The sequence below is a fragment of the Nomascus leucogenys genome, chromosome 15, assembly GCF_006542625.1.
Source record: "Nomascus leucogenys isolate Asia chromosome 15, Asia_NLE_v1, whole genome shotgun sequence".
NCBI classification, from domain to species: Eukaryota; Metazoa; Chordata; class Mammalia; order Primates; family Hylobatidae; genus Nomascus; species Nomascus leucogenys.
The window spans coordinates 104,422,699-104,493,199 of record NC_044395.1 but is presented as its reverse complement, the minus strand read 5'-3'; the positions used below and the strand labels follow the sequence as shown (position 1 = coordinate 104,493,199).

General features: G+C 53.8%; 1 protein-coding gene across 1 annotated transcript; it reads right to left on the bottom strand.

Moving 5' to 3' along the window:
• Window positions 1-15,844: 15,844 nt before the first annotated feature.
• Window positions 15,845-70,142, bottom strand: CD82 (CD82 molecule). Its single transcript, XM_012505931.2, has 10 exons — window positions 70,009-70,142; window positions 48,999-49,080; window positions 41,864-41,946; window positions 36,028-36,100; window positions 31,050-31,174; window positions 30,803-30,877; window positions 20,815-20,916; window positions 17,839-18,042; window positions 17,481-17,564; window positions 15,845-17,155 (listed from the first exon to the last, which is right to left on the bottom strand). Exons 3-10 carry the CDS (start codon window positions 41,924-41,926, stop codon window positions 17,078-17,080), a joined length of 804 nt encoding a protein of 267 aa, XP_012361385.1. The 5' UTR covers window positions 41,927-41,946; window positions 48,999-49,080; window positions 70,009-70,142; the 3' UTR covers window positions 15,845-17,077.
• Between the last annotated feature and the right edge of the window lie 359 nt (window positions 70,143-70,501).

Below are 70,501 nucleotides of genomic sequence, written 5' to 3'. Positions count from 1 at the left end.
ACTAGGAATTGAGTTCTGTAAGATCCCAACTTCATGAGGAATTCTCTTATAGACCCTCCACCTTGAGCAAGCTACATAACTCTTACTACTATTATGTGATTTTTGATGGTGGTGATGTGTGTAGGTGTGGGTTTTGTGAAGCACCTGGCAAGACTAATGTTCTGAGGGACACCCTTGAAGTGTTGGTTCATTGGCACCTGCTGGGGCAGCCAGGTGATCTTCCACCGGTCAGACAGAGATCTTGGGTGGGGCAGATCACAGCAGACCCTGCTGCCTTCTGATGTCCCTGGAGGAGTGGGAGGAAGGCTTTCCTCCTCCCAATGCCAAGCCAACCAACCTTCAGCGTTCTGAATTCTGGTGCTCCAGACCCCAGGTGCTGGGGGATAGAGATTGATGGCCGGTTGTATTTCAAGGTTGTTCCTGAATAAAACCTCCATTCAGGTATTTATTTGGGAAGAAGAGAGAAGAGCCAGTGCTGGGAGTTGGGATTGGGCCTTTGGCCACACTGAGGAGGGAAAATCCCTGCAACCAAAGTGAGGAGGAGTGCTTAGAATTTCCATGGGCAGCAAGGTCTGAGGCCCACTCCCACGTGGCCCCCCACACCGCGGGATGGCTGCAGTGATCCCAGGAAATGGGTGTTGACCTCGCAGCTTGACAGCATTGGTGAAAAGTCCTTGTCTTTCAGCTAACCCTGACAGCAAAGGACCAGCCATTTAGCTTTGAAATGGACCTTGAGGAATTAGGGGTGAACACCCCACAGGCAACTGAGATGGACTGAAGGTCCCCTTGTAAGTGGGGCAGGGGCTTGTGGTGCCTGGTCTCATTGAAGCCTCACACTTGCTCACTTGTCCCTGGATGCAGGTCCTATTATCATCCGAGATGAAGCTGAAGGAGATAAAGTCCCTAGTCCAGGGCCACCCTGCTGGTGAGGGGAAGAGCCTCAGTGTGCATTGGGGTACGTCTGGCTGGGTCTCCAGGACTATAACTGCTGGAGCTGAGCAGCCTCCAGCTGGGGAAGCGTCAGACCAGATCCCACCCACCGAGGAGCCTGGATGGGGGAGGATCTTCACGTTGGTCCCAGGGCACAGCCCCTCCCCCACCCAGGATGTGTCATCCTCACAGGGGCAGCCAGGGGTGAAGGGTAAGCTGGCCGGGGGCGGGGTGGGACCAGGGAGGGTGACGTCACCGCTGGGCTTAGTAATGCTTTGGCAGAGCCTGAAGCTCCCACCTTGGGAGGGAGGGGAAGGAGGAGGGGCAGCAATGGAGCCAGCATCCAGGAGGCTGCCAAGTCGGCGATCAGGGATGGGCATCCTGCCAGGAGCACCCCAGACCAGGCCTCCTGGGCAGGGGGGCCTCTGGGAGAGGAGAGACACTCTTGGCATGCTGGGAGGGGACCCTGCAAAGTGGTGTCTGTATCGGATTGAGTGCACAGTGATCCTCGGACAGTCTGTCCATCTGACTGGCAAGGCTGGTGGCCAACTGTCCCCTGATCAATGCCCGACTGTCTGACCGCCTGACCATTGAGTCCTGTCACTGGCATTGCCCGTCACTGGATTGCCTAACTGATTTATGTGACTGACGCTTGAAGGAGCCACGAGGGATGGGCCAAATCCCTGTCCACATCCATGAGACCCTGGGCTACCCTCTGAACCTGACGCCACTTCTTATGAACACCCAGGGTCAGGCGAAAGAGGAAAGAAAATTAACATCTACTGAGGTTTATCAAATACCCAGCCTTGGTCCAGATGCTGGAGGGACACAGCCAAATTTGACAGGGACCCACCCTCAGGAGCCCACATTCTAGTAGGGGAGACAGAGTCACAGCCATAACAACAGAAACCAGTGCATTAGATAAGCAAACTCAGGTGAAAGGGAAAACAACTTTATTCTTGTCACCCAACTTTTTTTCTTTTTTTTTACTTTTTACGATTCCTTCTCAGGTGGAAGTTCGTCCCCCCATTCCTGGATGAAAACTCGGGCTGCCCCACAAGTTTTCTGCCCCCGGTTAGGTGATAAAAATTCTTAGGTCACTTTAAATTGCAAATACAGAGTCAGGTTGGCATTAAAAGTGTCTGGTCCGAGGTAGTAACTGCATCTTTGAACTTGGTTCAAAGCTAACCCTCCTTTCTGCCCTTGCTGCCCTCTGCAGGCAGCAAGCTGGAGAAGGGGCTTGGACCTACTTTGCCCCTGCACATGCCCTTGCTCCGTGCCCCTCTTCCCGCACGTTGCTACAGACTGAGCATCCCTAATTCAAAAATTCAAAATCTGAAATACTCCAAAATTCAAACCTTTTTGAGTACCCACGGCATGACACTACGAGTGTAGAATATTCCACCTAACCTCTGCTTTCTGATGGTTCAATATGCACAAACTTGGTTTCACGCACAAAGTTATTTCAAATAGTCTAGAAATTACCTCCAGACTAAGTGTAGAAGATGCATATTAAACATAAATAAATTTTGTGTTTAAGCCTTGGGTCCCATCCCCAAGATATCCCATCATGTATCTGTAAATATTCCCAAATCCAAAAATATCCCAAATCTTGGCCGGGCACGGTGGCTAATGCCTGCAATCCCAGCACTTCGGGAAGCTGAGGCGGGTGGATCACTTGAGGCTAGGAGTTCAAGACCAGCCTGGCCAACATGGTGAAACCCCATCTTTACTAAAAAATACAAAAATTAGCCGAGCGTGGTGGTGTATGCCTGTAATCCCAGATACTTGGGAGGCTGAGGCTGGAGAATCGCTTGAATCTGGGAGGCGGAGGTTGCAGTGAGTCGAGAACGTGCCACTGCACTCCAGCCTGGGCAACAATAGTGCAACTGTCTTAAAAATATATATATATACACACATCCCAAATCTAAAACATTTCTGGTCCAGACATTTTGGATAAGGGACACTCACCATGTATTTGCAGTTCCAGGGGCTGCCAGGGAATAGCCCAGAGGGAGAGGAGTCGGGAAGGAAAGGTTTTGTCTCACTGGTCCTGTCGTGGGATGGCTTCTGCTCACAGGGCCTGACAGGGGGCAGGGCTGACTCTGTGGGTTCTTCTGGATGCCTCCTTCCTGTCCCAGGAGAGTTTGGCTGCACTTCCCACACCGCGGGCCAGGGGCATCCTGCAGGTGGCTGCTGCCAGCTCTAACCCTGGCTTTCCATGTCCACCCCACACTCATGATCTGCTGTAGCGCTTCCCAGATTTACTTGTCCACATAATTCTGAAGAGGAGGAGGAGGAGGAAGAGCTGTGTTTTGTGAAACTTCTTGGCAGACCAGGCCCATGTTTGGACCCCAGAAAACACACTTGTTTTCTGCACTCTGATGAACTCTGGGGAATCCCAGCCAATCCCACCTCAGATCCATCTTCTGCTTATTCCTAGCAGATAGCAGCCCCTTGCTGGCCTTTTTGGATTTTCCTGGTGGGAGCCAACTTTGTCTAGGCTTCTGCATTCCCAACTCACTGGAGACACGTTACCACCTTCTTGCAATCCACTGGGAAGCTCTAACCAAGCCATGAGAGGGGCAGGCACTTCCAAAACAGCCCCTCATAGGGGCTGGAAATCTAAGCATCCCCAGATCTCCCTCCAAAGAAATCCTTTTGACCAAACGTCTCCTTCTGTCTAGTCACTTGAGCTTTTGACACCCTCAACAGTCGGGCCATTAGCCTGTTCTCAGCCCAAGCTTCCACCGTGGCTCTTATTCCATGATAGGACCCCTCATCTGCCCCTAGCTGCACTCCTTCCCCAGGGTCCCCAAGCCCAGGAAATACAGGCTTCAGCATACTCAGCTGCTCAAGCTGTATGTGGGCGTCTTTGCTGACTCTTGCAGTCTAACCGCAGTGCACCCTTTTACTCTGGACTTGCCCATCTCACACCTCTCAGCCTTGGCACCTGCTGTGTCCCCTGCCTTCTCTCTCCTCCAGGGCCTGGCGAATGCGGCTCACTTTTGGCTGTCCAGGGTGGCTCTCAGTCTCCTGCCTGCAAATCCTTCCTGTCTCTCAAAACAGCCTGAACTCTAAGGTTGTGCAAGTGCTGCCCTCTCCGGAGCTCTGGGGAGGCTCCCTGGGTCCTACAGATCTGAGTTTCATCTGACAACACATATATGGGCACACTGGAACTCACCCATTCATTTGCTGAGCACCTATTACATGCCAGGCACTGCGCTAGGCACTCAGGATACAGTGGTAAAGAATCAATAACATCCCTGTATACACTCAGGAGCCACCACAGCATATATGTGGACACACACACACACACGCACACATGCACACGCACACAGACATAAACAAAGACCCCAGTTTACAACAGCTCTCCTGGGGGCTGGACTTCATGAGGCCTAAGTTCATAGTCAATATCTAACAATAAAATATCCCTCTTGGCCAGGTGCGGTGGCTCACGCCTGTAATGCTAGCACTTTGGGAGGCCAAGTCAGGCAGATCACCTGAGGTCGGGAGTTCAAGACCAGCTTGATCAACATGGAGAAACCTCGTCTCTACTAAAAATACAAAATTAGCTTGGCATGGTGGCGCACACCTGTAATCCCAGCTACTCGGGAGGCTGAGGCAGGAGAATCGCTTGAACCTGGGAGGCAGAGGTTGTGGTGAGCTGAGATCGTGCCATTGCACTCCAGCCTGAGCAACAATAGCAAAACTCCGTCTCAAAAAAAAAAAAAAAAAAAAAAAAAAAATGTTCCTTTCGCTGCCTTCTCTCCTTCCCACCTGTGCTGGGCCGAAAACAGGCTAATGGCCCACCTGTGCTCAGGAGGTGGGAGGCAGTGAGATGGGCATTTTATGTTCCAAATGTCCTCACTGCGTTCTAGTCCTAATGCCTGCCGTGTGACTCCAGACTGCCCACCTCTCCTCCGGATCATGATAGAAATGGGAGATGCTGCTGACCATCACCGACCCCTCTTTCTTCTCCTTCCCCCAGCCCTTCTAGGCTGGGGCAGCTCTCCTTCCAGAGCCTAGGGTGCCACCTCCAGGCAAGGCCCACTGGGCTCATCCCAGGCCTGAGGTTTTTGTCCTGACTGGGCCTCCTCTAGAAAGTGCTGCCCCCCATTTCCTCCTAAGCAGAGTGGACAGAGGACATCATGGTCAGGGTGACCTTTCCCCCAGGGGCATCCTGATTCACAGGACCCTTGTCACACACTGGGGCTGCAGCCACCTTCCTCCGACTTCTAGAGGTGGTCATTGTGAGGTTGGAGGGTGAAGCCCCATCGTTTCGGGCCACTGGTGGCAGCACCCCTCCACCTCTCCTCTTCCTTCCCTGGAAGACTGGCACCCATCCTCGACACTGCCTCCATGCCTCCTCCTTCAGGAAGCCTGCCAGGTCTCTCTCCTGCTTTCTATCTCAGACAGGAGGAACCCCCAGTCCAACCCTGTGAGACATGTAAGCAGTATACTCACTTTTCTCCTCTCCAAGCTTTGCTCGAAGCCAGCATTTCTCAAACTGCCCGTGTATCTGAATCAACCCAGGTACTTTTAAAAGCCCAGATTTCCGGCCAGGCCTGGTGGGTTACACCTGTAATCCCAGCACTTTAGGAGGCTGAGGTAGGCAGATCACCTGAGGTCGGGAGTTAGAGACCAGCCTGACCAACATGGAGAAACCCCATCTCTACTAAAAAATACAAAATTAGCCTCACGTGGTGGTGCATGCTTGTGATCCCAGCTACTCAACAGGCTGAGGCAGGAGAATTGCTTGAACCTGGAGGTTGTGGTGAGCCGAGATGACGCCATTGCACTCCAGCCTGGGTAAGAAGAGCGAAACTCTGTCTCAAAAAAAAAAGGCCCTGATTTCCAGAGCCCCCTCCTACCCAAAGAACCAGAATCTCCAGGGCTGGGGCCCCAGAATCTGGATTTCCAGCAGAAGGTGCAGATGATTATTAGGTCAGACAAGTACGGGACTCCTCTCTAAAAGAACTCACTGTTGCCTGAGTTCTTTTCTGCATCACATTATTTCATTCTGCTACTGACAATGGGGCCCGTTATATTCATTCATTCATTTATCCAACAAATATGCATTAAATGCTCATTATATGCCAGGCGCATGCTCCAAGCTGGGGACAGGGCAGGAATGAACCAGAAGCCCTCCTTGCCCTCGAGGAACTTAGGGTTCAGCGGACAAGACACAGACTTCACAGCAATGATAACTGACTATCAGGAGAGCGCCTTTGGGGGGAAAATGCCCATCGGGCATGGAGAGCTTGCTCCACATCCACAGAGTTTATTTCTTTTTTGTAACTACTCAGAAAGCCTTCATTTTGTTTCTCTTTAGCTTTCTGAACTAAACATACTGGGCTTGTGCCTTTAACACGTTCCCAACAATTTCCTGCTCCACCATAAGGAAAGCGCATCGACTCCTTTCTCAGACACGTTCAGCACGTGCGGGACCACCATGGGCCTTGCTGATGTGTGTTTTCATTTTAGACAACCTCGTAAGAACTGTGGGTTCTGGCCGGGCGCGGTGGCTCACGCCTGTAATCCCAGCACTTTGGAAGGCCGAGGTGGGTGGATCACGAGGTCAGGAGATCGAGACCATCCTGGCTAACACGGTGAAACCCCGTCTCTACTAAAAATACAAAAAAAAAAAATTCTCCGGGCGTGGTGGCGGGCGCCTGTAGTCCCAGCTACTCCAGAGGCTGAGGCAGGAGCATGGCGTGAACCCGGGAGGCGGAGCCTGCAGTAAGCGGAGATCGCAACACTGCACTCCAGCCTGGGTGACAGAGCGAGACTCCGTTTCAAAAAAAAAAAACTGTGGGTTCTGCCTGGGCACACGCCACTTGCAGATTTCAATGCCTTCCGGACCATCTTGGCATAAAAGTAAACAATTCTATTGCCAGGGACTCAGGACGCCGAGTTTTGTTAGAGGCTGTATCATAGGAAAGCCTACAATGGTGTGTCACATGCTGGGCCATGCCGAGTGCCTAAACCCTAGACATCTTTTAAAAACCCGGCAGCTTTTCTAAGCCTGAACCTGTGCTAAATCAGTTAGTCCTGGAAACAACCCTGTGTGGTGGGGACCATTATTACGCTCATTTCCCAGAGGAGGGACTAAAAAAGAGGGCAGAGTCTGGATTTGAACCCATGGACCAGGCATTTGCACAGGGGAGGCCCTCCCCATAGAGAGGGCGGCGGGAGGGCAAGGCCACCTCTGTCGGTGGGGCCGTGGTCTAGGGAGCTCCCTGACGGCGGATCTGAGGGAGGAGCAGGAGTTAGGTGGAAGAAAAAAGGGAGATTGTTCCAGGAAACAGAGGAGCACAGCTCATTGATGCTGGAGATATGGCAGAGGAGTTTAGGGCACTAGGAGACCCCGGGGGCCAACAACTTCATCCAGGGCATCAAGCAAGCCAGTGTGGAGCATGACCTGACCTGCAGCCCATGAATCGGGCAGGGCGTCCGTGCATTTGCAAGTACGACCCACCCTGAGAAGGGAGGCTGGTAGCCACGAGACTGAGCCCCTGGACTGGGAGTCAGGGTGGCTGAGTCCAAACCTTTTGTGGTCACTCACTCACCCTGACCCTGGGCAAGTTACTTAACCTCGCTAAGAATTCAGGTCTTAGGGTTGTTGTGGGAATAGCTAAAATCATGTGCGCAAAGTGCTGCAACACTTAATAAATTCATATTGGTGTCTGTGTGGTTCTGTGGCTCTGAGAATATTTCTGTTCAGTTTCAAGATGAGGAGACGGAGGTCCAGAGAGGCAGGTGATTGGTCTAAGGTTTCTCAGCCAGTAACGGCCTCCAGGGCAGGGATATTTCCAGCACCCAAGTTGCCCCGGGGAAGACAACCATGTGTGATTGCGGGACAGCGGCTTCCCTCATTGCCTAAAAGACCCCCAGGCCTCTCAGCCTCTCACCCTGTATCCTCCTGCTCCCACACACCGGTGAAGGCTCCATGCAGCTAGACTCTGGTCAGGACATCTGGGTGGGGGCCTGCTTCCAGTCTGAAGGAGGAACCCTGGGTCAGGGGTGGGCTCTGGGACCCTTGAGAGACCTGTGGCTAAGCCCCAACTCCAGAGACGTGATGGCCCTGGGAGGAGAAGACAGCCTGGGCGGACTCTCCCTGAATTTCCCATTTGTAAACAGTGCAGCCTGGGAGGGGTAGGGCCCAGTGCCCAGTGCCTGGTGGTGGAAGATGGCAGCGGTCCAGCAGCTAAGCAGAGGGGCGGGTGGGGATGAGCGATGGCTGTGTCTGTCAGCTGTGGACACAAGGGAAGCAGGCTGGAGCCTGTGGCTATTTCTCCTCCCTCCAGGACATGCGACCTCCTTGGCCGGCTCACAGCATTACCCAGAGCTCGAGCTTGAGCACCGTGCCCAGCCCAGGAGCCAGCCAGCTCTGAGAGTCAGAGGACGTTTTCCAACAGCCCCACTAGCCTTTCTCCTGTCCACCTTCCAGCCCCCTACCTGCCATACACAGAGCCCAGGGGAAGTTTCAAAATCTCTTTTTTAAAAAAGCCACAGCTGTGGTGATAAGAGTAAGCGACCCTGCCTGAATCCAGCCAAACCTGGAGTTGAATCTTGTTTTGGTCACTTACTAGTTAAGTGACCTCAAGGTGGCCATTTCACCTCTCTGGAACCTCAGAGTTTTTTCAGCTGTAAAGTGGGGATAATCCCAACGACCCTGGTGTTGGGGCTACACGGGCTGAGTGAGAACACGCCATAGGGACCCAGAAAATGTGTCATGAAAGAAAGAACACTCTGAAATTAGCACATAGCAGGCCCTCTGTAAATACTTACTGATTAAATAGCAGGTGGAATCAAAAAGAAATAAATTATCCCGTCATCTGTGTCTTTTGTCTTTCTCTCCAGAAGCCCAAGGGAATTAGAGGCAGTGACTGGGGGTGAGAGAAGAACAGGGTGAGACAGGGCATAATTCCTGGGGACGGAAGGCTGAGAACATTCTTAATGATGTCAGCTCCCGTGTGCAGAATACATTACAGTCTCTCAAGTGATGCTGATTCTCTCTGACATTAAGGCTCCTCTGGAAGGGAGATTCAGACACTGAGCCCATGAAGACAGACTTTAGGTTCTCATATGATCTCTGTCTCTCACTGGTCAGCAACCTTAGGCCAGACTCATGTCTCCTCTGAGCCTCTGTTTTCTTATCTATGAAGTGTGCATCCAAATACCAACTCTCAGGGCTATTGTGTGGATTAAATGAGTCAGGGGACTCATGCAATGTATGTCAAGTGCTTAGTGCAGGGCCTGGTGTCCAATAGGCCTTCAGCAAATGGTAGCTGTCATTATGATTACCTATCCTATCAGTTAGCTATTGCTGTGTCATAAACTAACCCCAAATTTAGGGCCTGAAACAACCACCATTGTTTAGCTCATGATTCTGTGCCAGCCATTTAGGTTGGGCTCAGCTAGGTGGTTCACCTGGTCTTCTCTTGCGTCTGAAGTTGGCTGCAGGTAGGGTGGTGGTTCTGCTTCTGGGGGTAAGTTGGTTGTCATCTGGGATGATGGGGTACTGACCCACTTGGCTCTCATGCTCCAGCAGGCTAACTTGGGCTTCTTCATGAGGCAGTGGCAGGTTTTGAGAGAGTGAGGCAGAGAGAGAGAAGACGTGGGGAGAAGTGTGCAAAACTCCTTGAGACTTAGGCTTAGAATTGACACACTGTTTTTTCCCCCACATTCCACTAGCCAGAGGAAGTCACACAACCAGCCATCAGAGAGGTGCTAGCTGCATAGTCATGTTGCAGAGAGCATAGATACAGGAAAGGGAATACATGTGACTATTTTTGCAAACAATGACCACATGCAACTAATTAGGGGACATCTGAGACAGAACCAAGTCCCTCAATTCCCAGTGCCATGACTCCCACCCTAGCTGCTCACTCTGCCCTGTGACACTGGCAGGAAAGCTGGTTGCTCTCCCTCGTGGCTTCCCCACTCCATTCTCCATTCACCAGTTCGAGCCAGGCTGCCACCTTCACATTCCTTTTCTGAAGGAGATGGAAACCAGACTCCATATGGGACCAGGCACAGGCATCCCACACATGGAGTCATGGGGGTCTGATGACCTGCATCCCCCATAGACTGATGCCAGATTGAGTCCTTGCCCTGCTCAGTCCTCAGAGGAAGGAAATACACACAGTCCACCTGGACAACCCCTCCGTCCCAGCTGTCTGTTAAATAAACTCATTAAGCAATCCCTGATGAGGCATTTTAGATCATCACAAGCTACAGATAGTTTCCATTGGCCTCTTGGAAAAGGTTTTCCTGACCACATAGACAGGAGGCCTAGATCAGTTCCCCTTTTGGGTAGGGGGTGCCTGGTTCTCATTTGCATTCACACTGTGATTGGTTCCCGTGCATCCTCTTGAACTCGGGGCCAGTCAACCCATGGGACTGGATTCATTCCTCCATGTCCTGGTGCAGTGGCAGCCTCCACAGTGCCCCGGGCAATGAGGACATCAGCGACAACAGCCTGCCCCAGGACCGGCTTGTCTTACCTTGTGCACTTCCCGGCAGGTAGAGACAGAGTCTTGATCACCTTTGCTGCCCTCTCTGTCCCTGACATGGGGTGCTTTTTCTGCTGTTCGTGTTTTTTCCCTGTGCCTCCCCGACAACTGGACTGTCAGCTCCACAAGCTTGTTTACCTTGGTGACCCCTGATTCCTTCCACAATGCCTGGCATAGAGTGGGCGCCTGATAAATCCTTATTGCATAAATTGATGGAGGAAAAGTTGGGTTTAATGGACTTGCGCCTCCTTAGAAAAGGCCCACTCCTCTCCTCTTTTTGTGAACCAGGGGTCTTCATTCCCATTGGCCTTGAGAACTATTGGAAAGGACACAGAGTCACAGGCCCCAGGGGCCAACCCCAGTTTCTTCAGTCACTGTGACTCTGGACCTGAAAGTGGATTTGTGAATCCAATGTGAATGACTCCTGGATTGTGTAGTGGGTCAGGGCTATGGCAAACAGCTTAGCTTTTCCAAGTTTTGGTTTCCACACTGTAAAGGGGTGGGGGGAGCAAGTGTGTCTACACTGTTGGGGTGTCAGGGTTAAAGCTTAATACTAAATCCATGGTGGCTGCTGTGACGATGATGATTGGGAAGGAGACAGGGTCCCATGGCTGCTGGGGTCCACCATGCCCTCTGCAGTGGCTGCCTGCATTCTCCTCTTGCTGCCCTGCTGCCTCTTTGCCTGCTGCGAGTCCTAGCTCACCCCAAAGGGTCAGCCCTGCTCATCTTCCTAGCTCCCCCAGCTGGAGTCCTGCTCATAGCATTGTTCTCACCCCCACTCTGTTCCTCCTCTTTGTGGGCTCCCTTGGGTTTAGAGCCTGCCCCTCTGGGGAAGGGCCTTGATATGGTTGGGCTCTGTGTCCCCACCCAAATCTCATCTTGAATTGTACTCCCATAATTCCCATGTGCTGTGGGAGGGACTCAGTGGGAGATAAGTGAATCATGGGGCGGTTTCTCCCATACTGTTCTCATGGTAGTGAATAAGTCACAGGAGATCTGATGGTTTTATGAGGGGTAACCCCTTTTGCTTGGCTCTCATTCTGTCTTCTCTTGTCTACCACCATGTGAGACGTGCCTTTTGCCTTCTTCCATCATTATGAGGCCTCCCCAGCTACGTGGAACTGTGAGTCCATTAAAACTCTTTCTTTTGTAAATTGCCCAGTCTTAGGTATGTCTTTATCAGCAGGGTGAAAATGGACTAATACAGGCCTCTCTCCTTCCATTTTACCAGACCCCCACTTACCCACCAAGTGAGTTCCTCAACAGCTTCCCCATGGAAAGAACTCAGACACCACCCCAAGCGCCTGAGTCCTCCATGAACCAGGACCAAGAGGATGGGGGTCCTGGGATCACAGGGCCCCCGTCACCCTGGAAGCCCCAAGCTGGGCTCACCCAGGTGTGTGATGAAAGGGCAGAGGATGGACCCCTCCACTCCTATCAGCTGCCACCAACATCCCCTCCCGCCCACACAGTCCTCCAAGAGGCTGCTGGAGACTCTCCAGCTCTCTGCTTCCACTCCCCACCTCCACACAGCCCCTCTGCACTCCCAGCTGTTCCAGCTGGCCGCCCCTCTGCCCCCAGCATCCTGCAGGAAGCCCACTCCTATCCCAGGGGCTACTGCTTAAGGCATCTGAGGTCACTTGGGGAGAGGCACTTGGCTCTGGGCCTGACATTCCCCTTGCTCAGAAGGCAGGTGCTGGGGAAATGATGTCAGACGGGGCAGCTGGGGGCCGGGGTGCTCACAGCTCAAATGTCCTCTAATGGCCCTACCTGCTCACCTTCCCACTAGGCAAGAGGCTGAGTACAGGTCTTACCTGCCCCAGCCCCAGGCCCTTGGGCCAATCAGCCATCCCTGCCCCGGAGGCACCAAGGCCCAAAGTCCTCCCGTGGGCCTCATTCCTGCTCAGGGAAGGTATCCCCAGGGGATGGGAAACCTCCCCTTGAAGCTGGGGCCAGTCCTGGAATGGGCTGCTTGGGGAATGAGCTCACTGTGTACGTGACCGCATTTGGCTCCCACAACAGCACTGGGAGTGAGGAAGGAGAGTCCCCATTTTCCAGATGAGACTAAGAGAGGTGAAGTTGCACAGCCCGTCACGTCCAGTGGCAGCTGCTCTGATTCTATTTGATTTCGGTTGGGAAGGGGATTGCCAGGGCAATGGCTGATTCCTGCACTGTAGCTGGAGGGGACGGGGCTGAGCGATGAGCGCTTCCCCCACTTTCCTGTTTGTTCGACACGCTGTTCATTCTACTTCCTTCCACAGGATGGGGCCTTGGATGGGCCCCACGGGTCCCACAGCAACACTCGGCTCAGACTGTGCTGTCAGCAGTCGGCAGTGTGTGCTGGTACGTACCTGTGTACGTGTGGCAGGGTGTGCTGTGTGCATGCGTGTGCTGTGTGTGCACGTGTGTCCTGGTGCATCAGTTGTGTGCAAGAGTCTACACTCATCAGAATGCAGGTGCCATGTGGGCAGGGGGTTTGCATGTGTTCACTGCTGTGTGCCTAAGATCCTAGAACTGTGCTTCACAAATAGTCTGTGCCGTTAAGTATTCATGGGATGAATGAATAAATGAATAAACCTTAGCCTACAGCCTCTAAAGACCCCAGAGAACAGCCAGACATTTGCCCCGAGGCAGCGTGGCAACTTGGGTCTCTGTCCTTCTGCAGGGGAGAAAGGCGATGAGAGCGCTGGCCCAGGAGATGCCTGGTGGCTACATGCTCCAGCGTCACCAGTGTGCCCCTACACCCGGCTGCTCTCAGCCTGGGGGACCTGCTTGCCTGGAAGACCTGGGGCAGAGGGTGGAGGCAGCTCTGCTAGGAGACAGGATGGTGATCAGCGGCACAGGGGGCTCTGCAGTGTAGGCCTGGGAAGGCCAGGCAGGAAGACACTTGGCTTTCCCCGTTCACTACGGGCCGCCCGTGGCTTAGCCTCAGGGGAGAAGAGCTAGGGTTCCTCCCAGCTGGGAATGGACTGAGCCCTCAGGGGCCTTCAGGGCCTCAAGTGTGTGTGTGTGAGAGAGTGCATGCATGTATGTGCACAGGTATCAGGCTGCCATTCAGCAGTGCTCACCCAGCCAGCCATACCAGTTATTATGAATAAAATGGTGAAATATTTCCACACCAGTTGAAAATTCCCCCCCACCCCAACCTCTCAGAGCTCCCGCACCTCCCACCGATCCACATGTAAGGATCCTATTCCAGCTCAGGCCTGACTTCCATACCCATTGGTCAGTGGCCATGCCAATCAGTGCCCCCCAAAGTCCCGCTCCCTGAACTCATCCTAGGCACTGTCTCTAACCTCCCATGGGAGCCCAAAGAGCAACCCTTTGCTCCAGCCATTCTTCCTGTCTGCCCCAGGGAGCTGTGGGTGGGCACTGCCAAGGAGCACCCTTGTACCCTCCTCCACATGGTACCCATGTGCCAGTCCTTTGGACCTGGCAGGGCCCTTGGCAGGAGAGATGGCAGCCCACAGAGGGCCCAGGGAGGGCAGCTGGAAGGCGTGGAAGCCCCAGATGGGCATGGGACAGATGAGTGGCTACAGGGATGATTCTGAGTGTTAGACATGGGTCTATGTTCCCTCCCTCCCAAAACCTCACAGGCTGGGAGTAAGTGGGGTGCTGAAACTGGGTGCTCCCCAGGAGCTTGAAATGAGGAACCCAGCAGGCTCAGAGCTACAGCGGCCAGATTTCACAAAAGCGAGGGTCACAGCCTCACACCACCACATGTCCTGGGCTGTTCTGGGAAATCTGGAAGGGCAGGAGCCAGTGGAGCCAGGAGGATGGTCTTTAAAGTCAGATACGTGGGGTTCAAATCCTGGCTCTGGCCCCTTCCAGCTGTGAGCTCTGGGCAGGATGGACGTGTCAGAGGAAGCAGCCCACCCCTTCGCTAACTTCTGACATTTTCTCAGTCCCCTATTTTGCAAACAGCTTTGAGCCCACCCTCAGCCTGCCAGGCCCCGTGTCGCACAGGAAGATGGAGGTGGAGCTGGACTCAAACTCAGGTCCCCTTGCTCCCAGTGAGAAAGCATTTATGAAAAGACACCCAACAGCTCTCTGCTATCCTTCCAGAGGGTGGAAGCTGTGGGGGGCCAGGTGGAACCATCCACATTTTCCTCTCCTCCGCCCATCCCAGAGGGAGGCGACCAAGGCCACAGAGGGACCCACAGCCGACCCCACTGCTGACACCTCAGCTGCCACATTCGCTGGGAGGTCAGCACGTGGCTTGGGACAGACATTACCCCAGGTCTGAGAATCTTCCGGAATCAACGCAAAGGGGTGCAAATAGGCAGATTCCTTGTCCCCATCCTAGATCTGCAGCGCCAGAATCCTTGAGCTTTGGAATCTGCATTTTCACAAGCACTTCCCCTGGAGTGGGACGCCGGCAGGCCCGGGGTTGGCGAGACCGGGAGTAACCACGGAACCTTTGGGCTCTGCCGGGCTCCTAGGCTGAGGCTGCAGCGCCGCCTGGTGGTCCCTGCTGAAACACCACTCTAGCCGCCGCCCCGCTCGGGCTCCACTGCAGGGAGGCAAGAGCTTCCCCTGCCCACTGGCTCCAGAAATGAGAGGAGAAGGTGGGGCGAGTGCCCTCTGGACTTCATGACGCTGGGCAAGGGGCATGCTGGGGCTCAGTCGTCAGAGCCGTGCACAAGTAAGAGCGAGCTTCTTTTTCTGTCGTTTCTTTCTCTTCCTTTTTTGACAGATTCTCGCTCTGTTGCCCACGCTGAAGTGCAGTGGCACAATCTTGGCTCACCGCAACCACCATCCCCCGGGTTCAAGCAATTCTCCTTCCTCAGCCTCCTGAGTAGCTGGCATTACAGGCGTGCACTACCAGACTTGGCTAATTTCTGTATTTTTTGGAGAGATGGGGTTTCACCATGTTGGCCAGGTTGGACTGGAACTCCTGACCTCAAGTGATCCACCTGCCTCAGCCTCCCAAAGTCTCACATTTCATCCTAAAAAGTCCCCTGAATTCTGCACATCTTACTCCATCACATTTCTTTAGTATGAAAATGTTTCCTTCCACAATTCTTTGCAGAAACGGATGCTCTAGAAAGCGATGCCAAGTTTATCCTGTGGCTTCCCTGTCCCCCATCACCAGCCCACTTTTGTGCAGCTTCTGGGGGCACCCATACCCTAGTTCCAGAAGCAGGAATCGAGAGGTACAATCTATACCTCTCTTAGCACCAAATCAAACTCCAGGCACCCTGGCATGTAGGCAGGCCCATCAGAGCCTGGCCCATCACGGTCCTAAGGTTCAGGCTGCAGAGGCAGATGCCTGCAGGGAGGGCAGAGCAGTGAGGGGTCCAGCAGTCTCCAGCAGACCCAGCCACTCTGCTCACACCCTCTGCCCTGGGTCCTCCCCTGCCCCAGGAAGCAGCATCCCTACCATTCCAGACTAGACTGTTATAAATCCTCTTTAATAGTCTTAGAATCTTGAGTGTGTTTTACAGAATGGTGCACACAGAGCCCCCTCCCCTCTCCCCCCTACAAGGCACAGCCTCACCCACCCCACTCCCCAGGGGCCAGAGGACAGCTTGCCAAGAAAAACCAGCCCACCTTCTCCCAGGAGAAGCCATCCTCCTCCTCCCCACCCCTGGCCAGCTCCGGACCCTGGAGAATACAGGACCAGCTCTGTGCCATGCCCCCAAGGACTCACCTGTCCCTAAGCAGCTCAGGGCCAAGCCAGATCCCCTTACCAAGGCAGACCCCCTCCAGCCCATGTCCCCTAGGCCCTGTCCCTAGGGCATGGCCCAGGCTAATCTGAGCTGTCTAGATGGACCTGCCTCAGGCCTGGGGAAGGGGTGCCACCCCTTAATGTCAGGTAAAAAACCCACCCTCTCCCACTGCCTTCAATATAATGGTGAAAAAACAAAGATATAAATGTCATAGTGGGAAATAAGTTGACCCACCCAGTAGGCAGTCTCCTGACAGCCCAGAGTGCCTTATCTAACGCCCTCCCCTCCCCAATTTTATTTTTAATTTTTTATTCTTTTGAGATGGAGTCTCGCTCTGTCCCCTAGGCTGGAGTGCAGTGGCGCGATCTCAGCTCACTGCAACCTCCGCTCCCGGGTTCACACCATTCTCCTGCCTCAGCCTCCCAAGTAGCTGGGACTACAGGCGCCCGACACCGCGCCTGGCTAAATTTTTTTGTATTTTTAGTAGAGACGGGGTTTCACCGTGTTAGTCAGGATGGTCTCGATCTCCTGACCTCGTGATCCACCCGCCTCGGCCTCCCAAAGTGCTGGGATTACAGGTGTGAGCCACCGCGCCCGGCCCCCTCCTCCCCAATTTTTAATACAGTTGCCCCTATACAATATACACACCCTTGAGGGCAGGCAGAAGTCCAGCCCACCTGCTCCAGGGACGCTGCGGGGAGCATTTTTCTCTGAGTTGCTAAGAGAACCCTGATGGGCGGTGAGCAGAGGAGCCACAGAACAGCCAGGGCTCAAGGCTGGCAGCGGATAGGCCAGGAGAGATCGCTAGGCCCCAGAAAGCCCCCTACTTTCAGTCAGGGTGGGCAAGAGGGTCTTCGCAGTGAAGTGGGAGGCAGGCCTGGAGGAGGGAGCCAGGGAGACCCCTGGGACCCCTGAGGTCAGGGGCCAGGAAGGGAGATGGGGATAGCAGCTGCCTCAGTACTTGGGGACCTTGCTGTAGTCTTCGGAATGGACGTGCCGGCACAAGCAGATGGACAGGAGCATCCCCAGGAGCTGTGGGGAGAGGCGGAGAGTCAGAGGGAGGCTGGGTGTCCCGGCCTCAGACGCCCCAGCCGCGCCATCCAGGTTTAGATGGGGATTAAGTGGATCCTCAACTTGAGCCTCGCAACCACCCTGTGATGCAGGCAGCAGAGGGAGGCCCAGAGCAGGGCAGTGCCTTGTCTGAGGTCACACAGCCAGACAGTGCTCAGGCCAGAAGGCCTCTGGAAGCTGATGGGGTGCTGGCCCCCTGGGCCACCACCTCCCCAAGGAGATCAGCAGAACAGAGACAACCCAGAAGGACCTGGAATGGAGAAGGGATGGGGGAGGGGGCTCAGACCTCGATGACGGCCACACCCACGCCCACGCCGAGGATGATGCCCAGGTTCTCCTGCAGCCATGCCTGCACCTTCTCCATGCAGCCCTGCAAGGGGAGAACGTGGTCACATCACCCCACTCTACACCATCCCGCCCCGCCATGCAGAACCACCAAGAGCCCCCCAGTCCCAGCCTGGAAGCCCCTAAAGAGGGCTCTGCCTGTTCCTTGAATGAATACATTAACAAAGAAGTAGATGAAGGTACAAATGACAGGTGAATCAAGGGAATGAACTAAATGGAGGACGGAAGAGCTGAGCAGTAGCCCAGACGGCCCCCAACGCCCTCGGAGCCCAGCCCCCGATCTGCAGCCCCCTACACACCTCCTGGTACACAGGCCAGTCCTCAGGGTGGTTGCCACTCTGGGTTCTGTTACCGGGGGTCTCGCAGAAGCCCTTCCTCATGGAAAGGCTGTTGTCCTCTTCCCCCTTGTCTTCGCAGGAACAGGGGTAGGTGACCTCAGGGCGATTCATGAGCTCAGCGTTGTCCGTCCAGTTGTAGAAGCTGACCCAGCCGCAGCACTTCACCTGGGCAAGGCAGGGGACAGACTGCTTGTGCTCATGGCTCACCTCAGGCAGGCTGCCCTCCTGGCAGAGGCAGGGCCTCCCCAGGACAGAGACTCAGATATGCCACTTCCAGGCCCCTGGTCCCAGCCGAACCACCATAAACTACAAGTACAGCAGAATAATCAAAACTAGGACCAGCAAAAATACAAAGCAGAGTAGGAAGGAAGTTCAAGTTGAAGGAGCGCAGGTGTAAAGGGCACAAGGAGAATGGATGGCAGACAGTTCACAGTGCAGGGTTTAAAGTCAGGCTACTGGGTTACAATCCCAGCCCTGCCACCTACCAGCTGAGCAACCTCCATCAAGGAACTAGCCTCAGTTTCCTCATCTGTAAAATCCCCAACTCGCAGGGCTATCACAAGGACTAAATGGGATGAGGCAGACAAAGTACCCAGTATAGGTGTGGGGAGCACAATAAGCTTAGGAAAGGCTGTTCGACTTTAGTGCAGGAGTTGACTTTAGTGACTTTAGTGCAGTTTGCCTCTGAGCTTCCTGGTGAAAAGGAGAAAAAGTGAAAAAGGAGATGGGGTCAATTCTGCCTTTTTTTTTTTTTTTTTTCTGAGACAGAGTCTTGCTCAGTCACCCAGGCTGGAGTGCAGCAGCGTGCTCTTGGCTCACTGCAACCTCCACCTCCAGGGTTCAAACGATTCTCCTGCTTCAGCCTCCTGGGTAGCTGGGATTACAGGCACTTGCCATCACGCCCGGCTAATGTTTGTATTTTTAGTAGAGATGGGGTTTCACCATGTTGGCCAGGCTGGTCTTGAACTCCTGACCTCAAGTGATCCGCCCACCTCGGCCTCCCAAAGTGCTGGGATTACAGGCGTGAGCCACCTCGGCTAGCTGGTCAATTCTGCCATTTTAAAGGAGAAAATACTGTAGTTCTAGAGAGAAGAAAGCCTTTCCGGGCTCCGTGTGCTAAAGGAGGTCTCTGTGTGCGAATCCCCGCAATGCTGGGGGTTCCTGGGGGGATTCAATGGGATAGCCACGGTCACAGCAGGGGTCAGTTCCTGGACCGCTTCCTTCCTATCTCCGAGGGGTGTCGCCCGACCAGTCGCCAGTGGCCAGCAGGGGGCGTGCCAGGCACACTCAAAAATGCTCAGCTCCAGGCAGTTTCTAATCCAGGTTTACAGGCGTTTGTTCTGGCAGCCGGGCTGCCTCCTCTCTCCCAGAAAAGGCTGGCACCTCTAAGAGGTGCAGGGGTCTGCAAGGCTGGGGGCACCCACAGGCCGTCCTGCACCAGAGCAAAATGAGGCAGGTCTCCTTGGCCCGTCTATGGCAGAGCCTCCTTCCAAGCAACCCCTTGGCCTGACTCTGGCTGTACCTGGTCCCCAGCAGCACACGCCACCTCCACCTGTGTCTCCACGGATGTGCATGGTGACCAAAACATCACCACCAACGTACCACATAATAAATGCTGCCTAAGTGCTGCAGGCTTTAACAATGTATCTCACACGGCATGGGTCAGTAGCCCCATTGTATAGATGAGGAGGCAGGCACAGCAAAGGCCTAGCGGCTGTGGCAGTGTTAGCACTCCAGGCCTTGGGAGTCTGACTTACCACCAGCCTAAGCAGCATCTGACAGCATCAGAATCATCTAGAACCAGCCAATGACTTTCCAGGGTAGGATGCTCACCACCTCCCAAGGGACCCACTTCTCCTCCCAGGTCCCTTGTCAGGTGGCACTGGTTTATGTCACTGGTGACATCCAGACTTTGCTAAAATTAGCAAAGTCTCAGCAATTGTGGGTCAAACTACATATGGACCAAAACATTTCCCTGTGTGCACCAAGCCTTCCAGTTGCCATGACTCCCACACCTGATGTCCTCTCCCAGGGCCAGAAAACATCGCTCTGCCCTTCCTCCACTCAGAAAATGGCCACGTCCATGTCGCCTAGATGGAGTGTCCTCTCTGCAAACTCTCCTGGTGCCCCAGAGTCAGGCTTTCTCCTGCTGCCCATGCCCCTTATACCCCACATCCCTCCCCTGAGTTGTCAACAGGCCCTACGTGACCACTGTGTCCTGCGCCCTCACAGGATCGCAGATCAGAGATGGCAGGTCCCAGCCAAGGGCACACACAGCATCCGGGACCACAAGAAAGGAGAGCCAGGTGGTCATTGGATCACTATTGAGACAGGCTGGGAACCTGGTCAGTCTATCTGTTGGTCAGTCGGCCAGTCCATCCGTCCATCCGTCCATCCAACCATCTCTCTCACTTTAATGGAGGTATAATACACATGAACTAATGGGCACACATTCAGCTTGGTGCATTTTTACATATGTGCACATACTGGCGAAACCCGTATCAAGATTTGGCTAGAATACTCTTTTCGCCCTAGAAGGCTCCCTCGACACCTCCCCAGCTAGTGCCCTTCCCAGAGGCAGCCTCCACTGGGACTTCTCAGCATCTCAGCCTTGGCACCCAGTTTCCTAAAACCCAGGGTGGAGCTCCCAACGCTCCCCAACGTGGCTTGAGATAAGAGGGCTGACAACTGCCCCCATGCTTTCTGGCCACAAATGAGAGCACAGAGCTGCGAAGCTGCCTCTGAGTCTCTGGGCCCCCTGAGCAGGGAGCTGCGGTGCTGACTGGGGTGCCCTGCCCCCATAGAAGCACACTCTCCTACAAACTGTCAGGCACACACGAGCACTGCAGATGCCAGTCCCAGACATGCGGGTGCACAGAGCCCCAAATGCAGGGACACCCAGGCCAGAGGGCCTCCTGCAGCCCCGCCGCACCTCACCTGAGCCTGCACGTAGTCCCAGGCATCCTGCAGGCTGTCCTCGCGACTGCTGTTGTAGTCTCGAATGAGCTCGATCACGATGCCGCCCATCTCCTGCTTCAGCTGCAGCGGGGAGGACAAAGGTCAGGGTCATATTTCCTGAAACCCGTGCCCACCTGTGGCCACCCCTAAACTGCCTCCCCCCGTTCCCGTCAGCAACCCTGGGGCATGCGCATGGCTCCAACCACTTTCCTGGCGCTCCCAGGGTGCCCGATGCAGGCAGTGCCAACCACTCCTGCCCCACTATCTCTTCTGCGCTTGGCAGCAGCCTGGCCCTGTAAACATCAATATTCTCATGTCACCGCTGAAAACCCTGTAGGGGCCTCCCACCACCAGGGCAGTTCCCACCGTCATTGTCCCCGTAACAGCCTAGGAGGTCCTACACCACTTGTCTGCCTCCCCAGACCTTCTGTCCTCTGTTCTTCCTCCCTCTGCTTCAACTGAGTAGATTTCCGTGCTGTCTTCATGCCAGGCACGCTCCTGCCTTGGGGCCTTTGCACGTGCTGTTCCCACCGCCTGGAATGCTCTTCCCCTAGACATTAACATGGCTCACCCTCTGCTTCCTTCAGGGCTCTGCTCCAATGTCACCTCCTCAGAAAGGCCTTACCAGACCACTCTACAAAATATCAGCCCTTCCCCATCCCCTCTCCCCCAACCAATCAACCACCCCTCCCCGGCCTCCCTTATCCCACAAGGGAAAGCACGCTGTATTTTTCTTTAGAGCACTGACGTTACATGCTTGTTGGTGTTCAGGGCTTATCATCTCTCTCCACTAGCACATCAGCTCCGTGGGGGCAGGGACCACATCTGGCACGCTCACTACAGGGTCCCCCGTGGCTAGCACCAAGCCTGGCACAGAACAGGTGTGCGGGGTACATGAATGCTGAATGCTGAATGCACACCTAATCACCACGGTCTGCCAGGCACCAGAGCCAGACCCATGCAACTTCTTGGTGAATCCTTACACCTCCCACAGGGCAACTTCAGGGAGAAGGAGGGACAGGGAGGAAAGCCCAGCTCAGCTTCCTTCCTCCAAGGACCAGAGTGCAGCCTCTCCAAACAGGGCCCCCAAGACAGCAGGGTAGATGCCTGGAGGGGGGCCCCAAGACTGGGGGACCTGGAACTTCGGGATCAACTATATGGTCAAAAGATCCTCCCTCTATGCAGTCATGGTGGTGGGCGCCTGTAATCCCAGCTACTCAGGAGGCTGAGGCAGGAGAATTGCTTGAACCCAGGGGGTGGAGGTTGCAGTGAGTTGAGATCGCACCACTGCACTCCAGCCTGGGTGACACAGTAACAGTCCATCTCAAAAAACAAACAAAAAAAGAAAACAAACAACAAAACAAAACAGAAAAGATCCTCCCTCACCCCTTCCCAAGTCCCAAGCCCGCAGTGCCAGCCAGCCAGAGCATGAGGTCAGTTGCCTTTCTGGGACCTCGCTGCTTGCCCCAGAGCTCCAAAAACATCTCACTTTTTGTTTTGTTTTGTTTTTTTGAGACAGGGTCTCCCTGTCACCCAGGTTGGAGGGCAGTGGCAGGATCTCAGCTCACTGCAACTTCTGCCTCCTGGGGTTAAGCAATCCTCCCACTTCAGCCTCCCAGGTAGCTGGGGCTACAGGCACGAGTCACCATGCCCGGCTAATTTTTGTATTTTTAGTAGGGACAGGGTCTCGCCATGTTGCCCCGGCTGGTCTCGAACTCCTGACCTCAAGTGATCCAGCCTCAGCCTCCCAATGTGCTGGGATTACAGGCCTGAGCCACCTCGCCTGGCCCAAATCTACATCTTGCCTATGCTGGTCCTCACCCTGCTCAGGAATTAAGGGTCCCTCCTTGTGGTGGAGAGCAGCACCTGCTCGCAGCTAACCCCACAGAGAAAACACTGATTTACAAAGCAGGCATAAGAGGGGTTTCTAAATAAGTCAGCTGTGCAAAGGGAGGCAAACCCAGGGCCTGCTGAGGGCAGGGCCTCCCTCGGTGATAAGCAGGCCTGGGTGGGAGGGGAGCCTCGGAGAGCCAGCCCCTGCCTGGCTCCACCTAGCCTCTCACGTGGACCTTGCCCCGAGGCCTTCCAGGGCAAATGCATGGTTGGACTGGTCATGGCAGTGGGGGCGAGGGACCCTAGAAGGCAGGGATGCCAAGGAGAAGGCCACACACCTTCCCACCTTGGTTCCTGAGAGGGAAGAATTGGGAGAAATGGGACAGGTACTTCCAGGTGGGGTTTCAGAGCCTGACTCCCAGGGAACCCTGTTGGCGGGGCTTCCGGCAGCTCCCCATGGGCAGTCCTTGAATGAACACTGTGCTCAGAGAACACATATCCTGCAGATGCACCTGCAGCCCTGGCTCCCCACCCAGCTCCCTTGGTTAAATTAATGCTGGGGCTGGCCATGGTGGCTCACGTATGTAATTCCAGCACTTTGGGAGGCCAAGGTGGGCAGATCACGAGCTCAGGAGATTGAGACCATCCTGACTAACATTGTGAAACCCCATCTCCACTAAAAAAAAGTATAAAAAATTAGCTGGGTGTGATGGCAGTACGCCTGTAGTCCCAGCTACTCAGGAGACTGAGACAGAAGAATCGCTTGAACCCGAGAGGCGGAGGTTGCAGTGAGCCGAGATCATGCCACTGCACTCCAGCCTGGGCAACAGAGCGAGACTCTGTCTCAAAAAAAAAAAAAAAAATTAATGCTGGGAAACCAGCCTCTGATGATGCTCCCTGCCCTTCTCTCAGTAAAGCTCTCAGCATGATATTAAAAAAAAAAAAAAAAAAAAAAAAAAAAAAGCCCTTATACAGAGTCCTGCAATTTACAAAGCTTTCCTGTCAGTAATTAATCACAACACTAATAGTGGCTAACTTTTATCAAATGTTTGCTATGTACCTGGTGCTGTGGTAAGCACTTTAAATGTATTATCTCAACTGAATCTTCACAGCAGACCTATGGCCTAGGTATTCACCCCATTCCCTCATTATAGAGATACAGAAAACAAACCCAGAGAGGTTAATTAACTTGCCCAAAGTCACACAGCCAACATGTGGAAGAAGTGAGGTTTGCACACAGGCTTGGCTGATTTCAGAACCCACGTTTTTACCTATTAAGCTTTATTGGCATTTAAACCACACGGCCATACCCAGTTTTAACCAGGGCCCAGAAAAGCTAAGTGGTTTGCCTGAGTCACATAGCTGGGGCTGTCTGCCAGGCGATATGACATCTCGGGTCCACCTCTCAACCCCAGTGGGTGGGTGATCCCCACGGTGTGGAAAGGAGGGGTTCTCTAGAAGCATCTGTGCGGAAAGCTGCCTCTCCCACATCCTTCCCCACCCACCCAGCTTCCTCACGACATGTTGCACTGAGGCTCTGTTTAAACCCCAGCATGGTTGTCACAGCAGCCTGGACTTCCCTGTTTCTCTCCCAGGCCCCCTGAAATGAGAAGGTGATGGAAGCTGGGTGGTTTCCACCTAGACAGGTGGTTTCCATGGAAACACCACAACATCTTGCAGTCCAGAATGTGGTTGAGGGACACACCCGGGCCATGGGGACCATGGCCACAGGGGCCGGTTCAGCTTGGAGCTGATGCTCAGGGGGCCTGTGCTGGGAGTGCAGGGAGGTCACCCTGGCAACCAGGTAGCTACTGAGACAAAAAGGACAGGGAGGTAGCAGGAGCAGACATTCATGATCTCCCTCCGTCCCCCAAGGGACCGCTCCATTGTTTCTGCCTGCCCTGCAGAAACCCACTCCTTGGATGTAACCACCCTTCTATTTCTCCATGGAGCTGAGAAGGCCCCACTCCCTCAATGCCAGAAGCAGGCAAAAGACCTGGGCTGCCACTCAATGCCATCCACATCACAGGCATGGCAAGCGGTTCAGAGATGGGCTTGAGACCCACACTCACATACCCGGCCCTCTTTCCATCAGTGTGGTAGGATGAGGACCTAGGCTACCCTCAGGCTCCACTGGGGACAGCCTGCCCGAGAAGGGAGCCAACAGAGGAGGGCAGGGCTGAAGGGTGAGGAGGGACAGCAGCAGCCTTTAGAAACCTGGATCCAGCTGAGCCTTCTGCTGGCTCTGGCCACTTTCAGTTGAGTCACTGTCACATGCCATAAAGAGTCCTGCCCAGGGCCAGCTGCATAATTTACACCTAGTGCAAAGCAAAAATGCAGGGCCCCTTGTTTAAAAATTATTAAGAATTTCAGCCAGGCGTGGTGGCTCACACCTGTAATCCCAACACTTTGGGAGGCCGAGATGGGCAGATCACTTGGGGTCAGGAGTTCGAGTCCAGCCTGGCCAACATGGTGAAACCCCATCTCTACTAAAAACACAAAAATTAGCTGGGCATGGTGGTGTGTGCCTGTAGTCCCAGCTATTCGGGAGGCTGAGGCAGGAGGATCACCTGAGCCCAGAAAGTGGAGGTTGCAGTGGGCCGAGATCATCCCACTGCACTCCAGCCTGGGCAACAGAGCAAGACTCTGTCTCAAAAAGAAAAGAAAAAAAAAAAAGAATTTCAATACAGCAACAACAGATTATCCTGTGCGACTGCATAGGTTGAATGCCAAGGCAGCCAGCCCTGTCTTCCCTGTCTCCCTCCTCCCCATTTCTCAGAAGAGAAAAATGAGGCTCAGAGTTGGAGCAACTTCCCAAGATCACATAGATAGAAAGCAGCAGAGACATGACCAGACCTTGATCTGTGCAGCTCCAGGGACCTGGGATCTTAGCCTTGGCAAGCTGCCCACTGCCTCCCCATGACCCTGCTGTCCTCTGCGTGGCTCTACTCACGTCCCACCCAAATGCTGAGCTTTGACTTCTCTTTTAGTGTGAATTTTCACAGAGTCAGAATTAGGAGAGACCTTTGAGTCCAGCAAATCATCCAAATGTAAGGGTCATGCTTTTTTAGGCTCTGCTTAAATGCTCCCTGCTATGGGGAACTCACTACCTCACACAATAGCATGTTGCGGAGTTGAGAGGCTCTTGATACAATTTAAGTTCTGCTCAAATGACTTCTACCCACTTGTATTAGTTCACATCCTCCTCCTTTCCCAGCTACCCAAGTCCCAGCTAGGACCACAGGAACAAATCAAATCCCTCTCTCGAAGGACACATGTCATCCAGATACTTGAGACCAGGCTACATCTCCAGGGTAACTTTTCAGGTTCCCGTGCCCGCCCCTTGGGGTGCTGTGCAGACCTCCTGCCATGCTCTTTAAGGTGTGAAACCGCCCCTTATAATGAGGTATAAATGCGTGAATTGGACCCACACCTTCCTGTCCTCTCCAGGTTTCCCACATGAGATGTTGGCAAATGCTTTGCTAGAATACAGATACACCAGCTCAGAGGCTGCATCCCAGTACCCTGATAGGAAATGAGGGCGCTTCCTGCATCTTTCCTGCAAGTCCAGCTGCAATCCACACAACTAGCTACCCCAGAATTCAGAGCCAGTGACCAGCGTGTGCTTCAGAGATTCTAGCCTAAGTGTCTTTCCATAATCCCTTTCCAGAGGGGTAGCCTGGATTCCTCCATTCCCTTCTCAACAGGGAAGAGAAAGGTCACCTCTCCCTGTCCCAGGCTCCAGCTGCTCTTCCTCCCTCTGCCCCATCGCAAGAGAACACCAAGCCAGAGAATCAGGAAGTTCTAATTCAGCAAGCAGACAGAGAACCACACTGTCCCCTAGGAACCCGTCTCGCCACCTGTCTCACACATGAGGGTATGTGCGCACCAACAATTTGGGGCTTTCAGGGTGACAGCAAGGAGGATGAGAAGGAAGTCACAGTTCCCCTGACCAACTTCTCTGGGGAGCTGTCTGGCCAGCCACTGCCACTGTCACAGCCCCCACCTCTGGCTCCCAGCCAGGCCAAGTGAGCCCCTTCCCCTCCAATGTCTTCTGCTTGAGCCTGACAGCTCTCAGAGCCTCAGGGGCCTCCCTGGCACAGGTATGGCCTGCCAAGTGCACCCAGCTCAGCACCCGCACACCACAGGAAAGGGCAAACTGCATTCGCTTCCTTCTCACTCCTCCCACCCCCACTGTCTAGAGAGAACAAGTCAGAATCCCTGACTGCCTGCACTGGGCATGGCCCAAGAGCTCACCTGTGGATCAGAGAGTCTGGGTAACTTATCCAAAGCCACACAGCAATCAATGGCAGAGCCCACACTAAAACACAGGGCCCGTGAATCCCAGAGCTGGGCTCTGCTCACCAGAGGCTGGATAAACAAGCAGATGAGGATCTTAGCACCACGCCCAAATCCCCGTTCCTACAGCCCTTGCTCCGCTGACAACGAGGGCAGGAGGAACAGCTGCCACCTATTGAGCCCTTACCAGGCCCTCATGAAGTGAATAATGGCGGCAATAATAATAAACTCCGGCAATGATGCCAGCAACATCAGCCTCCGGCTGAGCGCCGCACGACGCCCTTCCCGTATGTGAGTGCTCTTCATCTCTGAAGTGCTGCGAGGCAGCCCCTGGGGGCTCCGGCTCGAGACGGGATCAGATTTTAGAAAGGGCCTGGAGGGACAGATCACACCCGCTAGTCGGGGCTGGGGCAGCAGCCTGCAACGAGTCTCATTTCTATTTCCCCAGGGACGCCCGAATGGGGCAGGCAAAGGCCATACACAGCCTTGCTTCCGTTCAGGTTCCATTTTGCCACCAAATGAGTTGCAAATGCTACTTTTGGTTTTTAAAGTGTTTTTTTTGGATTTCAGAATTGCAGAGAAGGGACAGTGGGCCTATATTGTTACTAGTTTGACAAATGAGGAAACTGAGGCACAGGGCAGCTGAGTAGCATGCCCAGAATGTCAGAGCAGTGGTTCCACAGTCAAGACCCTTGGACACCAGTCTGCATTTTCATAGAAGTGTCACAGTCTGTGTTCACTTCAACCTGGGTGGTAGGGCAGGGAGAGGCAGATTTATTCTCAATTTATAGAAGCAGAACCCCAGGCTCCAGAGGTGACAGGCCATGCCAAGGTCTGCAACTTCCCCATTGCTGCACTGAGAACAGTGGCTGCGGGTGACGGGGGCAGGAAGGACAGAGGGCAGCCCTGGAGACCACAGCAGGGTCGCTCCCACCCACCTGCACGGGGGCCCTATCTCCCTTCAAAAGGCCTTTCTTCCTTAGGTTCAAACAAGTCCCACCCCCACGCTGAGCCTTGTCTGCCAGAAGAAACACCATCAAGGGTATGCCTAGTCTTCCGCTGAGATTTACGATGCGTTGCAAAAGAAAAAAATAAATTGTTCACTCCAACTCAGGCGATACACTGGCACCAGAACTTCTTCAGCAAAGCCAGAAAATTTCCCCCTGCCTTCCAGAAAAGATGGTGGTGGACTAAGGTGAGGCAGGCTGGGACTAGGGGGTGTGGACTCTGAAGGGGAAGACGGGGGCGGGGGGCTGCAATGCACAGAGCTTGGCTGGGGTCAGGAAACCCAAATCTCCAAACAAGTCCTGTTGTGGGGCTGATAGGACACCCCTGAGGCTAAGCTCCTCATTATCAGCCAAGCAGAGTTAACCAGCCCGCGGGAGGGCAGCGTGGTGGATAGGGAGGCATGGGCCTCGGACTCCCCACTCTGATGCCTCCAAGCTGTGTGTGCCAGTGGCTGAAAGTCACTTTGCTTTCCTGGGCCTCAGTTTCTTCAAATGGAAAATGTTTGTAAATTTGAAACGTGCATTTCAGCTCACTTTTCTAGCTCAGCTCCTGGCATGTGGTTGGTGCCAACCCAGTGGGTACCATATTTATTACTGTGAGATGGTGAATCACATAGGGTGGACTGCCCAAGATCCCTGCAGAGGCGACCAGCTTCTGAGTCATAGAAACCGGCTCACTGGGGCCTGGTTCTAATCTACCCTGATTATATCACTAACTAGGTCCTAAAGAAGCTCAGTGCCATAGGGCAGAAATGAAGGCCTGACCCCATAACCATTTTTCTGGGAAAGGAATTTCCCTCCCTTAACTGCTGGCTTCCTGTCTCATAGCCAAACAAGCTGCTTTTCATCTACAAAATCCACTATTTTCCACTTTTGCCTTGACTGCCAGGAAGCTCAGTGCCCAAGTTAGCCCTTAGCTACCAAGAGTATCTTGTCTTGTGAAGTTCAAGTTCTAAGTTCTATTAAGTGTTAGTTGTTGATGTTGGTATAGTGTTTTCTCAGTTTCCTTCCAAGAGGGATCTCAGGCAACTTGACCTTCAAGTGGTGAGGGGCAGGAGCCCATCTGGCTGCCAGCTCTGCCACCCTCACTGGTGGACAAGAACTGGTGGCACTGGAAGCAGGGACCCCAACGGTCTGCTAGGCCACAGGCCATGTGCAGCAGGTTCTGGGGACAGGTGAACTCAGGACTCAGAGTCAGGGAGCCTAGGCTGCCCTTACTCCTTCATCTGCGGGACAGAGATTCTCCCACGACCTTGAGGGGGCCTAGTGAGGATCAGCGAGAGGCGGAGTGTAACGTGGTCAACACTGTACTCGGTATATGCTGTGCATGGACTCAACTGGAGGGACGGTGGGCGCTAGAGTCACTGTTATCAATGTTGTTATTGCTCTTCATCTCAGAGCACCTGCATCTCCATCTGTCAACATAAAACCCTGCAGAGCCACTGTGAGGACAGGACGCTGTATGGGAAGCTTCTAGAAGATCCCACGTGCACACAGTAGGTGCTTCTTACGTGATAACTGTGACTCACAATTAACTGGCTCACCCAACAGCCATTCTTGGCTCCTTTCTCTCTTGTGCCTCTCTGTCTTTAGAGTCTGAAAGTTGGATACTCACATTCTCAGCCTCCTTTGCAACCAGGGGTGGCTTTGTGACCCAGTCTGGGGAAGTGTGTTGGAGGCTTTTTTTTTTTTGAGACAGGGTCTCGTTCTGTTGCCCCAAGCTCTGTTTCATGGCTCACTGTAGCCTCAACCTCCTGGCCTCAAGGATCCTCCTGCCTCAGCCTCCTGAGGCCCTCCTGCCCGCTGATGCACAGGGCACATGTATTGCTACAGGTGTGATGCATGTTCATTTGGCCAACAAATGTTTACTGGGCCCACAGGTGCACACCACCATGGCTAGCATTTTAAAAAATTTGTTTGTAGAAATGGGGTCTCACCATGTCGGCCAGGCTGGTCTCAAAGCAATCCTCCCACTTCTGCCTCCCTAAGTATTGGGATTACAGTCATGAGCCACTGCGCCTTTTCTGATAAAAGGGCTTGCTTTTCCGATAAAAAGGGATGGCCATGTCTGGCACTGCCCACTTCCCCATCTTCTGGCCACAGCGGCACAGACATCGTGCCTGGTGCTGTGGCAGCCATCTTGGAACCACGAGGTAAGTGTCATAATGCAGGAAAGCCGTCCCAGCGAGGATGCTCAACAGCCAGAACCAGGGCCTCTGAGCTTCCAAACCAGACTTCCGGTCAAGTCAACCACAGATGTCCTTCACGTTTAAGCTGCCATAAGTCTGATTTTCTGTTTCTGAAAGCTGAACATCTCCCCTCAGACACAAGACTGATGTTTTTATTAACGGTCTCCTTCTAAACCTCATTTTTGGGTGAGTGGCATGGATTTAATAGTTGCTAAAGTATCTTAATAATAACAAGAATGACATTTATTGAGTACTTATGGTGCCACGTGCTATGTGTTTCACTCAGATAATCTCGAATAATCTTTGCAACTACTTCAAGAGTTCAGTTTTCTTATTGTTTCCATTTTACAGATGGTGGAACAGGCACATAGAGGCAAGCAGCTTGCCCAAGGCTACACAGCTAGAAAGCGGGGGGTCAGGCTGAGATCCAGGCCCAGCGGGGACTGCCCACACCTGCCGCCTTCTCCTCTAACACTGCCCCATTTGATCACAAGGAATAGTGTCCAGGAGGCCGTCCCTGACACCTACTGGGTCTGTCTGTGACAACTGGGGGGGTTCCTTGTCCATCCCCCACACTCAAAGTCAATCCCCCCCATAGCTGGTCCAGCCCAGTGAGGAGGGAGGGAGAGAGGGGCTTACCTTGCCCATGTTGAAGTAGAAGAGGGTCCCGGCCGTAACCTGGGCAATGAGGATCAGGAGCAGGAAAGCAAAGTACTGGGGACACAGAGCAGGCACGAAGTCAGCTGCGGGTCCCCGACCAGGTGCACCCAGCCCGCGTGCCTCGAGTGACGCTCTCCACCCGGTGTTACCACCAGCGCCGCGCTCAGGCTGCGCTCGGCTGGATGAGAGGAAATGGGCAGGCAGCTGCGGAGGGATCCGTACTCACCAGCCCCAGCAGGCAGCGGACCTCGTTGACGGCACCGATGCAGCCCAGGAAGCCCATGAGCATGGTGACTGCCCCCACGCCGATGAAGACGTAGGCCCCCATCCTGAGCGAGCTGGAAGAGGTTTCTAGGGGGAAGAAGAAGCACACTCACTAAGTACAAAATCAGTGGGCCCAGCAGGTATAAACACCTGGCCTAACCGCCCAGGTCTTCTTCCGGATCCCCTGTTTGGAGCCAGGGTGTTGGGGTCAGCTGCATTCCCCTGCTGGCTTCTCACTGACCAACAGGGAAGGGGCTCACCCCCATCCCTACTTGTGTCCCTCTCCCAGTAAAACTGCAATCCGCACCCTTATCCAGCCTAACCCCCTTCCCGGCTTTATTGTTTCTTTGTAACGCTTCTCAGGATTGAATAGACTACATTTCACTGATTCTTCTTGCTCATTGTCCGCTCTCCCCCTCCACCAAGGACCTGAGATGCATGAGGGCAGAAGCTTCGCTTTATTCCCAGGGAACCCCCAGCTCGAACAGCGCCTCTCGCAGTGAGGTGCTGTGCACAGTGAATACCTGCGGAATTGACAGACAAGAGGCTGGCTGGTTCTCCAGGGGCCACGGACGTTAAGATTCCAAGCTGATTTTTAACCCGCCTTCCTTCTTGTCCATATAATAACAAGCACCAGCCTTTCTTGCCCACTCACTGTGCCTCACGGGCTTTCCATACACCGTCTCCAACTCTGACATCACCCTGCCTGGCAGGCACTAGCATGGCCATTTCACAGATGAGAAAACTGAGGCTCCGAAAGGCGCACAGGCAAGGGCCTGAGCTGGAATTTGAAAATATGCAAACCTCCAATGCCACACTCTTTCCGCTGATGCATAGGGCACATGTATTGCTACAGGTGTGATGCATGTTCATTCGGCCAACAAACGTTTACTGGGTGCCCACTTCATGCCAGGCACTGTGCCAGTTGCTGGGGATGCAGAAGAGTGACTAACAAGGTCTGACATTTGGGGGTGGGGAGTGGAGACAAAAAGTACACAATCCAGGTTTTCTGGTCGTGTTGGGCATCATGAAGATACCAAAACGGGCTAACTGCAGAGAACTGCCTGGCTGGGAGAGGGTCGGAATGGGTCGGCAAAGGCCAGCCTGAGCCGGTGACATTTGAGCCAAGACACGAATGAAGAAGTCAGCCAAGCAACGATCTGTGGGAAAAGCATTCCAGGCAGGGGGCACAGCAGGTGCAAAGGCCTGAGGAAGGAGGAGCTTGGTGTATTTGAAGATTGGAAAGAAGGTGAGAGAATGGACCAGTGAGAGCAAGAAAGGAGTCCCGGAGGAAATGATGCTTAGGAGGTGCAGGGATGGGCCTGATGGCTAAGACCCTCTTTAGAGCCACCTGTGGACAGGCCCATTCCAGGAGGTGGAGGTCAGGAGTCCTGCAGGGGCACTTGGCCAACATTTCCTAAGACACCCAACCCATCACACAGGGTAAAGCTCATGTCATCTCTAACTCACCAGCATGGGTACACTGTACCCCTAGGGCATGGGACGAACCTGGAGGGCGAGAGTGCTGGCGTCTCCAGAAGGCTGGAGAGCAGTGTGGATCAGAGGAGCCTCTTAGGGATGCAGATGCTTGAGTCCGTTACAACCCGATCAAGACGCTCCCAGCAGGAGGCCAAGGACCCGCGCTTTTAATCTGCTCCCCTAAGCACTGAGGCACAGCCAGGACCAACCCCTTGACCATCAGCAGGGAGAATACAGGCCTGGGGCTGGCCACGACTCCCTGGGGATCCTGGAGAGGCTGACGTCCCCACCTTGGTCCCCAAGGGGCGTTAGTGCCCTCACAGAATAACTATCAAACTGGAGGATGGGAGGGAGTCTGTGGGATTCAGCTCCGCTTCCTGATCACAGACAGAATGTTCTGGAGCTCAGGAAGAGCCCTGGCCAACCCTACTCTCAGGCTTACTCCACCCAGTTCCTCACAGGAGCCCCCCACCTTCCTCAGGGTGAGTGTGGGATCTCCTGGCACTGAGCCCCAGCCATCAGCGTGGGCAGGGAGAGGCTGTCAATTCCACTTTTCCTAAACTTCCTGCGTTTGGTTTCCGACAATTCCTCCCAGTGATTACTCCCAGAAAAAAGAAACTGGCATTGCCCAGACAGCCGCTGTGTGCCAGCCCTGAACAAGGCCCTTTATCCAAAGCATCCTGCCTAATTTCAGCAACCGCCCTCTGCAGCTCTACTCACATCCTGATTTGTCTGCAAGGACCCCAAGGCTCAGAAAGGGTAGCAGGCTGCAGGGGGCCTGGCAGGGAAGGACCAGGGCTGAGACCCCAACTCAGGATCCTTCCCCTGGGAGACCAGACAAACTGCGAGGTCTCCGTATCTCAGAACATTTCACTGATGCCATTCCCTGTCTCTCCCCAGGATCCCAGGCCTACCCCACATCTGAGCAAGCTGACTTAGGAAGTAGGCGACAGTATGTTCTGGGGTAGGCCATCCACAGGGCATGGCAAAAAAAAAAAAAAAAAAAAAAAATCACCTTTTAGTCTTCCTGGGCCTAGAAGGGACCAGGAAGGTAGAAAGGAAGTGGCCCAAACAGAAAGGGATGAGGGATCAAGAAAAGTAGATTCTAATCCCAGCTCTGCTGCCAACACGCTCTGACTCTGGGCAAGTCATTTTCTATTTCCTTCTCTGTAAAATGGGTCTAAAGCCTGCTACTTGAAGATGGCAAAAGGATTAAATTGTATTATAAAATTTAGCTAACAATCACTTATGTAGGGTTTTTCACTGGGGGCTGTCTCAAACTCTTTTCAGATAAAAATGAGAGGCTCATTTAATTTCTCACAATAACCACAGAAAGTGCACTCTATTACGATCCTCATTTTATAGGTGAGGAGGCACAGAGAGGTGAAGCAATGTGCTGAGGGTCACGCAGCTAGTGGACAGCACCGTCGTGAATCGAACCCCAGCAGTCAGGTTCGAGTCTGCTCTTCACTGCAAAGTGCTTCCTCTTACTAAGGTACTAACCAGTGGCATGTGGCTGCAGAGCCATGTGGTCCAGGGGTTCAAGGCACAGGCTGGGAAGCTAGGCTACCTCATCTGCAGCCAGCTCCCCTACCGGCTTGCTGTGTGCCCTGAAACAAGTTACTACACCTCTCTGTGCTTCAATTCCTCCTCGGTAAAATGAGAATAGGAATGCCCAGCCCAATGGACTCAGAGCAGGGATTCAGCTCGGTAGGGAAAGAGCTGTCTCCAGTTCTGCCCTCAGCTGCTCTGTGACTATTAGCAAGTCATTTTCCCCCACCCCCGGCCTCAGTTTACACAAGTGCCTAGTGACCAGGCAAGAGGATCAGTGTTTCTGAACCCTGGCTGCCTGCGGAATCCACCTGGGGAAGTTTTTAGAAAACACCAGCACTCAGGCTCCCAGCCACACCAACCAAGTTAGGTCCCTTGGGGTGGGTGGGGCTCGGGCCAAAGCATTTGTAAAATGCACCCGCTCCTGCAGATAGTAGACCTTTAAGGTCCAGCCAGCTTGAGATTCTCAGACCCAAACAGGGAGGAGGCCGGAGTCGCGCAGGAAGCTCTCCCCACCCAGCGGGCTCACCCCTACTGCGCCAGTCGCGGGGCAGGGCGCAGAGGGCAGAAATGTGGGTGGGCAGGCTGGGCCTCTAGACTTTGCCCTGGGGTGCAGTGCCTGCTGGGTTGGGCCATGACTCAGGAAGTAGAGAGCTGGGCCTAATGGGGCCAAGGAGGGTGTGTCACAGGCCAGGAGAATGTGGGGGGCATGGGTTGCCCACGCACCCTAACCCCACAATGGAGGGTGAAAGGGGGTGAGACTGATAGCCCCGGGGTACGTCAGATGTGGCTAGAGTGTAGATCATCCTTGCTTTCCATCTCCTGGAGGGGAGGCCTAGCCCCTGGGGCCAGGGGGACAGATGTGGCCCCTCCATCATCACACCCTAGCTAGGTTCCGCTTTATGTAAATCAAGCAGCTGTCATGGGCCACATTCCAAACCAGCTGCCTTGGGCAGCTGCTGGGAGAAGAGAGCCAAGGCCGCACTCAGTGAGGGGAGTGGCACGGCTGTCCCCTGGGGGCTTCCGCTGTGCCTCCCTCCCACCACAGGGAGCCCCTGAGAGGTCAACGCAGCAGGCCCTGATGGCTTCCTGGAGGAGGCTGAGCAGGCGCAGAAGGGCTCTTATCCTTGTAAAAATGCCTTAGGCCCCTTTCCTTCTGCCTCTGGTGAGAGAAGGGGTTTCCACACTGTGGCTCACCCTGCCATGTGCTGCATTTAGGACCAAAGCTCTTGGAGTTCGAGTCCCACACCTACCATTTAGAAGCTGTGTGAACTTCAGCAAGGGACTTAACCTCTCTGAGCCTCTGTTCGTTCATTGGTAAGGCGGGAATAGAACAGTATCTACCTCACAGGGCTGTGGTGGGATTAAGACAGTTTATTGGTGCAAACTGCTTGGCACATGAGGAGCATGATAATTGGTGACTGTGCCTGGAACCTTCCTCATCTGTGCACACACCTGACCCACCTAGCTGCTGCCGGGCTTATAGCGAAGCACAACTCATAGCAGGTGCCTCATCAGCCCCTGACTATCTTTCCTACATCCCTGTGAAATGGGAGGGGCTGTTGCCTACATTCTGCTGGATGGACAAGTGACGGGACAGAGAATGTAAGAGGTTTTCCTAAGGTCAGGGCCAAGGGAAGGGGCCAGGAAGGGAAAACAAGCCTCCCTCATCCCCCGTGTTTCCCCAGACAACAGCAGCTTTGTTCGGGGAAGAAGAGACAATTCCTTTTGGAAACCCCTGCAGAGGGAGCCATTGGCAGTGGTGGGCAGCAGGACCTGGCCACATCCCTGAGGTCAGCGGGAAAAGCGACAGGCATTGAAGCCGAAGCGCTTATGGGAGCAGCTGTGTCTGCGCCCTGGCCCTCCCCTCTCCAGTGGGCCTGGGTCTGGGGAAGCTGAGGGGTCCTTACGCAGGACAGAGATGAAACTGCTCTTGTCGGCCAGGATCCACACTCCGAAGCCCAGGATCACTGCGCCCAGGATCTGGAAGGAGAAGGGAGCAGTTAATGGGGAGCCAAGAGCAGATAGGGTGAGAGCCCTTCCTCTGCCAGCTGTCCCTGGAACCCAAGTCGGGGTGGGCAGGGCAGGGGGCCACAGAGGGCACCACCTCCACCCTTCTCCAGCCCAGAGATGTCCAGATGGCCTCAGGTCCCACATCCCAGCAAGCCAGACACCAGGACCCTGGGCAGGGAATCCCTCCTGCCTCCCATCTTGCCCCCCTCCACCATGTGTGATTCAGCCGAGCCTCCTGGTGCAGCCTCCTGCCAGGGGCACCCTTCCTTCCACATCTCCTGGCTCTTTTCTCAGCTCATCCCCCTGACTCCACCCAGTTCAGGGCCTGGGAGCTTCCCAAACAAGAAAGGCTCTGAGGAGGACCCTCCGTGGACTCGAACATCAAAGCCCAGCTCATCCCCAGGTCTGAACAACGGGGTCACCTGCCACAGGAGCCTTCTCTGACCCCCTCAGGCAGACTTGGGTGCCCCCATTCTGCAGCAACCACTGTCCGACCCTACTTAACAGTCATTCCGACTGGGTCTAACTGCTGTGTTGGTTTCTCTGGCTGAACTGTGAGCTCCCTGAGGGCAAGGCTGGTTGGAGGCAGCTCTGCATCCCCAGCAGCTCTATAGCACTGGGTGCTAAGTGGCTGGGGGAATGAATGAGCTGATGAACCAAACTGCAAATGCAAGACTAGAAAGGGAAATGAAGGTCAGGCCCGGTGGTTCATGCCTGTAATCCCAACACTTTGTGAGGCCCAGGCAGGAGGATCACTTGAGCCCCGGAGTTTGAGACCAGCCTGGGCAACACAGTGAGACCTCAACTCTACAAAAAATTTCAAAAATTAGCCAATGTGGTGGTGCATGCCTGTAGTCCCAGCTACTGGGGAAGCTGAGGAGAGAGAATCACTTGGCCCCAGGGAAGTCAGGGCTGCAGTGAACTGTGTTCATGACATGGCCCTCCAGCCTGGGTGACAGGGCAAGACCCCCTCCTTCTGCCCCCCACAAAAAGGTAAAAATGAATGAGGTGTTACAAATAAGGATCCCAAGCCCAGGGATTCCCTGCCTCTCTCCCATCTACCAGGGCTGAGCTCATCTCCCCAGGTGGAGTCCCAGCCAAGATCCACCATCCCACAAAGCTGGCAAAGGCTGGGGAAGTGCCTGCCATCTGGGCAAAGATGCAGGTTTCCTTTGGAGGTGGGGGTGGCCCTGTGTCAACCCACAAGGCTGGCCATTAGTGGGGGCCTGGACTGGGCCCACCTGGTGGATGACCCATCTTGAAACTCCCACCTGTATCACAGCTCTGGGTTCCCACCTCAGCCATCATCCCATAATCTCAGGTCGGAGGCCGGCAGCTGCCCAGAGCCCTGAGCCTGGGGCTGGCCTGGGCACAGGGCCTCCATCAGTATCATTCTATCATTATCAAAGACCAGAGCCAGGACCGGCCCAAGACACAAGGCACCTGCCTCAGGTGTAACACATGAGGAGGCACCAAAAACTCAGGCGGGTAGATCACCTGAGGTCAGGAGTTTGAGACCAGCCTGGCCAACATGGCGAAACCCCATCTGTACTAAAAATACAATCAGCTGGGCGTGTTGATGGGGGCCTGTAATCCCGGCTACTCAGGAGGCTGAGGCAGGAGAATCACTTGAACTCAGGAAGCAGAGGTTGCAGTGAGCCGAGGTCACGCCACTGCACTCCAGCCTGGACAACAAGAGTGAGACTCCGTCTCAAAAAAAAAAAAAAAAAATTAATTAAGGCCAAAAATCCATGATAACTGAACTATTAAACTTTGAAATAAAATGTTGACAGTATCAGTATTATCGATGTTTCCTTTTGCCCCAGGGCCCAGGTGGCTCAGCAGGGGGTTGCCTCTCTCCCCTTACCCTTGTACTTGCCTTAAAGACCACTGTGACTGATGACTACAACCGCAAAGGCATGGTGACCACCCCACGTCTGCCCCCCAGTGTCTCCCACCAGAATCATCACTGAGGTGTTATCTGTCCTCTCCTCTCTCCCAGTGAGATGGGCCCTGTAATTGACCTCATTTTATACACAGGGAATTTTATATGAGGCCTTGATTTTATCCATCAGCGACTGGAAGCCAGGTGGTGGCAGGTGAGCTATAGGAATATTTTGGATCCATCCTGGGCCTTCACCCTGAAAGCCAGTCTCAGGACAGAAAAGCCCCTGAGACACTGGGGAGGAGAAGGGTCTGCTGGAAGGTAGGTCCACCTTAATTTGCACAGCTGGGGGAAATGGGGGCTTTCCAGGACCTGGGAGTTTGGTTCCCCAAGACCTGCAACCCTACCCAGCCCTCAACCACCCCACAGCACAGCGAGGCAGGGGCCAGTGCTCAGGCCCACATCTGCTCCCTCTGCATCTCAGACCCATGTGGGCAGAGCCCCTGCCCCCATTCCCTCCCGAATTCACAGGGTGGGACAGGAGGGAGGACAGCCCCTAGCAAAAGGGAATGGGAGGCAGGACAGAAAATCCCCTCTTGGGCCGGGCGCGGTGGCTCACGCTTGTAATCCCAGCACTTTGGGAGGCCGAGGTGGGTGGATCACGAGGTCAGGAGATCGAGACCATGGTGAAACCCCGTCTCCACTAAAAATACAAAAAAATTAGCCGGGCGTGGTGGCGGGCGCCTGTAGTCCCAGCTACTCGGAGAGGCTGAGGCAGGAGAATGGCGTGAACCCGGGAGGCGGAGCTTGCAGTGAGCCGAGATTGCGCCACTGCACTCCAGCCTGGGCGACAGAGCGAGACTCCGTCTCAAAAAAAAAAAAAAAAAAAAAAAAAAAAAGAAAATCCCCTCTTGGTACACATAATCCCAAGTAGATCAAAACCCCACACTACTCAGCTGGCTCCTCAGCTTGCCAAGGGGAACCCAGAGAGCAAAGTCCCCGGGGCTACCCGTTCAGCCCCTCTGCAGGTCTGATAACCCCAGCCTGATGGTCAGATGTGGCTGGATCAGCCACAGGGCTGTGGCAGAACCAGAAAGGAGGCTGGGCAGCCTACCAGAATGGGCAAGGCACCATGGTACCCCCTTTTTCTCTGTGAACCAAGACTGGAGCTGTGGGGCAGGCCCCATGTTAATCACTCCCCAGCCCTTCCCCAATCCCCAGATGGGACCCATCAGGAGCCAGGACCCTCAGAGCAGTGAGCGTCCTTCCCCAGCAAAGCCACAGCACCAGCGCCTCTGCATTCCTTTGGACCTGAGAAAAGTGGCAATGCGCTGGGGAGTCTGGAGTCCGGAGGGAGTACAGGCAAAGACATACAGGTGCACATGCGCGCAGACGCAAGCACACATAGCAGCCACAGGGATTTTTCCAAACCACAAATCCAACCATGAAACCCCTCCCAATGTGCATAAAACAAAGAGGCTGACCGGGTCTGTGCCTGGGGAGGTGCACTCTGCCTCCACCGGCTGCCCCTGCTGCCAGGATCCCCCTCTCCAAAGCCGCACCCAGAACCCCAGGAAGCCTTTGCTGACCTCCATGACCAGGCCAAGAGCCTCATCTGCTTTCCGAAGAGCCTATCTGTTCCTAGTACCCCCAACAACTGCAATTTTTCATGCATTTGAGTAGTTATTTGATGGAAGCCCACTGCTCCCTAGGACATAAGCTCCGGAAGTACAGCAATCAGGGCTCTTCCGCCCTGAACATCTGAAGATACTGACGTGTCAGATACACATTTGTTGAGGAGTAAACAAGCCCGTTCTGCCTCCTCCAGCCCTCCTCTTTCACTCTCACCCTCCTCTTTCACTCTCACCCTCCTGTCATACAAGCTGCCCCTCCCCCCTCCAGCATCCTGATGGGTCATCCTAGGCCCCAGTACACAGACAGTTAACACCTGACTCCTGCCAGCCCCTGGAGGAGCCAAAAGGAGGCCAAGCCCTGGCCAGAGAGCAGCTTTTCCAGTCCCTGGTTCCATAGGGCAGCCTGCAAGCAGGACGGAAAGGGACACCCTGGCTGAAACCACCAACTCCACTCCCTTTCTCTACGAAGGTCTCCCCAACCCCCACTGCATGAAGGAAAGTTTCTTTATCCCTGAAACCCAAGCTCCGTGACATCCTAGGCAAGAGCCCAGGCCCCCCTCTCTAGTCCCTAAAGCCCCCAGGGATAGAGCGACAGCGCCCACGCACCCCTTCCCCCAAGTCCTGGCCCATTGGCCTTTATGCTGGGTCTCGGCCCAGACACCAAGTGCTTGCCAGGAAAAGCTTGGCTTTGCCTGCACGGGCAGCTGCTTCCCAAAGTCCTAGGGCAGCCAGGAGAGACCTGACCACCAAGCTGGGGAAGCCCAAGCCCAGCCTGGGGTGGGTTCCAGGCCCGGCTGCCATAAGCAGAGGGCCAGAGCCACAGTGGGGCCTCACAGGGTCCTCCAGGAGGGAGCTGGGGCTGGGGCCAGGTTGGACAAAAAGCAAGGCAGGCAGCGCCAGGGCTTCCTGTGTGTGCGTGTGTGTGTGCACACTTGTGTGCGGGTGCCAGGAACACACGTGTACATGTCTGTGCATTGGGTTAAAGCTATGAAGGGGGAATTTAAAAAAAAAATTTTTTTTTTTGTAGAGAAACAGGGTCTTGCTATGTTGCCCAAGCTGGTCTAGAACTCCTGGACTCAAACAATCCTCCTGCCTTGGCCTCCCAAAGCACTGGGATTACCGGCAAGACCTACCATGTCCGGCCTGAAGGGGAATTTGGAATGATTCTTGTTTATTTCCCAAACTTCCCATAAACTATGTAACTTGTAACGTAAACCCCCCGCTCCGCAAACAAGTAATTAATATCTACCGTAGAAAATCGGGAAAATACAGAGATGCATAAAGAATAAAATCAAAATTCCCAAGAATCCCAACATTAACATTGACGTATTTCCTTCTCCTCTCAAAAATACTCACTTTTTTATGAATATGTACATTTAAAACTTTGGATCATAAGAAACATCCTACTGTACAACCTGATTTTTTTTTAACACTATAGGGTAAACCATCAACACAGAGAAGCCAGCGCCCCCAGCACTACTCTGAGGCTATGAAGTCCTCTCCAGGGCACTGGCCCCCCACACAACACACCCTCACTCACACACACCCCACCATCCCAGCAACTCCAAGGCAAGAGGCAGCCCACGCCAGGCCAGAGAGGAAAGCCGAGGCCCCAGGAAATCCAGCAGTCAATGTCCACGGAGCTCACATCTGGATGGCCCATCTGCTGGGGTGGGTCTGGGGAAGGAGGTATGTGCCCTTCACTGGCCCCAAGCCTGGCGCCCTCTTGCTCACCCTATGAGAGCTCAGGGAGACACCTGCCCATGACAGGGTTGGGGGTGTGATAGGGGCAACTGGGACCTGGAACTGTCACAGGTCAATTCTTCACACGGGCAGGGTGGGGGCCAGGACAGGACTAGAGAGATGCTAGGAGGCTTCTTCTAGCTGCTCCTGCTGTTGAGTTAGGGGATGTCCAGGGGCTCTCCTCTCCCTCCCCATACCCCCCTCCAGCCCTGGCCAGCCCAGGCTTTGGGTGCTCTAGGAGAGGGGAAGGCCGGGTCAGGAATCCAGTGCTTGGTCAAAGGACCAGCTGGGAATGGCGGGGAATCTCCTCGCCACCCCCACTAGGTTCCACTGGAGATGGTTTGTCCTCAGTCCCCACCCACCAAATCCCCCCAATCCCTGGCCCGGTCGGCTCTGGAAAGGCTCAGGCTGGGATGCCCCTGGGAGGAGAATCTTTTCGGAGGCGGTCAGGGCGGCAGGGGACATACTTACAAAGAAGATCAAGTTGAAGAGGAAGAGAAAGTATTTGGTGACTTTGATACAGGCTGAGCCCATCCTGCCAGTCCTGGAGCTTCCTAGGGGAAGAAAGAAGTCAGGCAGGCCAGTGAGGTGATCAGCTCAGTCTGCCCTTGCAGCAACCCCAGGAGGTGGACTCACCCTGTCCCTGCCTTACAAGACGCAGAGGCCCAGAGAGGTTAGACAACTAGCCCAAAGCCACACAGCTAGGAAATGAGGTCTCACAAGCAGTCTCGTGTGCCAGGTACTTGACGCTTGGCAGTTAGGATCTGGATCAGCCACTGCACTGGGGCCGGGGCTGGTGGGAGGGAGGGACAGAGGGAGACCCTCATCCCTCACCTCCATGACCCAGGCTCTGGAACTTGCACAGATGGACTCTGTTTGAAGTCAGGGGGCCAGGAAGTTAGTGATCCATTGACAGAGACCCAGAGGTGTGACCTGTGCTTGGTAGTTCCACAGACTACCTGTAGGACTAGGGGCTGGGAGTTGTGGGGTCTGCCAAGGTGAGAAGGGGAATTTTGGCTTCTCGGAAAATAGGCTGAGTGTCCCGGCTTCTTATTACAAAGGGAATAAACATGCATTGTAGAACACCTAACAAATACAGAAAAACAAAACCAAGCAGAATGTATCTCACCCCAGAGATTAAAAACTGTCATCATTTTAGTAGCTATAATTCGTGTGTGTGTGTGTGTGTGTGTGTGACAAATGGTTCCAAACAAAATTGGGCTCATTCTGTATAGTGTTTTATAGCCTGTTTTTTTCATTCTACAATCTTCACTCTCTATATGTTGATAAAATGCTCTTCATAGTTTCACATGTTGCATAGGATTCCATCCTATTAGTACTTATTAACATTTGGGGGCTCACAGAGTCCCCCCAAAAATTCATGTGTTGTTAGCATTTTGTGATGCTAATAATTTCTGGGAGTTCATGGACCTCTGAAACCCATTCAGGAACCCCAGTGGCCCCAGGTTAAAGTCTCAGATGTGGCCATCCCATGGAAGCATTTAACTGATACTCTAAGATCGGACACACAGGTTGTTTCCAAGTTTTCACAGTCTCCCCGATGACACAAGTTGTGCTTCTGAAATGACACAAACCATGCTTGGGCATGCTGTGCCCCCTCCACTCCAAAAGACCCCAGGCAAGGGGAGGGCCGCGGGAGGAAGAGGGAAGCTGGAAGCTGACTGTTCTCACCCTGACTCAGAGGCCAGAAAATCCAGGAGTGCCAACGGCCAGCCTTCAGCCCCTTTGGGGCAAAGGGAGCCAGCACCGCCGGGCAGCTGGGGCCTGGACAGCTGGCCTGGGACAGCTGCATGGGCAGAGCTGGGCTGGGGGGGTGGAGGGGACGGCACCAGGCCCACTTGTGTTTCCCTGCCTTATGGAGGGGGAAGGGCAGGCCACAGAGCAAAGGGGAAGGAAAGCCAGAGGCCTGGGCTTCACTCCTTCCTCCAGCACCACTTGAAAGTTTTGAATTTCCCTAGCTACACACAGGTTCCCTCCTCTTTTCCGGACATGCTAATGATCAACAATCTTCCATCCTCCTTGTCAAGTGGGAGCTCAGCTTCCACTTCGCACATCTCCGGTGATGGGGAAGGTGGCTAATGAGGAGGAGTCATGACCTCCCAAGGGGTCCAGTCCAGTTTTCTTTCCTCTAACAGCTTTGTTAGAGGAAGTTTTCTTTAAGTGCCTTTCTAAAGGGCAGATTTGGGAGGTATAACATGAAGCAAAGCTGCCCAAGTTAGGAGAAAGCTGCCTGGGTGGTAGTGAGCTTCCCATCACAAGCGGCATGGAAGCAAAGTCTAAAAAAATACTCATGGGGGATTTAAGTGCTACACAGGGAGATTAGACCAAATGGTTCTTCCAGTCTAGGGGGCTCCAAGGCCTGGGTCTGAGAATTGCAGAGATGGCAGTGACTCGGGAGCCAGGGCAGTGCAGCCTGGGCAGCTCCCCAGACCTAGAGAGGAGAAAACATGACTTCCCCATGCCCAGGAAGCCAGAGATCTTCAATGCCCCAAACCCCGTCCTGGCCTAGGAAGGCCTCCTGGGGGTCTTCACTACATCAAGGATAGCTATTGTTTTTCCTCTCTCTCTCCACCCAGCACAGAGCCTGACATACCACAGGCACTTCACAAACTAAACAGCAAGAGAAGAGAGATTCTCTCCCAAAGCCAGGCGGCATCTGTTCTTCTTTCCTACCATGGATCTGCTGTGTTTCAGCCTGACCAGGTCTCCTCCCAGTAAACAATACGGGGCATGCCCCAAGAGACCAACCCAGGTTCAGCGTCCGAGCAGCAGTAGCTAGGCCACCCCTTCACCAGAAGAACATCCACTAACTGCAGTCCGCCAACTATGCGTCTCGGCAGTGGGGCCATTTGCATACTTGTGAAATTGGAGAAGTGTGGAAAGAGTTCTTTGGCAACCCTGAGTCAGATCCATGGTGGTGCAGTTTCAGAAAGTCCGGGAAAGGGGTTACTACAATTTCCAGCTCACACGTCCTCTGCTCAGCCTCGCGGCGGGGCATTCAGCGAAGGGCAGCTTTTAGAAAAGAATAAGTATAAGCCAGGCATGGTGTCTCATGCCTGTAATCCCAGCACTCTGGGAGGCCGAGGCTGGCAGAAGACCTGAGGTCAGGAGTTCAAGACCAGCCTGGCCAACATGGTGAAACCCCGTCCGTCTCTACTAAAAATACAAAATTAGCCAGGCGTGGGGGTGGGTGCCTGTAATCCCAGCTACTGGGGAGGCTGAGGCACAAGAATCGCTTGAACCCAGGAGGTGGAGGTTGCAGTGAGCTGAGATTGTGCCACTGCACTCCAGCCTGGGCAACAGAGCGAGACTCTGTCTCAAAAAAATAGAAACAAAAATAAGAGTAAGTATGACGTCTGTAAGGAGAAGGAGTGGCCGCCGCCAGGGAATAGCAACTACAAGTGGCCATTTTCAGAGGTCATCCCCCATCACCCTCACAACCAGCCCAGGAAGTGGGTATTCCTATCCCTGGCAGACCAGAGGCTCAGATAGGTTCAGTAACTTGCCCAAGTCACACAGCTCATAAGTGGCAGTGGTTTTCAGAGCCCAAGATCTTTCTTCTGTGAAGTGGTCCCTCCTGGACAGTAGCCAGGATTATAAAGGGATCTTTGGGGATGGCTGGGTTTCCTTTGTCCAGTTAGGTGTGAGGACAAAAGGACTGCTCAGAGGAGCTCTGCTCAGAGGGCAAGGAGGAGGCTGGGAAACCTTGTCACCAAGGCAGATGTGGCTGGGCTGGTATTCCCATGATATTCCAGACCCTGGGCAAGCTTGGCTGGTCCCTTGGTCATGCACACAAATTGCATCAGGCACTGGGCTAAGCTCTTCAGCCCTCTACGTGCAAACGGGGGCACAGAGGGGAGAAGAAGCCTGCCCAAGGTCACAAGTAGGAGGACCGGCAACGGCAAGGATAGGGCCCAGGCCGCCCGGCCCCTTACACCACCCATGGGCTCCATCCCACACAGGAGGCAGCTGGGTGGGTCCAGACGCTGAAATGAGAGCCAGGCAGCCCAGTCAAATGGGACAGACCCAGAGGTACCTGGACATCACCCGAGGGAGGAGCAGGTGCTGATAACTGGAACCTGGGATGGGCGGCTCCCAGGCACGCTGGCCAAGATCCAGAAGACAAAGTCTTCCTGCCCTGCAAGTGCAGATGCTTCTGCCTCAAAGTGACAGGGAGCGGAGGGTGAAGAACGTTCTCTACACTCAGCAGGAGATGGGCAAATCCCACACAGGCAAGGGAGTCAGCTCAGCCTGAGGCGGGGACACACCCAGGTCACCCACGATGGGCTGTGGCATCAACTTCAAGGAATCCACAACCACCATCAAGCTCCAAGGAGCCCCCGAGGTTGAATTCAGAGGGCCAGGGGTTATGCCCAGCTCTGCCCTCCCATACTGAGAGCTGAGCCTCAGTCTGCTATCCATGAGACAGAAATAAGCGTTGGTGTGGAGTCAGGGTTGGTAAACTGCAGCCTGCAGACCAAATCCAGCCCCCTGCCTGTTTTTTATACAGCTTCTGAGCTAAGAACAGAGTTCATCTTTTTTTTTTTTTGGAGAGAGAATCTCCCTCTGTTGCCCAGGCTGGAGGGCAGTGGCGCAATCTCGGCTCACTGCAAGCTCTGCCTCCTGGGTTCACACCATTCTCCTGCCTCAGCCTCTCAAGTAGCTGGGACTACAGGCACCCGCCACCACGCCCGACTAATTTTGTTTTTGTATTTTTAGTAGAGACGGGGTTTCACTGTGTTAGCCAGGATGGTCTCGATCTCCTGACCTCGTGATCCGCCTGCCTCGGCCTCCCAAAGTGCTGGGATTACAGACGTGAGCCACTGTGCCCGGGGCAGATTTCATATTTTTAAATAGTTAAAAATATTCTTTAATGCATGAAAATTACATGGAATCTAAATTTCTGCACACAGCCATGCCTACTGGTCTATCTGGCTCTTTACAGAAAAAGCCTGCCGGCCCCTGGTGTAGAGGATCACATGGTGCACCCACAAGTGTCTGTAAGAGGCAGCAACGGTCGCCAGGCGCGGTGGCTCACGCCTGTAATTCCAGCACTTTGGGAGGCCGAGGCAGGCAGATCACGAGGTCAGGAGATTGAGACCATCCTGACTAACATGATGAAACCCTGTCTCTACTAAAAATACAAAAAATTAGCCGGGCGTGGTGGTGGGCGCCTGTAGTCCCAGCTACTTGGGACGCTGAGGCAGGAGAATGGTGTAAACCCAGGAGGTGGAACTTGCAGTGAGCCGAGATCGCGCCACTGCACTCCAGCCTGGGCGACAGAGCGAGACTCCATCTCAAAAACAAAACAAAACAAAGAGGCAGCAAAGGGTCAGGACTACCCTTAGCACGGGAACTTTAGAGAAAGAAAACAGCCAGCTGGGTGGCAGGAATCGATTGTGACTTAGAGAGAGAAGACGCAGGATCCCTGAACAAGGGTTCAAATCCTGGCTTTGCCAATGTGTGGCCACAGAGGAGGGACTTCCTGGGCCTCATTCATCTCCTTGGGGAGTGGAACTCCCAACTGGACTCCCGTCCTGAAGAGGGAGTGAGGTCAGCGCCTGGTACAGTCAGGACTCGATGACCCGGAGCTGGGGCTGGTGTCTGTATTATCATCATCATCAGTTGGCTCAGTACTTGCAGAAGACGCAAGGGATGAGGATTTAATTTACAGATGATCTTAAGCCAATGTTAGGCTTTCTTGTGTATACTTTTGGTAAACATTGGAGAGTCCGTCCAAGCTTTCCTGTGTTAAAAACACTGACAACTCAAGGGAATGAGATGCAAGCACATCTTATGGGAAACTTCCAGAACAGTCACAGAGAGCTGTGAGCAGCAGGATGGAGGGACTGATCTTTGTTATGGTGCTGGCTGTTGTTTTCAGGCACTCTTGCTCTTGCTCTGTCACCCAGGCTGGAGTGCAGTGGCACGATCTTGGCTCCTGGCAACCTCCGTCTCCTAGGGTCAAGTGATTCTCCTCCTTCAGCCTCCAGAGTCGCTGGGATTACAGGCGTGTGCCATCACGCCCGGCTAACTTTTGTGTATTAGTAGAGACAGGGTTTTGCCGTGTTGGCCAGGCTGGTCTTGAACTCTTGACCTCAGGTGATACACCTGCCTAGGCCTCCCAAAGTGCTGGGATTATAGGCGTGAGCCACCGTTCCTGGTGAGGTGCTGATCTTATGTTATACTTGACACCAGGTAAATTGACCATTTCTGAGCAACTGCAATTTTAATTGACCAAATATATCATTTTATGCCAAATCAGTTTGTATAATAAAATTATTATATGAATATTTTGCCAAATTCTACTCATCATTTAACACTCACCTCTGAAATCACCTCACCTCCAGGAAACTTCCTACTCCAGCCAGCTCTGTCATCACTACCACTGCCACCCCCTGACCCCCAAGACACATGTTGGTTAGGGGCACTCCCTCTCTCCTTCCTTCCAGTGGCACTGGAGACTAGAGCAGCTCCCTGAACAGGCTCTGGCATCAGGCTGCCTTGGATTTGAATGCAGTTCTAATGCCTCCTAGCTGTGTGACCTTGGACAAGTGACTTAACCTCTCTGAGCCTCACTTTACTCATCTGTGAAATGACAAAGATAAAACTTATTTTGCAGGCTGGGTGCTGTGGCTCAAGCCTGTAACCCCAGCACTTTGGGAGGTTGAGGCGGGCGGATCACGAGGTCAGGAGTTCGAGACCAGCCTGGCCAACATGGTGAAACCCCATCTCTATTAAAAATATAAAAATTAGCTGGGCATGGTGGCGGGTGCCTGCAGTCCCAGCTACTTGGGAGGCTGAGGAAGAGGAATCACTTGAACCCAGGAGGTGGAGGTGGCAGTGAGCCAAGATCGTACCATTGCACTCCAGCCTGGGTGACACAGTGAGACTCCATCTAAAAAAAAAAAAAAAAAACGACAAAAAAAACCCCCCAAAACCCTACTTTGCAGATTTGTCCAGACATTAAATTAGGGCAAAATGCCTGCCACATGGTCAGCTGTGGATAAACGGCAGTTCCTATAATGCGTGCTGTGCAGTCACTTTCTACTTACCTGTCCATTTCCCCTGAGGACTGTGATACCTTGACGGGAAGACTGTTATTTACGAGAACAAGGCAGACTCCCAACAAATGTTGCTGAATGAAAGACTGGGTGGATGCGGGCATGGATGGGTAGGTAGGTGGACGGATGGATGGACAGACAGATGGAGGGACTGCCACAAAGAACACCAGGGCTTTCACGTTCTCGGCCACCTGAAGGCAGTCTGAGACCCACTGCCCCTGAGTCCACAGGGACGGTTCTCAGGCCTCTTCTGTCCTTGCCCGCAGGGCAGGTCGGGGGTGTGTCAGGTGCTCAACCCTGGGCCAGCTCTGAATGCCAGGACCTGCTGCCTAGCCTCCCCAGGGACCAGCACTCCAGGACTCTAAATGCTGTAGGAGCCAGAGAAGGGGAAGAAGTGGTCCCTCCACCCACCAGGTGGCTCAGACTGAACACCTGAGGGCCATGCTCAGTCTCCACCTTCCTCGCCTCACAGCCCAAGTGTGTCCCCTCCAACCCAGCACTCCTCTCGGCCCAGGACTTACCTTCCACTAAACCAGTGTAGCTGGTCACAGGGCCCACTTCTGCCTGTGCCCACGTGTCGTCCACACAGCAGCAGGGAGGACTCTGAAAAACACGACCCAGATCTCGTCACTCCTGTCTGTGACTCTCCAAAGGTAATGTGGCTGAAGACATATTCACTATAAATCCAGGCTCCCTGTGTGGCCGGCGGGGCCCTGCCGGGGTTGCCACTCCTCTGTCCTCTTCCCCCGACAGGCTCACGTGGCCTCTTTCCTGTTGTCCTGGTATATCAGGCCCCAGGCCCTTATACCCACCTGAGGGCCTTTGCAAAAGGGTTTCTCTGCCAGAATTACTCTTTTCCCATATTTTCCCACAGGCCTTGGCTCAGAAGGCTGACATCCCTCCTCCCAAAGGCCCTCCCTAAACACCCAATCTATTCAGAAGGCCTCAACTCCAGCTGCTCATTACAATCAACACAGGCCATGCCCAGGCCCCCTGCCCCAACCAAGTCTTCAGGATCTCTAGGGGTAGGGCTGGGCTCCCCAGGAGACTCAGATGAGCAGCCCGGGTTGACATCTGGGTTGTTACACGGCACCCTCACGGCAGTTAGCCTATTTGTTCACTAGTGTGTCTGCATCCGCCACTAGAATACGGGCTTCTCAAGGGGAGGGGCTGCACCTGTGCCACTCACCCTGCGTCCCAGAGCCTAGAACAGTGCCTTGTGTGTAAGAAGCTCTCAATGTATGTTTTTCGGAAGCAAGAGAGAAAAGGGAGGTCTAGAGAGATCAGGGAAGATTTCTTAGACCAGAATTGATCCTGCAGCTGGAGGTTTCTGATCCTTAGAATGATATCGCTGGATTGGGGTAGAGGTGGGTTGCTTCCTCCTAAGACAGGATTTTTTTAAATATATATATTTGTTGGAGACAGGACCTCTGTCTCCAAGGCTGGAGTGCAATGGTGTAAACACAGCTCACTGCAGCCTCAACCTCCTGGGCTTAAGTGATCCTCCTGCCTCAGCCTCCCATAGAGTTGGGACCACAGGTACACGCCACGATGCCTGGCTGATTGTTTTGTAGAAATGGGGTCTCACTTTATTGCCCAGACTTGTCTCAGATGCCTGGGGTCAAGCAAGGATTTTAATCTCCTTTGGGTCAGAAAAGCTGACGGAAGCTGTGAACTCTCCCTAGTAAGATGCACACAGATGGGCAGGCACATACTTCCTTCCAGTTTCAGGAGGTCACAGGCCCTGGAAAGCCTACCTGGGGACCAAGGTTTTTTCTGCCCCCATCTCCTAAATGCCCTAGAGTGGTGGTCCCCAGCCTTGGCTGCACACAGGAATTACCCTAGGAGTTCTGAAAGTTGTTGATGCTTGGCCCCCCACTGCCAGAGACCCTGATGAGTTGTTCTGGGGTACAGCCTGGACATCAGGGTTTCTTCAGTTCTCCAGGGGGTTCCAGTGTATTGAGACCCACTGCCATGGCTCCATCCCTCACACTGGCCAGTCTCTCTGCTCCTCAGTGGGGTGTAGGCAGGCCTGGGGTTTCTGGTGCAGCAGCGCCTGGCCAGGGAGAATCTGCCTGGCACTCTGGCATCTGAAAAAGTGTCACATGAAGCTCCCTGCACCATCTTCCAACCCGGACTGCCTCAAGGCTCCTTCCACTCCAGTCTGTTACCCCAGAACAGTATCACTGTGCATGAGAAGAACTTTGAGATCACTGCATTTTTCAGAGGAGCCAGAGAGAGCAAGAGATGGCAGGTGGCACAGCAAGCTTGGGCTAAGCATGAAGTGGAGAACTTAAGATTCCCAGTCCAGAGCTCCTTTCTCTACCTGTGGCCCTGTCCCTGCACACTGGGGCTCCCACATGGGAGGGATAAGAAGTACGGGACTCGGAATCACAGAGCTGGCCCTTGGCTCCCACCCCTGGCTCTGCCGGGTATCTGCCACATGACCTTGGGAAACACTGCAGAGCTGCTCCCTTATCCACAGATGGGGATGCCAACCCCGCCCACCCACCTCAGGCATGAAGGTGAATCGCCATCAGGCTAGTGCATAGTAGGGTGCAATCTATGCTGGTGCCTGGCCCTCTCCACCCACTCTCCCTGCCTGAAGATGCCACATCTGCCACACCTTGCCAGCTGTGTAGCCTTGGGTGATCACCTTATCACTGTGCCTCAGCTTTCCCACCTGTAAAATGAACTTAATAATGGGTTGTGGTCAGGCTTAAAGAGTTTGTATCTATAAAGTGCCTGGCACCCAGTAAATGTCAGATAAATGTTACCAACTATGATGATGATGATGATGATGATGATGATGATCTGGAAAAGTTGTTGCTTTCCTGACCAACAGTCTGAAGCTCTGTGAGGCCTGATCCAGTCTCCAGCCACGTGCCCATCCTGGAGAGGCTCTGTGCCAGAAGATGACCACTGCTGCTGGGTGAGGGGTTGGGGGAGAAGTAGGACCAGGCTGGGCCGCCTAAGGAAGGAGGAGCCTCTGCCTCTAGCCTCCAGGCTGTGCCACTGGGAACTGCCTGAGACTCAGAGGTCCAGCCAGTTTGGTGAGTTGGGCATCCGATCCCGTGGGAGCTCGGTCTGCCCAGTCAGGCAGAAAGTGGAGTGAGAAAGCCTGGCCGGGCTACTGTGCCCTGGATGCCAGCCCATCTGCAGGCACTCCACCTGCAGGCTGGTTCTCGGCCACCAGCTCTCTGGTCCTCTGGACTTTGTCCTGATCACCCATGGGAAGAGGCTGGGCACAGACGGCTGTGTTTGTTTTCATGTTTGACAGGTGCTGTGTTTCCTGAAATCCCCGCTGACACCAGGACCAGGGCCTGGCTTTTTGACCTCTCACTATCTTATTTTTCAATCTCTGGTCTTACTCTTATTGTTGATATTAACCCCCACCCACCAGAAAAAAAAAATAGCTGCTACTCTGGGCGACAGGAGAAGCGTGAGCATAAGCAGGACGAGGGCCTCAGGTTTCCTTTAACACCTAGGGTTTGGCCCAGGCGCAGTGGCTCACACCTGTAATCCCAGCACGTTGGGAGGCCGAGGCAGGCAGATCACCTGAGGTCAGGAGTTAGAGACCAGCCTGGGCAACATGGTGAAACTCCATCTCTACTAAAAATGCAAAAAATTAGCTGGGCATGGGGGCGGGTGCCCATGTAATCTCAGCTACCTAGGAGGCTAAGGCAGGAGAACTACTTGAACCCGGGAAGCAGAGGTTGCAGTGGGAGGGGATCGTGCCACTGCACTCCAGCCTAGGCAACAAGAACAAAACTCTGTCTCAAAAACAAAAACAAAAACAAAAACAGAATCCTAGGCTTCAATCCCAGCTCTGCTTCCTCCTAGCTGTGTGAGCTTGAGCAAGTGAGTTACTAAACCCCTCTGAGCCCCAACATTCCCAACTCTAACACCAAGATGCTGGTGGGATCCCCATCTCATGGGATTGTTTGAGGAGCAGGAAACGACATGGAAGGAGCTTTGGGGTCACTGTCAGCTCCTCACCACAAAGTGAGGAGATCCCGCCACTACCACTGCCACCAAGGTGGGAAGAAACACATCCAAATCAGACCTTTCCAGGAATCACAGGATTTCAGAGCCCAAAGTGCCTCTCTATTTGTCTTAGAGATTAAGGAAGAGCCCCCTGTCACTGGATCCCATGAACCAGTGAGACAGGCTCCCTCTCTCCTGAGAGAGCTGGGATTGACAGCTGACACTGGGGGAAAGGAGGCCGGGGTCCAACAGCAACACAGGCCAGCAGTCATCCCTGAATATTATGCCATTGCCCACTGTATCCCATGCAATCTCCATAACACCCTGGATTATTATTAAACGAGAGATTATTGAGAGATTATTATCCCCATTTAAGAGACAGAGGGACTGAGACTCAGAGGTTCAGTGACTTGCCTAAGGCCACACAAGTGGCTAAGCTATGATTAAAATTCAGGTCCGATTTCAGAGAGCTGAAAGCTCTTTCATCCTCACCTGCTGCCCAAATGAACAAGGTAAATGGTGCAGCCCACCATCCCACCCTTCCACACCTCTGACGCCTGCTGCCTGATCCTCTGACCCTACTCCAGATCCCTGAGGCCTGACTCTCAGCTTCCTTTCAGGAAGGAAAAGAGCAGCTCCACCTAATCCTGACTGGGACATTCCTTCAGTTTGGCTGATGAAGCTGACAGATGTGGCCCTTCTCAGGAGATTTTGCTTTGAACCCCTAGCAATGAGACTGGAGAGCCTTTAGATAAGGAAAGGGGCCGCTCTGACAGGAGAGTGCAGAGTGGGAACCAGCAGATACCTGGAGTCCTCCAGCATTCCTGCCTGGACCCCATGCAGCCAAAGAATCAAGCTGAGGCTGAGCCATAGCCCCTGACCTCTTGCTTTCCACAGCTTCCTTGCTTGACTGTTTTTGGCTTCTTAGCCAGCTGCTTGGGCCCCAGACAGCCCCCACTCCCTCCCAATGCTAGGTGCCAAGACTCACACTCAGATTCACAGGGCAGGAATGGCCTTTGACATCGCTAGCTCAGCCCACACTTCTCAGATGAAGATTGATGTCCAGAGAAGAAAACGAACCCCTACCCCCACCCCTTCTGGGGAATGTGCAAGTTCAGTGTGTATGTTGGGGGATAGGGAGGGAATTGGGTAGGGCAGTCAGTGTTTCCCAGCCTGTTTGGCATCATGATGCACGTTGAGAAGTATACCTATTTGTTCAGCACACTGGGATGGACAGATAGATACATCTGGCTTGAGGTTACTAGCCTAGGGCTCTGTTCTCAAGGGCTCCAGAGATAACCATCTCAACAGCTCACTGATCAGAAAGCTCTAACCTAGAGGGATATTTAGGAGCTAAAGAGAGGTTGCAAGAAGCCCCAGATTCCAGAGGCCCTGACAACAGGTTTCCCAGGTGGGCTCTCAGGGGTCAGCCATCTTTTGAGGCCCCCTCCCAGTGCCACAACTGGAGGCAGAATAATGAAGCAGATGATAGTATGGGCCCTGAGAGAGACCTAAATTCCAAATCTCATTTCTCACATGACCTCTGGCGAGCTGCCTACCTGCATTGAGCCTCAGTGTTCTCATCAGTAAAACAGGCTGTCTAGGACTCTCCAAGAGGAAACCAGAATCAGCGTGCCAAACCCAAGGTTGTAAGCATGACACAGGCAGATGATTCTGGGAAGAGGTCCTGTTAGGTCCCAGAGCAAGGAAGTTGCATAAAGATTGTCCCTTTAGGCATGGGATGGACACAGGGTTCCTGCAGACTGCCCCAGGGAGGTCACCACCACCCAAGAACTTGAAATGAGGTTGGGCAGAGGAAAGATCTAGGAGCAAAAGGAACATTCCTGAAAGCATCCACGATGGGAGTGTTGCTTCACTGATCTTATCTCATTTAGCGCCCAGACCCCAGGAAGGATCACTGGGATTCAGGAGGGTGGCAGCAGTGGCCCTGGTCACACAGGGGACAGTGGTGCAGCTGAGCTCTGCCCTCGAGACTCTCTGACTTTGGAGTTCAATATCCTACTGATTTTGTGACATTACTTCCCACCACCAAGGCAATCTCAAGGCAGAGAGGGTGGTCACTGCAGCCAGGTGTTAAAGGGGCAAAGCCTTGCTCCCAGGACTGTGAAATCAGAGCATCCAGGGGTGGGGCCAGGCACCTGCAGGTTTAGCAAACACACAGCATTTCAGAATTCTCTTCCTCCACCAGCCAGCCATGAAGAAAGTGGACACAGAGGGCCAAGATGGAACAGCAGCACATGGAACCAGGCCTAGCCCTCAGAGGGGACCTCATAGGGAACCACACACTCTCCTCTTAGAATACACAGCTCATGATCCAGAGGGCCTGAGGGGCTGCCCTCCCAGGGGCCTCCCAAGTGGCCCTTCCGTGCTCAGTTTCTGTCCTGAGTCACCATCCACTGCAGTTCACCGAATCCCCACTCCAGATTGGCCTGGAGCTGGAGTGAAACAGGAAACAGATGACTCCAACCCATCCCTGCCCTCAGGGAGCACCCAGCCTGGAGAGGCTCCGACATGAACTCGAGCAATTATACAAAGCAGCCTGCTGACTCCATCTCCCTCTGAAGGACAAAAGGGGCTCTCTAGAACACAGACTCAAGTGTTTAACAATGACAAACGCAAACACGTTTGCATGGTTACTAGCTAGACATTGTGCCAAGTCCTTCACGTGGCTCAGTTTATCCCTGCAATGATCCTATGAGATAAGCCACTGCTCATCACCCCATTGTACAACTGCAGAAACTGAGACTCAGGGTGGTCAAGGGCCTTGCCCAAGGTCACCTTGCTGCTTGGGCAGAGAGTTGAACCCCAACATCTGACCCCCCCAGAGCCCCTGAGCTTTACTGTCTACACCATGCTGCCTGCAGAAACAAAGTTGTAAATGACAGGTAATGAAAATTACCCCACCAAGGCCCAGCCTAGATTAATTGGGTTTTAGGGCCCAGCTTCCAAACCCAACCAATTGAAGACACTCTGGGGCGACACTAGGCACCAGTGACCAGCTTGCACGCTGATCCCAGAGCCTAGCCAGCTGGAGTAGGTAGCTAAAAAAAGGGTGTGGGCCCTGAGTAGGGTGATTAGAGGGAGGGAGGGGGACTCTAATCAGGGACCCCACATGGCAACGGGCAAACCTTTTGTCACATCATACCCTCCCCAAGCACTGAGCTCAGGAAGGTAGAGACAGGGCTGCTGAAATGCCACCTCCTCGAGGCAGCCTTTCCAAAACATTCTCCAGCACAGACTTTCAGGCAACACCATATGGCAGCCCTAATTATCTCATCATGAGAATTTACGATAGACATCAGACAGACATAGATTCAAACCCTGGTTCTGTTTACCCTTTCTTTTCTTTTTATTGAGACAGTCTCACTCTGTCGCCCAGGCTGGAGTGCAGTGGCATGATCTCAGCTCACTGCAACCTCTGCCTCCCGGGTTCAAGAGACTCTCCTGCCTCAGCCTCCCATGTAGCCGGGATTACAGGCGCGCACCACCATGTCTGGCTAATTTTTGTATTTTCAGTAGACATGGGGTTTCACTACATAGACCAGCCTGATCTCAAGTGATCCACCCATCTCAGCCTCCCAAAGTGCTGGGATTATGGCGTGAGCCACCGCGCCTGGCCTGTCTACCCTTTCCTAACTGTCATTTAACTTTTCCGAGCCTCAGTTCCTTCATCTGACCAACGGGCTAATCCTTCCTGCCTTCCAAGGCTATAGTTCTCAGTACTCTGCAGGCCTTTAGGAGTATTTGATGGGCAGAGAGAGGAGTAAGTGAGACAGAGTGAAGGCAAAGTGATGCACATAGGTACAGGGACTGTCTCCATAGATCCTTGGGTGAAAACACAGAGAGATGGGCCGGTGTGGAGGGGAGGGGCAGGTCTCTAACTACAAGAACTTGGCGGTGGGCAGTCTTCTTGGCTGAGAGCTAGCTGGAGGCAGCTCAGCCCAGGTGAGAAGGAGAGGGCAGGGCAGGGCTCTGTGGGGCCTCAGCCCTCTCTGAAGTTCTTCTCCCTCACCTGTCTCTTCCCTTCTGTGAGGGTCCCTATCTCTGTCTGTGGCTCCTTGGAGCCATCCCCTCTTCCTTGTCGCTCCCTGTTTCTGCGATCATCCAAGTCTCTCCCTTTAACATCCTGAGAGCCTTGGAATACCCAGAGTGTCCGAGGCAACCTCACCCAGCCCACAGGCCCCAGTCTCCAGTGTACTGGGCCCTCTCCATGACGGCAGCCCAGCTCCTGCAAGGGGTGGCCCTGAGAGACCCACTTCCACGGTCTACTGCGGAGATCTGGGCCTGCCAAGCCGGGAATAAAGGGGCTGTGCTTCCCACAGAGGGCCCCTGGTTCCCAGGCAGGGAAGCGGCCATTTAACCAGCCCAGACACTTGGCAGCAGGAACACTGGTAACAAAAGGAAACCAGCACAGGCCTGTCAGGGCTCCCTCCCCAGGGCTCCCTGGGCCTCTCCTCTGAGATTGCTGAGGGGCTTGGGCAAAGCAAGGTACAGAGTGGAGAGTGAGAGAGGCAGGGAGAGAGAGACTAAGACACAGATAGACTACAGGGTGAAGGGAGCCTCTGGTCCCCTGGAGCACCAACCTGCAGACCCTGAGGCCCCGTCAGGTCTCACCAGGAAGTCTAGGGGAGCCTGCGGTGAGGCTGGCCCGGAAGTGCAGGCCCTGCTGACCCAGGAGGATCCTACACCCACCCCTGGAGCCAGGCCAGCTCCCCAGCTCCTGCTCTGGGGTCACCCCAGAGGTTGCCCTGCATGTTCTGTCTCCCCCTGTTTTGTAGCGAAGAGTCCTGCCTCCCCTGTGGCTTCCGAAGGAATGGGCCCACCCTCTAGCCTCACCCACCCTGCCCCCTCCCTACCTCCCATTAACAGTGACCCTTCCCCAGCACATTTTTCTCAGCGTCGGCCTCCCCCAGATTCTAGGAGCAGCGGTGCTGTGCCCTGGGAAAAAACCCTTTCCCCCACCAATGTGATTCCTGAGCAGACTGCTGGCCAGGTCTTTATGATGAGAAAGGGCACTGCAGTGCTCTGAGCTCAGAGAGAGGCTGCCTCCTTCCCTGGGTGACCCAGCAAACCAGGCACTGCACTAAGAGCATACGGGCCTGGAAAGCCTCCGGGTGTCCAGAGGAAAAGGGGATTATTTGTTCCCCAGTAGGAAAATTGATATGTAAATAAGCAGCCACTGGCCTGACCCAAGCCTCCTGGGAGGCCACCCTCAGGTCGCCTGGGCCCCATCCCCTGGTCTCCTGTTTGCCGATCATGTGTGATCCTGAGAACACAGGAGACAGAGTATCTCTTTCTACAGATCTGGAAATTGAGGCTCGGGGGGTTAGAAACGTGCCCAGGGAGGGTCACAAGTTGGAACTGGCAGAGTCTGATTAAATCAGCCTGATTCTGTCCCTGTGCCCAATCCTTGGCCCATTATCTGCCAAGGACACCCCCTACCTAGAGCTACCTATAGTTCAGGCCTTAGGCCAAGGCCCAACCCAGCACCCTACTCAAGCGGGTTGGGGTGGGTGGAGGCAGAACACAGCCTAAGCCCACTGCAGGGAAGATGAGGGACTGGCATTTCCTGAGTGCCATGAACCCCCAGGCACCAGTGCTAGATGTTTTGCACTTTATTTCCTACAAGTATCAGAAGCTATCAACGAGGAAGGTAGCTTTCTTACTTTAAGACAAAGGAAACCAGGGTTCAGAGAAGATAAGTGACTTGCTGAAAGTCACAAGCCTGAGAGTTATAGGTCTGAGGCTAACCTTTCCCTAGCATGCACAGACTCAGCTGCATGCCCTGCCAGACCCTGCAGGGGCTTGGACCCACACCAGCCACAGGCCCTGCTCTCATGCCTCACTGGGGAGTTAACCAACCCGGTCAGCCAGTTCACCCACTGCACAGAACCCGAGAGAGTTGAGTTGGCTTGGCCAGAGGAGCAAGGCTTCCCCGAGGGAAGAAGGTGGCTGGAGCCAGGTGTAGAAGAATGAGGAAGACTTACGAGGAAGTGATGGCATTCAGGTGAAACTGCAGGGCCCAGGCACCCATGTGTGAGAGTCTGGAAAATTTTGCATGATACATTTTAGAGGACACGCACAGTTCCCAGGAGAAGCAAGCAGCTGAGCTGGGAGGAAAACCTGGGCTGAACCCCTCCTTCCCCGCAGCACCAAGGACCTCACGTGCAAGGCCTGGGCAGGAGTCAGAAACAGAGACAGCCTGGACTACCCTATCTTGCCTCCCCATGGGTTCTTGGCCAACAGCGAAGATCCCAGGCCAGCCCTTCCTTGCACCCAGGACCCACCAGCCCAGCTAAGAGCCCTGGGATCCTTCATCCTAAGGCTGAGAATAGAGAGAAAGAGTTCTCCCGTCTTAGGAGCTGGACTCAAGATGGGCAGCAAAGACAACCCAGGTTCCAGTCTTAGCTCTTGTACCATCCCTCAACCGCCCACGGGATCCTGGGCAACTCACTGCCCTGTCATCCTCATCCTCTGTGAAAATGGGCTTAGTAATAATGCCCGCCCTATTTCACAGGGTGCTGGAAGGCTTGAGGGACCGGGAACAAGTACATGAGAAAATGTCTACTGCCAAGATCTATAAAGCATAAGGGATCATTATGAGAAAGGAGGACTCAGATGTCCCAAACAGGGCAGTGACTTGCCCCCAGGCCACACAGCCAGGCAGCAGCAGAGCAGGATTTGAAAGGGGTCTCCCGGTGACCAGCCAGTGCCCTCCCACTGCAAGACTCTGAATCCCAAGAGAGCTTTGACCCTTGGGCTGACCGTCTCTGCGTGGATGGCGGGTGGGGCAGAGGCTGCTTACTCCACATCCCGGCTCCCTCCAGAACAGGACCTGCTGCCATCCCAGACCAGCCCCCAGCCTTGAGTTTGAAATCAAAAGCCCAGCTCTGCCCCTTTCAGTTCTGTGACCTTGGGTAAGTTGTTTTACTTCCTGGACCCTCAGTTTCCTCATCTGTACAATGGGAACTGATGTTAACCCCTACCTGGGGTGGCTGACCTGACATCATGGCTGCAAAGTGCCCAGGACAGGGCCTGGTACACATTAGATGCTCAACAACTGAGGCTTTCCTCTTTTCCTTCTGTTGTGCCTGCCAGATGAAGCCCAGACTTGACAGGAGAAAGTTCCTGGCTTCCTGGAAAGCCTGCCCAGAACAATAACTGGGAACATAAACTGCTGGAGAACACTAGACCTTGGAAGAAGATCACATTACTGAATAGTTAGTCGGGGGATAAGAAGTGGAGCAAGATCCTAGCGCAGAGATGGTGTGGAGGAACCTGCCTCCCCAGGCCCCTCACTTGGGGCCGGCGCAGTGGTCAGGGAAGGCACCTCTGCTTCCGCACCAGACCTGCACTGGAGAAGTCGAGGTGGGGAACGTGACAGCGCCAGGGTTCCAGTACTAGCACTCCTACTTTCAGCATCCTTAGACACTGCAGGTCACCTGTCGGAGACTCAATTTTCCGTTTTGTAAAACAGGGATGCTGATAATCCTCTTGTCCTCCTGTAAAGAAAGTTCCCAACATATACAAAGGACACATGGGAGAAGGGGTGGTGAGGTGGGGGCAGGAGGGGAAGGTGAGTTCAGGCCTCACAAGATGAGCCTTTATTAAACAGGACAAGGCTCCTACTGTCAGCAACACCAGGAGCTGAAACTCACCACAGAACCCCACCCTGCTCCATCCCACTACTTTACTGGTACCCAAAGTGTGGTCCAGGGCCAGCAGCTGCAGCGTCCCCTGGGAACGTGTTAGCAATGCACATTCTCAGGCAGTACCCCAGACCCACAGAGTCAGAAACCTGGGGGTGGGGCCAAGCAATCTGTGCTTTCATAAGCCGTCCAAGGGACTGATGCATGTCAGAGTTTGAGAACCACCATAACACCCACCACCCACTCTGGAGAAACTTTCCCCCACTGACTCATCTTCCCACCTCCTCCTTTCCAGAAGACTGTTGGGGAGGAAGGAGTCACTGCGGGGAGAGGTCATTAAATAGTAAAGAGAGCCCATGATTAGTTAATGACGCCACAGGCTCCCAGAGAGGAGAGGGTCAAAAGTCAGACTGTAATTGAAGAGAAAACACTCCCCTATATCTATCTGCCTTTCTCCATCTCCTTCTCTTTCACAGATACACATACTCTAAAAGCCGGCTCCTCCTCCTCCTGTGGGTGGGCCAACTAGCACCAGGGACAGACAGAACGCTCCCCCACCAGTAGGGCTGAAGCGAAATTGGGAGACTGGTTATGGTGGGAGATTCTGGTCCTCTGACCTTGAGTTTAAAAACCATCTGAGCTGGAAAGCCACTTCTAGAAATTCATTCCATGGAGCTCATTAGAGTTGAGTACAAAATATACATAGGGACAAGGCGATCATTATAGCAGTGTGGATACTAATGAAAAATTCAAAGGGCCTAAATGTACAATGGCTGGGGAATGCTTAACCAGGTCACAGAAGATTCCTATGGTGCAATACTACAGAGCTGGGAAACTTGCTGGAGAAGAATGCTCAATCACATGGGAAAACCCTCCCTATACAGCATTCGGTCAAAAGTGGCAGTGCAGGAAGTGGTTTGTGTGGTACAATTCCAATCTTGTATGTGTGTGTCTTTAAGGCCAAAACACCAAACTGTTCACAGCAGTTATCTCTGAACAGTTATTTCCTCCTGCAGGTCTGTTCTTTACCGCCTGAATTTTTCCACCAAAAAAAACCCCTCTTTCTTCAATAATCAGAAAGTTTGGGGGGTTTTTTGGGGTAGCCATTTGGTTTAGATAAAGTTTTTAAAAGAAAAATCTCCTTCCTATGTCAGAAGCGCTGGCCTGGGGTCTTCTGCTGCAAGATTTGGTCCCACCAGGCAGTCTCCACGTTGTGTGTAATTCCAACAAGCAAGAACAGGATCAACACGGGGAAGCCAAGGGTGGGTGGGTTTGCTCAGATTCTATCCCCTATTTTCTAAGAGTCAGCTCTTTCCAGAAATAAAAAATCATGAGCTTTCCAAACCTTGAGGTGTGTGAGCAAAGGCTGGATGTGGTCCATGGGAGCAGACTGGGCAGGTAGGTTGACTGGATGGACCACAGAGCTTCTCACAACACCAAGATCCTGTGACTCTAGACGTAAGCCCTCAACTTTGCCCTCAACTCTATGCCAAGAGCACCCAGGTCAAGGCTGGGCTCAGATAGTCTGGGGACCAAGACTACAGAGAATCTAAGTCTTCTGCTGACCCCCCAGCAGAGCTTCAAGCAACCCTGGAAAGCTCCTTCACTCCAGATCGGGGACCTCAGCCTTCAGACAGGAAGACTCCCTATCATTTCCCCCAAAGTAATGACAGGAGCAGCCTTTGCTCATCATCACCACCCTTATCCTCTGGCTTCATTGAGGGTGCACTCTTCCCTGGGCCTACCACGAAGCATTTTACCAGCATTATCTCATTTAATCCTCATAAAAACCAAGGCTCTGAGAAGCCAAGAAACTTGCCCAGAGGTGAGCAGACACTGTGCCCATAGCTAGGTCTGGCTGACATCAATGCCTGAGAAGCTAGAAGAACCCCAAGCTGTAGGCACAGCCCCAGTGGTTCCCTGACTGCAACTTGCAGGGATGGTTAGGGATTCCTGATACGCACACATTTTGAGAACCATACTGCCATGCTATACCATCTCCTGGCAAACAAGTAGACTTGCTCAACCCTGCCAGGAGGGGGTGTGGGGCAGAGAAAGCAGATAAGAGGGGCTTTCGGATGGAAAGCAAGTGACTAGTTCAGATTAGAGGACACATCCTCCCTGCCTCAGTTACTCCACTGCTGTGTGTTCAGAAAGGCCAGGGGTCAGGGAGATGGGCTATCTACATGTCCAAAGGTGATTCAAGGCCTAGACACCCACTTGCTCCATGACCTCAGATAAATCAAACCTCCCCTGCCACGTTTCTATTTCCTCTATATACGATGATGTCTCATAGGTCCCACTGCAAAAGCATTCTTATATTCCACCTTTTAAGACAGTGAGTGGGAGGCGGTTTTCCAACTGTGATAGTATAATTTACCAATTGTTATTATCAGCAACAACAAACATTTATTGAGTGCTTACTTCATACCAAGTATCATTCAAAACGGTTTATGTTTACACGTGGGAACACATACTCCCCTCTCCATTTGTTTCCCAGTGGAGGGACCTCTGCAGGGAAACATCTCAGGCCTTGCTCTGCGCTCTCCTACCAACTCCCCGCTTCACGCCACGCCCCAGGCGGCTTATGATTGGTTCTCTTAGACTCAGTGGGGCCCCGCCCCTCGCAGAGCTAAGTTGCTCGCAGGGAGAGTTTGGTCTGGGCTGTTCTCCGCTCCTGCTATCTGGTCCTGCGGGAGGCTGGCTCCTGTCCAGCACGTCCTGTGGCGGGACGGGTAACTCTGCCAGGTCCAGGACAGGCCAGTCAGCAAGCCCTCTGGGCCCTGGATGTAAAGTCACCTTCTTCGCCGGCTTCCATTTGGAGCTCCATCTTCAATGTGTGTTTAGCTCATTTAACCCTCACAGCAGCCCATCCCTATTTCACAGATGAGGAAACTGAGGCTCAGAATGGTCATTAAGGAACTTGATCTCGGCTACCGTTCAAAAGCTTTCTACACACCACCCAACGCTCGGGGTGTGTCCACTGCACGGGAAGGCGGATTACACTCCTATTCATATCAAACTCTTGTCTCCCAGCCTGGGCGGCCGCGGGCCATAGACACTCCTACCATAGGCACTCCCTGCAAGTCTTCTGAGGCTTGACAAATTGATATTCACTTCAAACCAACATCCCATCCCTCCTTCGAAAAAAATATGATTTATTCACAAAAAGAACTTCAATATGATCCCAAGTTCATATAATACATTTTTGTTCAAATATGTGTGGTATGTTTTTTATAGCTTCATTGTATGAATGGGTTTTTTCTTGAGCATAAAAAAATATGGGCTCACGGTAGATTTGGAAAATAGGGGAAAGTAAAAAGATAATAAAGATCTGTAATCTAATCTATACAATTGTATTTTGTAATGGGTACATTACATGTAGTTGTCTACATTTTGGCCTGATTGAGTAGAGTTGCAGGGGAGCAGCTTTGCCATTCAGTCTCTGCAACGCTTTAGGGCAGCAGCTGGGACCTGCCCACCTACAGCCTTCCTTCCTTCCTAGGCTGCAGGAGAATAAGCCAGGCCCCCAGGAGTCCTTCCCCTGAATAAAACCCTGCAGCCGTCCAGGGTGGCATCACAGGTGCCTCACTTACAAAAGCCAAGTGCAGCAAATGCAAGATAATATAGTTTTGTAGCCCAAGAAGGGCTGTAACTTACCCAAGGTAACACAGCAAGTAAAAGATGAGCTGGGAATGGAGCCCAGGTCCCCTGATTTCCAGATTCAAGCTCTTCAAAGACTTACATCCTGCTTCCTACTAATTGCACTACCAAAAACACCGAGCACAGTAGATCATGCCTGTAATCCCTTTGGGAGGCCAAGGCTGGAGGATCACTTGAGGCCAGGAGTTTGAGACCAGCCTGACCAATATGGTGAAATCCTATCTCTACTAAAAATACAAAAATTAGCCTGGTGTGGTGCATGCCTGTAATTCCAGCTACTCAGGAGGCTGAGACACGAGAATCACTTGAACCCGGGAGGTGGAGGTTGCAGTGAGCCAAGATTGCACCACTGCACTCCAGCCTCAGCAATACAGTGAGACTCTGTCTCAAAAAAAATAAAATAAAATAAAATAAACACTACCAAAAACAGCAGGAACATATATAGCACTAACCATGTGCCAGGCACTGTCTTAAATGCTTCATATGCATTAGCTCATATATCATTCTCAAACAACCCTATGAGATGAGTACTATTATTGTCTCCATTTTATAGATGCTGAAACTGATGCACAGAGGGGTAAGACACAAAGTCACGCCCAGCTGGTAAGTAGCAGAGGCAGGAATTATCCTTAGGCAATTTGATTCCAGAGTCTGTGATCTTGCCTAGGCTTTCTTCCCCACTTCCCCCAGGCCCAAGCCCAGCAGGGACTCAGGAAGGCTTCTGGAACACCTGCTGCCTAAGAGGAAGAAAACAAGCCTAGAAGTCACCTCTCTGGCCAAGGTCACACTGTAGCTCCATGGCAGAGCCAGGATTTGAACCCAGGCTTCCTAATGCCCAGCCCCTCAGGGCATTGTTCACTTCTCCACATTGACCCTGAGAGCCAAGGCCCAGAACTCTGAACAACTCCCACGCCAGATCACCCTTCCACACAGCAGGGAGTCAAGTGGGCTCGGAGGGGGGGGCGGGGGGCGGCAGAGAAGAGGCAAAAGCTGCTGCTGCAGGGTAGGAGGTCAGAGGGGAGAGTGGGGCTTCCCAGAGCTGCCCACTTGGGGGTCTGAATGGATGATGTACAGGATGGGCTTCCTGGAGGCCACCGTCCCATTTCTCCAGGCCCCAGCTTGGGTCCCCACACGATAGCAGCACCTTCCACAAACAACTGTTGACTCCAAGATGCTCTTTCTGGCTGAGTCAGAGTTCACTAAAGGCCAGAGTGGCCCCTCACTGGGTTAGGGCTGAAGGAAGTCATACTGTTCCCCTCTCAGGAGGGTAAAGGTCAGGCCATCGGAAGAGAAGCAGAAGCTCTGCTGAAAGCAATCCCAGGACAGACAGCGCATTCCCATCTCCCTGGATCCAGTTTGCAGAAGTGGGGCCCACAGGCCTGAAGCACCGGGCAGCGGCATCCAGGTCCTGCTCCCTGGCTCCGCCTTTGCCAAGGAGTCATCTGGTATCTGGCACCAAGCTGGCTCCTGCTGATACCCCCGCCTCACCCAAGAGAACCACTAACCTATTCACTCAGTCATCGATCCCCAAGTGCCTGCTGTATGCCAGGAATCAGAGATACAGACAGGACAGGGCAGTGCCTGCCCAGGAGAGCTCGTGGAAACACGTCATACACCACAAAGCAGCGGGATCAAAGAGGAGGGTACACAGTGTAGACAAGCACAGAGGAGAAGGTGAAGGGCAGCGAGGGGCTTGGGAAAGGCAGCCAGCGATGTTCAGATCTACTGCCCCTCAGGAAGCTGAATGTCACAGTGAGGAGACCCAGCCACACCCAGGAAGAGCCAGAGAGCCCCACATAGCCAGACATGACTGGCGTCTTGGGGCACACACATATCGGAGAGGCACAGAGGCCCTGTGCAGAAGGAAGGTGTTCTGGGAGTGTCCCTGGGGGCCTGAGAAGGAGCCTGGCACCAGCCTTGAAAGACCAACAAGATGCAGCAAACAACAGTGGCCCTCCTTTACTGAGCATTTACTACATGCCAGGTATAACAATACTAAGCGTTTCATGTGCGCTTTTTTGTCTTCTCCTCATGCCCTATGAAGTCATGATCATTATTATCCCCATTTGCAGGTTCAAAAACTGAGGCTCAGAAAGAGTCACGTAGCTAGAAATTGGCAGGGCCGAGATCTCAGTTCTAAAGTCCAGTGCTTTACCACCATGCTGTACCATCATCTCCCTAATCTGTTAACAGGCAGAAGGTAGCTAAAGGTGCTTCAGGTGGGGGAAACAAGGTAAGAATAGGGAGATAGGATCAAGTGCTCTCTGAGGGGAGCTGCCCAGCTCCTCTGTGTTGGGGTTGTGTGTGTGTGTGTGTGTGTGTGCGCGCACGCCTGAGTATGGGTGGGTGTTCACAGACATGCCCCACTTTGCAAAGGATAGATCCCAGGTCCCAGAATTCCCCGAGAGCCAAGGAAAGAATGGGGCATCAGCAAGTCAGGGAAGGAATCCCAGAGAGAAGGAACTTATCTAAGGTCACACAACATACAAACAGCAGAGCAGCAGCCAACTCCAAGGACCAGAACACAGGTCTCTTTCCTCCATCAGCTGCCTGTTCATGTCAGCACAGTGAATCAGCTGCTGACAGGAAAACCACAGTGGAAGGGGAAGCCCGGGGGTGAGTCAGGAACAAGCCAGCCTCCGAGAGACACCAGCTGGGCCTGTTGCAGAGGCCCCGGGTCTGTGGTTGTCTGTCTCTTCTCAGGGCAGCATCAGGGGCGAGGGGAGCAACACATCCCACACCACTCGCTCCATGTTTACCTCTGGGCTTCCCCTCCCAGCTCCTCAGACCCCGGCTTAGTGGAGGGGAAGCGGGTGGGTAGGGCAGTTCCTGCTGAGATTAAACGGGTCCTGTCCCACGGAGGGGCCCAGGCCAAACAGTCCAGGCTCTTCCCTCCCTTCCCACCTCTCAAAGAGCCAGCTCCTGGCCGTTTGATGTTCTTGATTAAGTCATAACCGCCCCCTGTGAGCTTCCCGTGGGGTGGAGGAAGTGGGTATAACGGTTTGGAGCAGAAGGCCAAGGCCAAGCCAGAATCAGGGGTGCCAGCTGGTCCCAGATGCTCCAAATCCGAAGCAACACTCAGGACTTGGGGCTGCTCAGCCATGGGTTGAGGGAGGACTGTCTGGTCCTTAGGGGAACAGGTTTCGGTCCCCAGGGTGGAAGGGGATGGCCAGTGGGAGCTTCCAGGCTGTGACTCTAAAGCATGAGGCCTCAAGACAGAGGGGGCCGCTCCCACATAGCAGAAACTTCAGAGGAGCCCAGGGAAGCGAAAATCCTGCCCCAGTCCCCCTACTGTGGGAAACTTGTGCCCTGACTGCTCACCCACTGCCAGAGATAGCACACGGCTGACCTCTCACCCCTACCCTCCCTGGGCTGGGATGGGAGGGAGGGATCAGCAGGCACTTCTTCTAACCACCCCGCCCCCGACTCCCAAACTTACTGCTGATTGGCACAGGCTCCCACCTTTCGGCCCAGATGCCTCCCCTTCATGGGCAAACCCCTCTGTAGCATTCATCACCCTCCCAGCGACCCCACCACTCACCCAATCCAGCCACCTTTCTGAGCCCCTGCTATGTACCAGACAGGATGGGGAGGAGAAAGAAGTGCAAATGTGCTGGAACAGGCCCCTCCCACCCCTCCAATGGTGCCTTTTCTATCCCTGTGGCTGGTGTCTCTTCCTTCACTCCCAGTTGCAGACATCCCCAAAGCCACCCAGACCCCTTCTTCTAAGTCACTGCAGCCATTGGTTCATTATCCCTTGACCACTGGATCCTCCACCCCAGCACATCTGGTACAGACTGACTTTCCTAAAGGGCTGCTCTGTTGTGTCACTCCTCTCCTCAGAAACCTTCAGTGGCTCCCACTTTCTGCAAATCAGATCCAAAGTTCTTATCCTGTCATTCAAGGCCCTCCGTAAGCTGATCCCACCTACTATTCCCGCTGTGTATCCCCACACGGTCCCAAACTTCAGCCAGAATGAGCAACCTAGAGTTTTCTCGAGAATTCTCAGGACAGGTTGACCTCCCTGCCTCTACCTAGGTATTTTCCTCTCCTCAAGACACCATCTTCATTCTGGCTGCCGAAATCTTCCCAGTCGGTAAGGCCCTGAAGACCCTTCTAATCCTTTTTTCATTTATCTTGCATCAGAGTCCCTGATATTCTTGTGTAAGCCCCTTCCCAGATGGTAAGCAACCTGAGGGTGCAGGCCTTATGTGGTCGCTTGTCATTCATCGAGCAGGAAGGGATGGTGGTGGTGGTGGGGAGGGCTTTCCATTAAGGCTCACTAGGTAGGCTCTATTGAAATGAACGTCTCCTCCTTCCCACCTCAGGCACCACCTACCAGACCCTCTCCCTCCCCACCATACCAAACTCCAATTTATGCCACTTCAGTGCTTGAAGAGACTGTGGTCCCATGTTGATCCAAGCCAAACCAGGACCAGGAGCCCAGGCAGAAAGTCCTATTCAAGTCTCACCCCCTCCAGGAAACCTCCTTACCCTCACCCCCTGCCCTGGCTTCTCAAGTGTCTCACTCTTCTGAACACCTCCCCCTGCCCTACATACACACACAGTCTCCTGCACACAGCGCAGCCGCCAATCCGTCTCTGTCCCACAGCACTTTCCAGTTTGTTCCATACTGTACAGCTTATCTCCCAGAAGATGCAGGGAGCCAACATAATGCAGCACCTTCAGTGTCCTTCGGTGCCCAACCCTGCTTAGCTATCAGGTGCCCACATTGCCCCTCGCCTCCATCCCAAGCCAAGTGTGCAATGGTATAGCTGGATTCCAGCCACCAGGGCAGCACAGACCCATGAAATCTCATCTGGTCATAAGCCCTGGGTGTAACTGATCCTCTCTCCAGGGACATGGTAGGGATGGGGGAGCCCTCATTGTCAGCAACTCAGGCCTGGCTAGTTCACCTCTGTACCCTCTAGCTCTCTCTAGCATATAGTAGGTGCTCAGTAAACAGTTTTAGACTTATTTAACTCAACACTCGCCAACCTCAAGCAACATTACAGAAAACTCAGCCACTCTTTGTTCAAGATGACACAGTCCTCATCCCTCAAATAGAGTGATGTTGGTGGCAGGTGGCAATTTCTGGCTCTCACAAGGTCAGGAGGGGCTGTAGCCAACCCCATCTCTCCAAAAAAAACGGCTCATTCCCCACAGGAAGCAAGCCCATCACCTGCCCAGCCGCATTAAAGCAGCTGTCACAGAGGGAGGTCTCACTGGTTTCCTGGCGCCTTGCTAAGTAATGTATACACACCATTCTATTTAGTGCTTGCTCCTGCCATTGGATATTGTCATTATCCCCATTTTACAGGTGAGGAAACTGAAGTTTGGAGGGGGAATGGAATCCAAATCAGTTTGATCCCACAGCCCAAGCCCTTGACCACAGAACTACGCTGCCCCGCTACTGGGGCCCAGCACAGAGCACCCACCACCTCCAGGAACAGAACCCGTCAGCCAAGAAATTAACCCTGGGTACGCTGCAAGGGCCCCTGGGGCCCTGGGCTTGACCGTGGGCCCAAGGATTGGTGGGGTTTTCCCTTCTCTCCCCCACTCACCAGTGTAAGAACTGTTCCCCAGTTTCCAGCCTCCTGCTCAGGCCAGCTCACCTGGAAAAGCCCCACTGAGTTTCCAACTTGAAGTCTTAGGGGGTCCGGCTCAGTTGAAATGTTAGAATTGGTGGGAAGCAGGTGAGGCGGGAAACGGAACCTCCCTGCTTTGGCCGCCTCTTCCCCTGGGTTCGTGGGTTAGAGCCCCAACCGAGGAACCAGTGCAGTCTTTAAAGCAATTCGCTTCTCTCAGTCCCATTTTGCAGGGAGAAAAACTGCAGAGGGCAACGCGATGGGAACACCTGTGGCGACCTGCAGCCTGCTCTCACCTGCCAGCTCTCACCTTCCGGCGTTTTAAGTGAGAAAGGGCAACGGGAGCATGGAATTCACCTGGTTCACTTCCTCCTGCTGGAATCCGGGAGGTCCAGAGCCGGGTAGAGGGACGGACCCAGGATCACGCAGCTGGTGCACGGCCGAGTGTGAGAACTGCGGGGTTCAGGACTGGGGGCTAAAGCTCCTTTTCACCCACCAGCTGCCCCGACCTGTCACTAGTCCCGAGGAAAGCTGTCCGAGCCGGACCGCAGAAGCGGGGGCCAAAACTAACTTTGCCTCTGGTTGTCCGGCAGGCTCCCCCGGCCCGCTGCCCCCTTGCTCACCTGCTGGTTCTGCTTTCTGCTCCGCGCTGCAGGCCCAGCGTCACCCGCTCGTGCCTCAGTCGGCGTCGAACTGCGTAGCCCTGGGCTCGGTCACTCCTCGGCCCTCTCCCGGCTGCAGCCGGGGAACGCCGCGGACTCGGCAGGCCCCGCCCCCCAGAGGACACGCCCCCTCGGCGCCCCTCCGCCAGCCCCGCCCCCGAGCCCTTTGGGAAGGCGGTGCTCTCCCGCCGGCCAGGCCCCGCCCACTATGGCCCTACCTCGACCAGCCCCTCCGCCGGGCCCCGCTGGAGCTGAGGCCCCGCCCCGCTACGGCGTTTCTCCTCTATCCCGGCAGCCCCGCCCCCAGGTTACACGGGGGATGAAGGCCGCCCCTCTCCAGCCCTGTCCACTCACGGCGCTGCCTAACGGTCCCGCCCAGCTCCCGCCTACCTCGTCCTCACGGTCTCTTCCCGGGCCCCCCCAGCGCCCCCGCCTCCTTCACTTTCTCCTTCGG

What these genes read in the sequence shown, in the direction of transcription:
- CD82 (XM_012505931.2), bottom strand. Translation starts at nt 41,926, where the DNA reads ATGGGCTCAGCCTGTATCAAAGTCACCAAATACTTTCTCTTCCTCTTC. An exon ending in CAGTTTCATCTCTGTCCTGC is followed by an intron (nt 31,175 to 36,027) that starts GTAAGGACCCCT and finishes TCTTCCCCCTAG; the next exon opens with AAACCTCTTCCAGCTCGCTC. An exon ending in TGGGTGTGGCCGTCATCGAG is followed by an intron (nt 17,156 to 17,480) that starts GTCTGAGCCCCC and finishes CTCTCCCCACAG; the next exon opens with CTCCTGGGGATGCTCCTGTC.